At 36.2% G+C, this 72,089-nt stretch overlaps 4 protein-coding genes, 1 long non-coding RNA gene and 3 other non-coding genes across 11 annotated transcripts; 5 read left to right on the top strand and 3 right to left on the bottom strand.

Annotated features, from left to right (window-relative positions):
* Positions 1-2,641: 2,641 nt before the first annotated feature.
* On the top strand, positions 2,642-16,781 carry tmem132a (transmembrane protein 132A). Of its 2 annotated transcripts, none has more exons than XM_021476980.3 (12): positions 2,642-3,320; positions 5,166-5,244; positions 6,484-6,698; positions 7,883-8,092; positions 8,779-9,272; positions 9,348-9,500; positions 11,487-11,682; positions 13,312-13,455; positions 13,535-13,737; positions 14,147-14,372; positions 15,522-15,713; positions 15,786-16,781. In XM_021476980.3, the coding sequence occupies exons 2-12, from the start codon at positions 5,172-5,174 to the stop codon at positions 16,593-16,595; spliced, it is 2,916 nt and encodes a 971-aa protein (XP_021332655.1). In that variant the 5' UTR covers positions 2,642-3,320; positions 5,166-5,171; the 3' UTR covers positions 16,596-16,781. The 2 variants fall into 2 exon arrangements, with proteins under 2 accessions (XP_021332655.1, XP_021332656.1); XM_021476981.3 differs by having other exon boundaries at positions 2,685-3,320; positions 7,944-8,092; positions 15,786-16,770.
* LOC141386202 (uncharacterized) lies at positions 5,944-20,779 on the bottom strand. The gene is made up of 3 exons (XR_012407709.1): positions 20,306-20,779; positions 13,519-13,722; positions 5,944-6,682 (listed from the first exon to the last, which is right to left on the bottom strand). It is a non-coding gene; the product is annotated as an uncharacterized lncRNA (long non-coding RNA).
* Positions 19,331-19,402, top strand: trnae-cuc (transfer RNA glutamic acid (anticodon CUC)). The gene has a single exon. It is a non-coding gene; the product is annotated as a tRNA-Glu (tRNA).
* Positions 19,844-19,915, top strand: trnam-cau (transfer RNA methionine (anticodon CAU)). The gene has a single exon. It is a non-coding gene; the product is annotated as a tRNA-Met (tRNA).
* On the top strand, positions 20,685-20,757 carry trnak-uuu (transfer RNA lysine (anticodon UUU)). The gene has a single exon. It is a non-coding gene; the product is annotated as a tRNA-Lys (tRNA).
* Positions 20,780-22,264: 1,485 nt separating the features above from the next.
* Positions 22,265-33,698, top strand: dnaja1 (DnaJ heat shock protein family (Hsp40) member A1). 2 transcript variants are annotated; one of them, NM_199662.1, is given in 9 exon segments: positions 22,265-22,356; positions 22,753-22,906; positions 24,044-24,218; positions 26,666-26,770; positions 27,912-28,139; positions 28,591-28,705; positions 30,001-30,116; positions 30,828-30,928; positions 32,545-33,698. In NM_199662.1, coding segments are annotated over 8 exon segments (1,197 nt in total). In that variant the 5' UTR covers positions 22,265-22,356; positions 22,753-22,774; the 3' UTR covers positions 32,770-33,698.
* A 1,560-nt stretch (positions 33,699-35,258) lies between these two features.
* smu1b (SMU1 DNA replication regulator and spliceosomal factor b) lies at positions 35,259-61,479 on the bottom strand. Of its 2 annotated transcripts, none has more exons than XR_012407700.1 (13): positions 61,403-61,479; positions 60,331-60,541; positions 58,778-58,930; positions 58,160-58,270; positions 57,975-58,052; positions 57,489-57,617; positions 55,230-55,349; positions 50,355-50,471; positions 47,690-47,817; positions 41,318-41,939; positions 41,056-41,223; positions 39,000-39,152; positions 35,259-36,246 (listed from the first exon to the last, which is right to left on the bottom strand). XR_012407700.1 is itself a non-coding variant. In XM_003197701.7 (13 exons), the coding sequence occupies exons 1-13, from the start codon at positions 61,426-61,428 to the stop codon at positions 36,148-36,150; spliced, it is 1,620 nt and encodes a 539-aa protein (XP_003197749.1). In that variant the 5' UTR covers positions 61,429-61,479; the 3' UTR covers positions 35,259-36,147. The 2 variants fall into 2 exon arrangements, 1 of the variants encoding a protein (XP_003197749.1); XM_003197701.7 differs by having other exon boundaries at positions 41,318-41,444.
* A 1,540-nt stretch (positions 61,480-63,019) lies between these two features.
* Positions 63,020-68,814, bottom strand: rps6 (ribosomal protein S6). The gene is made up of 6 exons (NM_001003728.1): positions 68,785-68,814; positions 68,173-68,304; positions 66,184-66,394; positions 64,533-64,679; positions 63,357-63,514; positions 63,020-63,159 (listed from the first exon to the last, which is right to left on the bottom strand). The coding sequence occupies exons 1-6, from the start codon at positions 68,788-68,790 to the stop codon at positions 63,064-63,066; spliced, it is 750 nt and encodes a 249-aa protein (NP_001003728.1). The 5' UTR covers positions 68,791-68,814; the 3' UTR covers positions 63,020-63,063.
* Between the last annotated feature and the right edge of the window lie 3,275 nt (positions 68,815-72,089).

The raw sequence follows: 72,089 nt of genomic DNA on the forward strand, positions 1-72,089 counted from the left end.
ATCCTCAGGTCAGAGCGAAGGATTAAATCTGTAGTTTAAATGAGGTTCCAGCAGAGAACAATGACAGATGACAACAGATTACACGCACAGATTAACAACAGAGACCACACTGGGGGGAATATCCAGTGAATATCCATCAGCGCTTCTTCTTTTCATCCCCACAAAAACACTTGTGACACTGACATCAAACCTGCTTGTTACCTGCATTCAGCCGACTATCCCATAAACCTTTACTTGAGTCTGTTTTACTGTACAGTTAATCTGCCAAAGTACGTTTTGTAATAAAATAATGATTGGAGAGTATAAATAAATGATTTTTTTTTCTGGTGTTCTCCCCGTGTTCATGTGGGTTTCCTCCAGGTGCTTCGGTTTCTCCCACAGTCCAAAGACATGCGCTATATAGGTGAATGGATAAACTAAATTCTCCGAGTGAGAATAAGTGTATATGGATGTTTCCCAGTACTAGGTTGTGGCTGAAAGGGCATCTGCTATGTAAAGCATATGCTGGCATACAATAGTAGGCAGTTCATTCTGCTGTGGCAACCTCTGATAAAAAAAGGACTAAGCCAAAGGAAAATGACTGACAGAATGAATGAATGAATGAATGAATGGATAATAAATACAATTCTAAAAATATATTTGTCATCACTGTAGCCCTGAGAAAATGTTTTGCATATAAACTCAGGTGTTATCCTTATTTATTTGAGCAATTTTCAGATTATTAATCAACGCTTACAACCAAAATATTATGGAAATAAAACTTTTTAAGTGTTCAAAGACATTGAAAAATCATATATTATACCACACAAAAAGGCATTAAAAGCACATTATTTTTATACGGTTTTTTTTGTCATTTTGGATGACACTTCAATACTTTTTGTAAAATTATCTATGAAGTTATATTAGTGTATTATTTAACATTTTTCTACATATCTAACATACATGTTGGACTGAATTTTGTTAATAAACATGAATATGTACACCTGTTGTCTATTGCAACATGAAAAACTCGATCATATTTAATATAATATCTGAAAGTGAAAGTTTATGCATGCAAAAATTATTGATTTTGTTTAAAAACACTTTGATTTGATGTTTTGCTATATATACACTCACCGGCCACTTTATTAGGTACACCTGTCCAACTGCTTGTTAATGCAAATTTCTAATCAGCCAATCACATGGCTGCAACTCATGGCATGTAGACATGGTCAAGATGATCTGCTGCAGTTCAAACCGAGCATCAGAATGGAGAAGAAAGGTGATTTAAGTGACTTTGAACGTAGCATGATGGTTGCTGCCAGATCTACTGGGATTTTTATGCATAACCACCTCTAGGCTTTACAGAGAATGGTCTGAAAACGAGAAGAGCATCTCTGAATGCACAACACATCGAACCTTGAGGCAGATGGGCTACAGCAGCAAAAGACCACAAAGGGTGCCACTCCTGTCAGCTAAGAACAGGAAACTAAGGCTACATTTCGCACAGTCTCACCAAAATTGGACAACCAAATATTGGAGAAATGTTGCCTGGTCTGATGAGTCTGGATTTCTGCTGCGACATTAGGTCGTTTTGTTTTGGCACACTTTTTTTTTTAAACTGAACAGTATTATTGTTGACCATGTCCATCCCTTTATCAGTTTACCCATCTACTGATGGCTGCTTTCAGCAGGATAACGCACCATTGATATAAAGCGTGAATCATCTCAGACTGGTTTCTTGAACATGACAATGAGTTCACTGTACGCAAATGGCCTCCAGTGACCAGAACTCAAATCAAATAGAGCACCTTTGGGATGTGGTGGAACAGGAGATTCACATCATGGATGTGCAGCCGACAAATCTGCAACAACTATCATGTCAATATGGACCAAAATCTCTAAGAAATATTTCCAGTACCTTGTTGAATCTCTGTCACGAAGGACTAAGGCAGTTCTGAAGGCAAAAGGGGGTCCAACCCTGTACTAGTAATGTGTACCTAATAAAGTGGCCGGTGAGTGTAAATATGCAGGTTTCTTTTTTTTTTCTTCAGCTTGAGTTATAAAGTCAAAAACAGTTTAAAGAAATCTATTTGATAAAATACTATTGATTCTAGTGGGTTTATGATTATCTGATTTTTTTGTTGTAATAAATTTCAAACAAATACAAATTCAGTTATGAATATATACAGCAGCAACTTTAAGTGTGTTTGTCTATGTGTGTGTGTGTGTAGGCTAATTATACATAAAAAAATATTTTTTAATAAATAAAAATGAGGTAAATGCAATATTAAAGTGGTCAAATAGTTCAGATAAAAATGAGAAGTTGCTTATTAGATAAAATATTAAATTATAACAAGTTGACAATTATGATAAGTTCTTTCTTCATTCTGCTGTGGCGACCCATGATTAATAAAGGAACTAAGCTGAAAGGAAAATGAATGAATGAATAAATGAATGACTACCCAAACAAACCATGAAATGAGAAAATCACATACAGCTAAAGGGTCGGGAAAGAGTTCAAGTGATATATTTAGACTTGATGATTTTAGATATTCTCAGTGGTCAAGGAAATCAGAGAAAGATTAGATGGAAAAAGAGACAGTGGTGTGATTAAATACTTTTGATTTTTTTTCAGACGCTTAATGCCCTCATTCTTGCTAATAGGATTTTGCCTTTAATGCTGTGCGCAGCGTTCCTCCCTCATGCACTACTCATTTAGCCGGCGAAATTAAACATTAAAAGCATTGAGATCCCATTACTCTAATGTATGCTTAGAAACTCGCCATTTCTGACAACATTAATTCTGTCATTTTTTTATAGAGTAAACAGAAATGTGGAGAACTCTGAAAACGAAGAGAGTGAGAAAAAAGTAGGAATAGAAAAGAAAGTGGGTTTCATCTTCAGATTTACAAGGAGTTTCTTGTAAGGATGTCAGCTACATCTTTGGTGGGACACAAAATATCAAGACATAAAGAGAAAGGGGGAAAAAGAGGGGAGGGTGAGAGCAGAGAGAAAGAGGAAGAGAGAGGATTATTTACCATTTTAAATGAATAAATCCGTATTGTGTGAATCCAGCACAGCAGCTGAGGAGAGACAGACAGCGGAGAGTGACAGATCAAAACTGACACACTCAAATAGGGAAATGAGGATTTTAATTATTCTTATGTTCTTTCTATACTTTTAAAATATCTAAACTTTAAATAATTTATAAAACTAAGAACAACTTCCAAAGGACAGAAGCAAGAATCCTGACAGAAGATGGATTGATAAAAATGAGCATGCGTGCCAAAGAAGACTGATAATTGAACATCGGATTTCTGAAAATCTGTAAGAAACAGGCAAGTGCAAACTTTGTGGAAGTTATTAAGTGTTCCTTTTTCGTTCTACTTATATTGTCCTATTTTATAGGGGAGAGAGGGGACAGAAAAAACATTTTTCATAACCTAATTATAATAGGTAATGTTTTAATCAGAAATATATTTTTGCAGTGGTTACCAACTCTATAAAAATCAGCTGTAATTTTGTATTAATGTAGAACAGCTTCAATATAACTTACTTTAAAACTAAAGTTGCACATTGTTCCTTTTGAGTCCGTCAGCAGGGACTAAAGTAACACACAGTGGGTCAAAAGTAACACGACAATATGTGCTAGATTTACTCTCTTAATCTTGTTTATTTTAAATATATCTGACTCTGACCTTGTTAATGTAAACTGCAAACATATTTTGTCCTTTATGTTTGCAAAAAATATTAGAACAGCATTTTCACTTTTAATTTCAGCTCCATTAAATGTTTTAAAAGCAAACCAACAAGGCAAAATGTCACAATATTCTACAGTTTTTGAATATTTGTTTTATTAATATTAAAATTATGCATTATTTAAAAAAAAATTGTATGAATCCAAACACTGCAAAGTCTAATATGGAAGGGAAAAATAAGGTTTGTCTATTAGCAGTGGGACATAAACAGTAGTGTTACTTTCATCCCCACAGGAACTCTTGCCATTTAAATCTGATTTACTTTTAAACTGAACAACTCAGACATTTCAAATCTAAGGATGGGTTATTGCATTAAATAATCTGTAGATTGATCATGTGTGGTGCATGAAAAGAGAAACACAACTTGCTATAAGGAAAAAAGGAAAAAATTATTTTTACTTTTTGTACTTTTAAAAACTGAAATTCGGAGCTCACCGCAGGACACAATCCCCAAATCAGATGATATTAGGCAGCACCATCAATGATTGCATGCTGAATGTGCTGTTATAGCCCGAAAAACTAAATGTTGTCAGGGCTTCGAAAAATCAATTTCATCTCACGTTACTTTCCTCCCTGCTCTCCCCTATTTTAAATGAGCGTTGCATTTGCATCACTTACATTAATGGTTTAAATTTATTTTATTGCTATTATACTATAAAATGAGTTTGGTTTCCCTAAACATCCTTCAGTAAACTGTTCTAAAATGACTCATATATTATAATCCACAACCTGAAGTACTGTTGCGAAGGTTGTTAAAGTTTCATTTGTGATTATTTTCAACAATTATTTAGGATTCTTGATGGTCCCAAAATCCTCATTAATTTTAATATTAATATAATTAATTTTGATTCTCAGGCCTAAACTATACAAGTCTTTCAGTCTTCTTCTGTTTAGTTTCTTCAGAATTAAAATTTAAAATAATCAAAAAATTAAGAAATTAAAGTAAAACTAAGCTAAAATGTTCCTTTTTCTGAAGGCTTTAATCTGTTCATAAAATATACAAACTTTTTAGTAATTAATCAGTGTTTTCTACCAAATTACTCTTTTTTAAAAATTCATGTGTGTCTTTTATATCTATTTTATGTTCATTTTTTCTCAGCAGACATTTTTGTATAGAAGAGTGGTCAACTACTGTTTTTATTGTGCTTTTGATTTGGAAAAAAAACTGGATTTGATTTTGACTAGTTCATAATTTCTTTAAGCATAATAGACTCAAATAATTATTTTTGCTGCTTGTTCAAACAACTCATTTAAAATGAACTAAAAAACACAATTCTCAAGATTTTCTTTGGGACAACTTACTTGTTTTATGTTCAATCCACTTAAATTTGTCTAGTTAATTTAATATATTTGTGTTGAGACAACATGAATGAACTGTGTGGAACCCTGCCTTTTTCACAGTGTATTTTGCTTGCTGTGTTTCAGGGTGTTATGGATGTACTGTCTCTTTCGTGGAAGTCTTCTACTGGGAGACTGGTAATCCTTCACTTATTCATAATCCTCTGTAAGTTTGACTTATTTTCACATTCCCCTAAACACTGCATAACATCATTTAACATTTTTGTTTCTGATAAATGAAGACAAGTGGAGAATATTTTCTCTTTCCTACACATGCTCCCAGAGGAGCTATCACGAGCTTTTTTGTTTGAGAATATTGCTGCATATACCATTATTATGTGAAATTCCTGATTCTGATTGACTAAATTGAAGGTGTTAAAGTGTTATTTTTGCCACCATGTCGTGCATTTAAAATCCTTTACCGCATGACTATGTTTGATTATTTCTTACTTTTACTATGAGGCTGCTGAGTGCTTGATTCAGGTTGGCTGATGAGGATTTTAAGCTAAAATAGTCCCTGCTACACTGAAAAAAAATATTCAAAGATTATTCCTTGGATTTACCCAATGTTTTTTGCGTTAAGTGGTTGTAAACAATTTATTTGTGTTGAATTTAAACAAACAAATTAAGTTGAACATTATTCAGTTTAATTAGTTTGTTTAAATTCAACACAAATAAATTGTTTGCAACAGTTCTGCATGCAACACTTTCTTCAGTGTAGGTCATGGCTGCATTGCAGTGATGCGCAAGAAACTAGTCCTACACAAAAACCCAACAAAGTCTTGAAATACAACAACTGTGTGGTAACAGTGTGGTCGCTATAGTGGTAGAAGTAAAATGATTGACTTTAGTCTCGTGGAATATTAGATAATAATACACACCCGAGTTGTGTGCAAGATTTAATAATAATTCAATGGCCTGTCGTGAATTATTCCTTAGATATACTTATAAGGATAGTTTACCCAACAAATGTTCATTGACTCACCCTTCACTGGTTCAAAACCCATTTGAGTTTATTCTGTTGAATGCGACAGAAGATACTTTGAAAAATGCTGAACTTTATTATGGAAGGCAAAACCCATTGATGTACATAGTAATTTTTTAACTACAGCACCAAGCATTCTTCAAGATATTGATATCTGTTTGTGTTCAACAGAAGGAGGACACTCATAAAACCATACGAGGGAGAATAAATGAAGAGGTCATTTTCATTTTGAGTGGACTGCCCCTATAATAGTTTTCCATGGGGTTTGCCCTGAGTGTAACTGTATTTAGTTTAAAATAGATCTATGAAAAGGAAATATAACATTTTAATGGCAATGTCTATGGCACAAGACTTAAATAATAAAGGATCTGTAATAAACCTTAAACTTAAAGCCCAACTCTTCTTTTTCATCATCAAAAGCCCACTGTCAGGCGCCTCCCTCAGCATCTCTTCCAGTGCGGATTACAGTTCCCTCACCATGGCAGTCTGTCCCGCTCTCTCAGGGTGATCTGGGCCTTCTCTTCACCAACTCCAGCCCCTTCACCTCTACACAGTCTCTGCTGGTCTTTCCTCCCTCGGGAACCACCTCCAAACCTCTGCTCCGTGCTACGTTTGGTTCCTACACAGTCACACAGGTACAGCAGACTTTATTAAGTGATAATGAACGGGAGACTGTGCTATATTATTAATATACAGTTGAAGTCAGAATTATTAGCCCCCTTTTGATTTTGATTTTCTTTTTTAAATATTTCCCAAATGATGTTTAACAGAGAAATGAAATTTTCACCGTATGTCTGATAATATTTTTTCTTCTGGAGAAAGTCTTAATTGTTTTATTTCGGCTAGAATAAAAGCAGCTTTTCATTTTTTAAAAAACATTTTTGGGACAAAATTTTTAGCCCCTTTAAGCTAATTTTTTTTTTCTGGTAATCTACAGAACAAACCATCGATATACAATAACTTTTATTAATTACTCTAATTACCCTAACCTGCCTAGTTAACCTAATTAACGTAGTTAAGCCTTTAAATGTCACTTTAAGCTGTATAGAAGTGTCTTGAAAAATATCTAGTAAAATATTATTTACTGTCATCATGGCAAAGATAAAATAAAGCAGTTATTAGAAATAAGTTATTAAAACTATTATGCTTAGAAATGTGCTAAAACAATCTTCCCAGAACAGAACAGAAATTGGGGAAAAAAATAAACAAGGGGCGCTAATAATTCAGGAGCGTTAATAATTCAGGGGGGCTAATAATTCTGACTTCAACTGTATAGTCATGGGTGAGAAGTGTATTTTGCACAATACGAAGAAGAATACTGTAAGAGAAATATTACAGAATGATGTAACCATTGTCTATTACTTGAAAAAATCTGTTTTAGTGATTCAACAACTATAGAATTATAAAAGAAATGACCCAATACTGTAGTTTTTTACAACTATAGGGTTTACTTTACGATGCACCACAGTTTACTGTAGTTAAAAACGAATGTATATACTATGTTACATTCATAAGTAGTGTTGTAAATACTATACCTTATAATCCACTTTACTACACAGTAGTTGAAAAACAGTACAGTAATTCATCTGGATGCAGACTTGCTTCATATTGTCTCAGACACAATGTTTAATATAGCTAAATTACTGAAGTATTTTATGTGAGATGTGAGATGTCATTAAGTGTTGTGGTTAAGAAAACACAATTATTGGCTAATCAGCATCATCAACCGGAGCGATGTGTTTTACAATCAGGGCTAAAAGGAAAAAAAAGATCTTTATGTCAAGAAAAACAAGTCTGTGTTGGTATGTGTGTTCTCCAGGTGATGTCTGAACCCATTCCTCCTCTGACTTCTCCTCTCACGGCTTCGCTTCTGTCTAAAGGTGTTGTGAAAGAGATGGAGGCTGACAGAGGAGAGCGGTTCAGAGTTCGAGTGCTGTTTCACATGAGAGGTGATGTTAACAGAGGAACCTGCGTTACTCTGCATGCTTTCAAACAGACAGAGGAGCAGAAAGCTTCCTGCATCACTCAGGTATAGATGCTCAAAAACCCAATGGGGTATATGCCGAGCTAGTGTGTTTCCCATGCTGATAAACTTCCGGTGACCTGTTAATGTGAGTTTTTTCCATTTTATACAATTCCTTTTACAGCATCGATGTTGTAATGTAATGAAAATACAATCAGTTAAACAGACTTTAGCATTCATTTAGTTGCTCGAGCGTAAAACGAGGCAAAAAGCCGTTTGCTCGCACTCGCCCGTCCTCGGCAGGTTAGCGCAGAAGCTCCATTGAATATACTGGGGTAAAATAAATGCTCATATTATAAAGATATGGCGGGGGGACATGTAATTTAATGCAGTGCTCGTGTACAATCTGAGACCCACTTTATATAAGATATCACTCAGCCAGTAGAGATCGCTCATTTTTAAAGAAAACAGACCTTAAACGCGCCGATTTTGCGTTGGCACACAATTCACAGGAAACTATTAACCCAGGTTACTGGCAAATTAAAAGTCCTATTAGCATGCTTCAGCATATTCCCTATAGATGGGTCAGGACTGCAATATACTAGAATTCAAAGTTATAAACAAAGCTCTTATCTAACTCTTTAATTAAACAACACATACAAAATATTAATTGTGGTTAATCGTATTTAAAATATATATATTTGAATAATAATTATTTATTTGTTTGTGTGCTGTTTTCAATATCTTCTCAGCCACCGTTTGGGTTGTGTGTGGTTACTCTAACATTTCCAAACGACTGGTTTGAGCCCGCTCAGAACACAGAGGCGAACCTGGACCAGACTTTCAAGCAGCGTTACATAAGCAGAAACCGCTCTCGCTCCCGCAGCCGAAAGAGAAGGCATCCGCATATGCCAGCAGGACACAGGGCCCGGCCTGATCAAATTCAGCTTTACTACTCATCCTTTGGCATCCTGTCCATTAAAACCGGACCCCCGCGGTGCGTGGAGGACACAGTAGAGCAGTCAGAGAGAAAGCTTCTCTACATTGGTCCTGTGGGACTTGAGGATCAAGAGATCAACAAAACCAAACAAAGCCCTGCATGTTTAGACACAAAGGCAGAAGAGAAGTTCTGGTTGGATTCCAATGTGTTAATCGTCTACAGCAAAGGGCCTGTGCCTGCCGGACAGCCAATCAGAGTGTCTGTAAACCTAAGGGGAAATTATAGTGAGGAGTCTCTGACCATTAGGTAACATTGTTGCTTGACATAAATTTGCTTATTTATTTTAATGTATCTTTAATATTATCATTATTTTACCTTCAGGCTGAAAGTGAAAAAAGGATTGCTATCTCTGGAGGTCCATCCCGTCACACATTCTGACCTGTGGATGGTTAATGTAGAACAGACGACAGGTTCAAAACACGATGTTGTTTCCATCATTACTCGCAGCACCGGTACACTTCCAGACAGAACTGGGTACGAAATCAATCTGTTTCTAAAGGGGTCTGGATGCAGCCCTGGTGCAGTGCAATCAGAGCTGGATGCAATGCTTTTAAACACGCTCACCTAACTCTAACCCCCTCACAGTGACTTCACTATAGCTACATTGAGTGCATTGACATTGCATCTTCGACATATGCAATCTCAGCTTGTATCATCAAGGCTTCATCCACATATTGTCGGTTTTACGTTAAAATTAGATTTTAGTTGCATTTAATTGCCATGTATTTCCAGTGGTGTGTGTGAGAATCAAGCAATAAAAATTTGCAGAGGTATCATTGTGTTATGACTTGATTAGGATAGTAAAAAGCACTAAATATTAACTGTAAATGTTTTAATAGCTGCAAATAAGCACGTTAGAATGATTTTGGAATTATCATGTTCACTGTAGACTGTGGAAAATCCAAATGCCAAAAGTGGCATTATTAAATGCAATTATAAACATCGGCAATAATATTCAATAAATCATAAATTACACTTTTTCTAGAAGGTAATTCACCTATAATACAACATAGTCCACTGCTAAATGGGCAGTTTATACCCATATAATAACTCGTTTTGCAAGGAGGATTTTTGTTGTCTTCTATTTCATTGGTGGCACTTCAACGAGGAACTTCCATTTAACATGAGTGAAACAAATAATTAAAATCTTGTTTATTAGTTTGACTGAATGATCTGCACATTTCCACTTGTGCTTTCATTTACATTGTCACGACAGACTCTAGCCCCTTTCACACAGTGATACTGGTAAATATCCGGAAAATTTCCGGAATGACTTTACCGGTATATTCAAAAAAGAGCTGTTCACACAGGCGAGAACGTTACGGAATTTTTCCAGAAAAGTGCATTCACACATCCGTTCCAAAATACTGGTAAATTCTGACATCATTCACCACAAATAAGCTTTAAACGGCTGCGCTTGTATTTGTAAACATTTAACTACATCACAAACTCTGAGAATGATCAGTATTGTGAACAACTTCGATGAAAACATATGGAGGAACACTTTCGCATCACACGCAAAACTTGAAGGTAAACAAACAGCGGCTTATCATAAGCATCTTATCGATGATTTTCTGACTAACTTCTAGCAGCTAAATGCATCTGGGAAAATATTCAAAGGCTTTTATTCTCATAAACCGCGCGGACATAAACGCGTCTGACTGTTCTGATTGGCTAAAGCAGACGTCTCACGTCAGCACGTTCTAGACATGCACGCGCTCTTTCCGGCAATCTTCCTTCTGCATTCACACAGCGCAGCATTCCGGCAAATTACCGGTAATGTTACAACTTCTCTTTTCCGGAAAATAGCCAGAACGAATTTACCGGTATTTTCAAAAAGGACCTGTTCACACATACAACCTTTCCAGAAAATTGCCGGTAATTTTCCGGAAAGGTCTGTATGTGTGAAAGGTGTCTGCATTTTAATGTAACATTGATATCACAAAATCTTACTAAATTTCTTAATATTTTTTTATATTTCTGTTTCTCATTATTTTTTTCTTTCTAATTCACATATTTCACTAAGTTCAATTCAACTCATCTTTTTATAGCACTTTTACAATGTAGATTGAGTCAAAGCAGCTTAACATAGAAGTTCTGGTAAACTGAAACTGCGTCAGTCCAGTTTTCAGAGTTGAAGTTCAGTTCAGTGTGGTTTAAATAAAGATTTAAATATATTATCTAAAAAAGTACAAATAATTACTCATAATTTTTTTTTCCTGTGACAATTTAAAATGCAATTATTTCCCCTTTTTATTTGTAATTCCCAATGCTCATTGAAAGTTAATCACATAATTCGGTCATAATACCAAAAAAGGAGGATATAGGCAACATTTTAGCCATTAAATCATCATTATGTTTGTGTATTTCAGCATATAAAAATAATGAGCTACTGATCTCAAAACCTAAAATCTAGTAATAATCTATCAGTTCTTTATCTGTAATTGTCTTGTGTTTCAGCACTTCTGCTCTTAGCCAGATCTCCTGTCTCTCATTTGAGGCTTTACACAGAAACTTTGGCACAGCGATGACTGTCAGTGCCAGCTGGTGGGTGGAGTATTCAACTCGCAAGTTTTACATTTCACCACACGGGGCAGTGACAAGCTTCTTCTCCTTTACCGACAGAGAAGTTGTGGGCATCGCTCCCATCACAGAGGTATACCATTAAACTATTACTGATTTACACATGCATGCTATTAGAGGTTACAAAGACCTCTAGCAGAGTGAGGGATCTCTGGGACCGCTGGGGCACTTCAGATCATTTTGGAAGGGCCCTATGTGTGCTTGTGCCTATTTTTAGGCTATATTTAGCCCTTTTTTCAAGGGTCGTATGGGTACAGGTTTTCTTACATGTTTTTCCCTGTGATGCAGTCAGGGCCGATACAGCAAAGCTGTTGGTTGGCAGCAAGCATTTTTGTCAGGAGAGCTGTACGACAATTGGGGAATGGTGGACTTTGTTTTTTATCGGTTGAGTTTGTTACCATTCAGACACATCACCTATATCTGTGCTGCTGTGTTGGCACATGATTAAAATCCTCCAGATTACCGGCAGGGCTAATAGTTAAAAATAGACAGGGCAAGAGACCTGCTGCACTGCTGTTTCTGCATTCAGACCAAGGGGTTGATGAGGAGAGAAGTCCTTCTCATTTAGAGTGTTTATACAAACATGAATATATTTATGATGATACAACAAATTGTGGTTAGGTGTATATAAAATTACAAATAACAATTGTAGCAGGACTTTAAATTAATTACTGTTTATTTCTTTGCATTTTAACTTTGTAAACTATAAAATCATGGCTCTCCTCACGGTTTGTGTCTCATTTTGTGAGCCAACTGACAACAGTTGTTCGCTCACTTCTTTTTCCCCTGCTCTGTCAGCCAAGCCTACTCCTTCCTCTGCTCACAGCGGTCCACGCCTAGAATAAAGCATTTTTTTTTAAACTCTGAGGTAGACTTGAACTGAAAAGGGGGGTTTCATGACCCTTTAAGATAAATGAAGGTTGTATAACTCTTCATTTTTACCCGCGATCTTACTTTCACTTTCTGTGATAATCTTAAATTTCCTTCTTTGGACAGAGATGTCACTTAGTATCCTCTTAGTACACAGGTGTCAAACTCAGTTCCTGGAGGGCTGCAGCTCTGCACAGTTTAGTTCCAACCCAAATAAACACACCTGATTAAACTAATTAAGTCCTTCAGGCTTGTTTGAAACTTAAGTGGGTTGAAGCAGGGTTGAAACTAAACTGTGCAGTGCTGCGGCCCTCCAAGACCTGAGTTTGACACCTGTGACGTATTAGGACTTCCCTACCAAAATATACCTAAAACATGGATTGCCATAAAAGCTCATCAATTACAGGGAAGTATTTTCTCTTAATTTACTTATGTCTTCAATGGTAAAAAAAAAGCAAAAATGTAACACATACTTTCAAATTACTCTCTGTAAAAGGTAATTTCATTACACATTTAGATACTTTTTTTGTAACCGTAAAGGTTATATTGTAATATATTACGTTTCCTGTCAACACTGTTAACCTTGTTACATTTTTTACTATTATGTCAGCTTTAAAAATGTAAAATCCGCATGAAATGGAAACCCTAATGAAAATGGCTTTGTGGACACTAAAAAAAAGTAGAGCAGAACTTGATTTTGTTAATCTGGAGCTTATTTAATCATTTGATCACTATCATGTTGTAAATGGCACAAATTATGTAAACAGATCATTATCATCATTTATTTTATTTATTTATGTCATAGTGTATGTTTTTGTTTTTGTTTTTGCAGAGCAACACAATTATCAATACAGCCATCCTGACAAGTGAGCCCGTGTCACTTCCTGTCATTGTCCTAGCGGTGGGCATAGATGGCAAAGTTTCTGATTTGACCACAGCGGTCAAGTGCCATTCAGCCAATGAAGACATTGTCAAGGTATAACAGATTCGAAAAATGTCTGATTTAATGCATAACAAATATAAACACATCTGATGGCACCTTTCTCTTCTGGCAGGTGTCTCATGACTGCTCTGTGGTTTTTGTGGACGGGAGTGAATCAGGAAGGGGCAGCATCTGTGTGGAGCTGGAGTTTTCCTTGGGAACGCTCAGTGGCTCTTTGTGTTTGGCCGTGTGGACTCCTGTAGTTCCTCTGCGTGTGTCTCTCTCCGACTCTGTCCTGAGTCCCATCAGTGGCTGGAATTACTACAGTGAGAACGGGTATACAAAATTAAGTGTAATGGTCTCATATTTGAGCTTTTCAGTAAGAAGCAGAGCTGCTGCATTCTGAGCTAGCTGCAATCGAGAAACACAGGACTGAGGAACTCCAACATACAAAGAATTGCAGTAGTCTAGTTGAGATGTTACAGTCGCATAATTATTTCAAGTTTATTTAAGCACAGCTTTAAATAGGCTTCACTTTTGAAAGAAGATGATTATGATAAAACAGTACTTACCTGCTTATCAAATTTGAGGTTATATCAAACCAAACACCTAAAATTTCACAACATTTTCACCCATAATATGTACTTACACTACTTGTTGATCCCAATTGTAAAAGCAACAAATAGTAACTTGATTTCTAGTTAATCATGTGGCAGAAGGTAAACTGAAATTTCTCTCTTCATAGGTGTGAACCGGTTTATCAGAGGTCCACGGTACAGATTTTGGCTCAATTCAGTGCCCAATCAGCAGCTCAAGGGGGTCAACCGACCTACATGCTGGGATCTCCGGACTGGTTTGTGGATGTGACCGAGCTTGTCCGTGACTGGCTAAGAATAGAAAACCCATATATTGCAGCGCTTGATAAACAAAAACATCTTATCGGCCTCAAGCCTGGACTCACATCATTATATGTTGGTATCTGAATTTACTGTCAGAATGTTTAATGACATGTTGTGCATAACCAATCTAAAGGGTTAGTTCACCCAATGTCCTGGTTTCAAACATTTTCCCCAGGCCATCAAAGATGACTGTGTTAATTAACCCAAAGAGAGAATGCAAGTTTTTGGCAAAAACAATGCAGGATTTTTGTGCATCTTATATAAATAAAAGGGGCGGCAAGGTGGCTCAGTGGTTAGCACTGGCCAGTTGGCATTTCTGTGTGGACTTTGCATGTTCTCCCCCATGTCTGTGTAGATTCCTCTATTAAGGCAGCTTCAAAGTAGTAAAAACCTAAAGTATTTGATCAATATACTACGAACCTAATGGATCAATCATCTTCTGGAGAAGTGCTCAGTTTAATCCAGTTCACTTTCACTTATGTGATATATCCTTCATGAACTCTCATGTGATGTATTCACATTGAAATTAAATCATGTGGTTTGATTTGGAAATAACCGCTCCATTGATCTTATGGTTAGTGTGTTGACACAGCATCATCGCAATGACTGCTGATCCTTCCCCTTTCCACTGTCCTATACAAATAAAGGTCAAAACCCCTAAAATGTCTTTCATTCATTCATTTTTTCTTCGGCTTAGTACCTTATTTATCAGAGGTTGCCACAATGGATTGAACCACCAACTATTCCAACATTATGTTTTACACAGCAGATGCCCTTCCAGCCACAACCCAGTACTGAGGAACACCCATACACACGCACTCAAGGACTACAACAATTTTGTTTACCCAATTCACATGTTTTTGGACTGTGGGGGAAACTGGAGTATCCAAAGGAAACCCACATGAACACAGGGAGAACATGCAAACTCCACACAGAAATGCCAAATGACCCAGCTGGGACTCTGGGAACCAGCAACCTTCTTGCTGTGTGGCGACAGTGCTAACCGCTATAATGTATTATTTATTTAAAAAAAAGACCAAAAAAATAAACACTCTTGATTTCTCTTGACTTAAAAGTCATGTATAGTTAGATGAGAGTGAGAAATGTTCCATTTTGGTTAAACTAGTCTTCTGTTTGTTTGTGTATTGATGAGCTTGCTCTTTAAGTACTGGCCTGTCAGATTTCCTGATTTCCTCCCTAATCCTTTTCCTGCTTTTCAAGGTGGTTTCCAGTCAGTGGGATGGAGTGCTTGGAAGGGCTAACGTGATTGTAACCTCTGAACCTGTGACTCCCGCTGACCTCTCTGTTCAGCTGGTGGGAGGGCTTGGCCTGTCTGTTAATCCCAGCCCATCTCACCCTTCTGTTGTCACAGCAACAGTGAATGCTCACAATACACTCTACAACCACGGACAAGTAAGTTTCTGGTATTCAAGCTCCTAAAAATTCGTCCAGATTTGTAACTTATGATGTCCACCCTTTCATTAGGAGGCGTCTATCAGTGTCTGGATCCAGTTCAATGATGACTCTGCCATATTGATGTCTGCATTTAATGAGGTCCCCTATACTCTACGGCTGTCCTCTTTGGCAGAATCTGTGGTTGCAGTAACGCCTGCTCCATCCCAACGCATTTTGGCACAAGGTGATGGCGGAGGACCTCTTGTTAAAGCCGAGCTTCTGGTTTCCAGCTGTGACCCAGCATCTAACCATGTTGAACTGGAGGCAATTCATAAAGCAAGCGAAGCCAAAAGACTGGCTAAGGGGTCTGGCTGGATAAGGGTGAACCTAAACATGGACTTTTGGCCAATAGGGAGTGAGGAAACCAACTTTGAGATGCACGATGTGACTGATATGCTCGTCGATTCCAACAGTGATCTGTATGATGACTTTGAAGATCATGACAGTACAGTAAATGCCACAAGTGATTATGATAGTGGCAATGACATATTTAAACGAAAAAACGTGGAGCAGGCGGTGTTGATCCCCAACCATGAAGAGAACGCTGTCTATTTGTCTCCTGGTGTGGAAAAGGAGAGGAAAGAGGTTAAAACAGCTGATAGACAGGTAGAGATTGGCATTGGAGCTGTCCTGTCTCTGCTTTGTCTCTCATCCCTACTTTTCCTGGTCAACTGCCTACCATGTGCACTAAGAGAACAAAGATATAGAGAAAGACGAGAGGGAAATGTGAAAGACACTGTGGAGGAGGAACCTGGAGAAGAGCAAGAGGAGAATAGACAAGAGGAAAAACAGTGCAGAGCAGTGATAACAGGGAATAATGACAAAATGGAAATTCAATGACCCTTTGACTTTACAAATATCTCATGTTGCACATTATCTTGTGCATATTCTGGAGAATGTTGCTACATCTTTATATGTCCATTGCAGTCACATAGGTGATTTTGTAATTGTGGGTACATTCGGCATTTCAAAACCCAATTTTTTATAGAGCAAATAAAACTCTTTATAAACAGCAATTCCTTACAGTATCTTATTGAAAGAAAATTACATTTTAATCATTTAGTGCTTACCAAACACAAATAATATATATACATATATATAATTATTAAGTATTTATTTTGGGAATAATATTGACATAAAATTGAACCAGATTTTGGTAAAAACCCAAACAATACAAAAATAAAACTATAAAAAAAAAAAAAAATAATAATAATAATAATATATATATATATATATATATATATATATATATATATATATATATATATATATATATATATTATGTGTAATAACAATGGAATGACACAAGGAGAAAGTACTAAACTACTGAAATGTATTTGAGACTTTATGTAGACTCTCATATGGAAAATGAAGTTATGCATTGCTCAGGTGGGATTTTTTTTTCCACAGTCTTCAACAGAGTGCAAAAATCTTAATGTTTGTGTCTTGTCTATCAAATCTCAGCGTTATTTGGTATTTTCTATTGAATTCAAGTCAGGTGATTTGGCTGGGTCATTCTACAGCTTGATTTTCTTTCTCTGAAAGCATTTGAGAGCTTTCTGTTTGGATCATTGTCTTGCACAAATGTCCACCCTGGTTTCATCTTCATCATCCTGCTAATCTAGATGTTGAATTGAAGAAGCTAATATTAACCCTCTACCGCACGCATTATGATAAACCTGTAAAAAAAAAAAGATTATTTGACTGTTTTTCGTTTCGTGAAATGGCTTAACTTGAAATGCTGAAAATTGTATTTTATTAAGGTACTTTATGAAATGTTGCCATATGGCAACAACGTCCAACAGTGGATCTACCTGAGAAATTTCAAATTTAAAACTTTCCTTATAATGAATCATTTTTGTTTAAAATAATTTAATTGGTGTTGCAGCATTATGAGCTTTAACACAGAACTTATAAATGGCACATTATACATACTTTACCACAACTCATATTCCAACAGCTTTCATTATTGCATTCTTTTTAATGAATATTATTGAAAACAAACATAATATTGTATTATCATATACACAACAAACAGTAAATATAAATATCTTCTCCAGTAAATATTATAACAAGTAAATAACAAGTCTAGTTTATCCAGATGCTTCAGAATAATGTAGCTACTAGCTAACAATGTTTATGTATATATTATCCTATATACTATACTACACCTGTCTTATCTGCATCTGAGCTAACTTACATGAACTGTCTTTATCAAATGTCCAGTCTGCATCCTTCTCATGGTCACTAAAACCCATCTCATCCTCACTTTCATCTGCAGGAAGAGCCAGTTCTGTCCTTTTCTTCTTAAATGACCATAGAACATGGTGGTGCTCACTAATACACTGTTGCCTGTATTAAAATCTATTCAAAAGTAGTATTGCCATTAAAACTAGATTTTATAATGTAAATGTCATTAACATTTGACTAATCAACATTATATTACTAGCATTCATGTTGTTATTGTTACAACTTAAAAGTTCACAGCTGACCTTGTTAGCTTGCTAACCCATTGCAATATTGCATGTTCCACCATTGCACAGTGTTGCCCTTTGATAACACACATTTTATCGATTTACAGAAAACTAATTTGATAAAAAAATTGAGTCGTGAATATGTCATCATAACTTATTGGAGGTGATGTTTCAGATATTTTTTGTGGATCAAAATAATTTGATCCTTTGTTTTTATTGACGTTTACATTTGCATTTAGCAACTACTCACAAAAAAACGCCAGTCTGTCAGAAATTGCGCTACAAAAAAAAAAACACAGGATGTCATGTGACTTAACCAAAGCACATAATTCTACTACTCTACACTCTACTCTACACTACTCTAAGGTCTTTTCTTTCCAACAAAAAAATAATATGTTGGTCTTAAAGAAACAGTGGCAGGAAAATAAACATGAGTATTATGTTACCATATGGTTACACCGAGCAGTAGAGGGTTAAGGTGTGAACCGGTTTATCAGAGGTCTACGGTACAAATTTGGACAATTCAGAACCAAATCATCAGCTTAAGGGGGTCAACCGACCTACATGCTCTCCAGACTGGTGTGTGGATGTGACCGAGCTTGTTCATGACTGGCTTAATTGAAAACCCACATATAACAGTGCTTGATTGACAAAGACATCTAATCTAAGTCTGTACTTACATCATTATATGTTGCTATCTGAATTTACTGTCAATGTTTACTGACATGTTGTGCATAACAAACCAATAACCAATCTATAGAGTTAGATGTTGGACTGAAGCAGCTAATACTAATTTACAATGATGAAGGGCAGAGGGTTGCTGAAGAACTAGTCAGAGATTTTAGCTGCTGTCTGGGCATTCACTGCCTTTCTACACCTCTCTTTTCACTTTTTTCCCTGCATCATTTCATTTTCATTCACTCATTTTCTTTTCGGCTTAGTCACTTTAATAATCCGGGGTCGCCAGAGCGTAATGAACCGCAAATTTATCCAGCACGATATTATGCAGCGGATGAACTTCCAGCCGCAACACAGAACTTTTTATGTTTGTACATTGTGCTTATGCTTATGTGCGTCTGCATATTCTTGTACAGTCACCGCTCCCTGGTGGTCTAGTGGTTAGGATTCGGCGCTCTCACCGCCGCGGCCCGGGTTCGATTCCCGGTCAGGGAATGAAGTGTTTTGTATATTCATTTTAAAATGACTCTCACATTGAACAGTCGTAAATATAATCGTGTTAAAGGCAATATATGCTTCAGTATTTTGTACTTTCATGTTAAATGACACTCACATTAAACAGTCGTAAATATAATCGTGTTAAAGGCAATATATGCTTCAGTATTTTGTACTTTCATGTTTAATGACTCTCACATTGAACAGTCCAATATATGCTTCAGACAATTCGTACACAATATATTATATTGCACGTACAATCGAATCCGCTTCCGATACAACTGAAAACATATTCTCTGGAAGATAACCAGCTTAATGCGCATAAACGTTACATCTCGGCTCTAAAATGGACCTAAAATGTTATCTAGATCCAAACCAGTTGAGTTAGGTGGAACGGAAAGAGTAGAATAATTCATACTGATCATACATTATTTCACCGACAGCAGAGTGGCGCAGCGGAAGCGTGCTGGGCCCATAACCCAGAGGTCGATGGATCGAAACCATCCTCTGCTATGTCTTTTCAAGAACATTATCTATAATAGAGAAGTAGAGTTTTAACCATTTATAGAGCGAAAATTACATATAGGGTAATTGACTAATTTAAAGGGTCGTTTACCCAAAATTCCGCCATTATTTACTCATGAAACTTTGTAATGATTGGATTTTTCAATGAATTCAGTGATTATTTTGTCTTGTTTAGCAAACAAATAATACTTGAAATTTCTTATTCAGTGCTGTACTAAAAACACAATCCCTCTTATTTTCTTAAAGTTAATCATGTTATTAACATTAAAAGGGGTGTATAATGTTATGAGCACAATTATAATCCCACTCTTCAAGAAACAACCAGACATTAAGAAATATGATTAAAACATATATAGAAATTCAGGACTTTTTACTCACGTGTAACCAAACTGCCTCCTGGTGGCGTGAAGAGTAAACAACAATCCTCGCTTTGTCTTAAATGTAAATCTGCTGAATATTGTCAGTTTTATGGATATGCTGCCAAAAAAACCTGCAGTATTATTCCAGTCTTGGAATGTATTTGTATATATTTAAATAAATCAGTCTTTTAAAAACAACTTCAAACGACGTGACGTCCGTCCCTTCTGTTCTCGCGTCAGTTAACAACGTGTATAAAGAAAAAAACTTAGGGAATACAGAAATGTAAATCAAAATAATTCTGCTATTTTTAACGAAATCCATTGTTTACTGAAATTAAAAGCGCACCCATGTATGGATGTCAAAGATAGATGTCGCCACAACAACGGCTGCTTTAGAAGCCCGGATAGCTCAGTCGGTAGAGCATCAGACTTTTAATCTGAGGGTCCAGGGTTCAAGTCCCTGTTCGGGCGGAATATCTTTTGTAGGTCTATTAGCTGATAGAATCTCGATATTCTCTACATATGCAGTCGTGATACATTCTTTACATTTGCAAACATGATCCACATATGCACACTTGATATACTCCATACATACACAGATATGATGCACTATACATGTACACTCCATACATATGCACACATGATAAATTCCATACATACGCACACATGATACATTCTATACATACACACACACTCTATACACAATATAAGTTGAGTCATGTACATCTGAGCTACTGGGAGTTAATGTACACATACAACATACGCACACATAACACATTCTATACATATACACACTCTATACACATGATAAACTCCAGACATCCAGTTGATAATACACTCTTTACAATATACTTCATACATTTGCACATGTGATACATTCTAAACATATTCACACTCTATACATTTGCACACAAGATAAACTCCATACATATGCACACATGATACACTCCATACATACAGTTGATGTGACACTCCATACATATACACTTCATACTTATGCACACATAAAACACTCCATACATATGCACACATTATATACTCCATACATATACAGACATGATATACTTCATACACATATGATACACTGTATATACACTCCATACATTTACAGACATGATACTCTATACATATTGTATGCGCATGTACAACTTGCTTCCATATATATACACACAAGATACACTCTATACATATACTCCATACATATACAGACACGATACACTCTATACATATGCACACATGATACTCTCTATAGATATACACTCCATACATGACACACTCTTTACATTTGCACACATCATATACATATACACACTTGATATACTCCATTCATATACACACACTATACATATATGTCAGGGTCATAGATAGAACCTGGGTCTCACAATAGTTCCATACATATGCACAGGGCCATGCACAGGGGGCTGGCCATGTGGCTTGAGCCACTGCCCCTCTGCCCTCATTGGCTGAGGTGCCCCTCTATTTGAAGTGTGTCCATTAAACTTTGCATGAAAAACAATACAAAAAATTTTTGATAAGCTTTTTTTCACAGCTTGTGTACTTACTCTTTTTAACTTGTGAAATTAACACATTTGTAAAAGTGACAACAATTATAGCCCCATTGTAATGTATTGCTACCTAAATTACCAACAATTATGCATGTTAACAAATATCCGTAAATTAACAGTTATGAAAAACAATCTGAGCTAGCAATTAACTGAGTGAAGCCTCCAGCCACTGCTCTTTTAAATCACTGTTTTAAAATTGCTAAAAGTAGCCAAATGGATGCTAAAAATCGCTACATTTGTTGCTAGGTGCTTTTTGAAAAAAGGTTGCTAGGGTAGTATAAAAAGTTGCTAAATCTAGCAACAAAATTGCTAAATTGGCAACACTGGAAACACTGTCGTACGTCCCTGCGTACAGTAGGTGGCAGAAACAGGTCGCACAGCTATCAAAGTTCAACAATTCTCCACAAGAAGAAGATGCAGAGCTTCTGCTCGAAGATTCTGGAAGTCTCTTGTTTGCCTCTTACACCGAGTCAGAAGGCGAGCAGGGATTGCACCACATTTCACGGTATTTGGCGGCTTATTATTAAAATAATGTAATGGCCTGGATTAAGTGTTTTTCTTTTCTTTTATCGCTCGATTTCCTCTAAATCCAGGGTTTTAGTAACAGACACCTTATAGCTCATTATAGCTTGACAATTGATTTCGCCCGGTTAAAACAATCTGTTAACTGAATGTGTAAAATCAGCTGCTTTAAAGCATTCAGTTGAATCTGTCTGAATGTAATTGAGTATTGAATTGAGGAAGATACTGCTTAATGATTTCAAATGCTAATAACATAATGAGACTAAAATATGGGCAAGGTAAAGAGTAATTACAACCTTTATAAATAGTAGTTAAGTAATTATTGAATAGTCACAGGTGTCATTTTCAGTGTATTTTTTTTAATGTCCCCTCTGCCTAGATTAACCTGTTTGTGATCAAATATGGTGAAGGAAACGGGTTTTTATGATATGCTGGGTGTTAAACCCAGTGCCAGCCCTGAAGAACTGAAGAAGGCCTATCGTAAACTGGCATTGAAATATCACCCAGATAAAAATCCAACAGAGGGGGAAAAGGTAAGATTAAAACACTTATTTAATGTATCATCGTCTACAGATTGTTCTTTAATGTCATGAAAAGGATGCCTAATGAAAATGATACTATTAAAAAAACCTGTCATAAAAATCCACTCTTAAAGTAAAAAGTCCCATATAAAAAGCATTTTAAACATTTTCTTTCGGGTCATGCTAAAGATTTTAATTCACTCTTTGTTAAATAAAGGCCTTAAAAAGCTCTGAAACAGCAAAAAATGAAAATCTTTTCAGTATTTATGTGTTGTTTTCCAGTTCTAATATATAGTTGAAGTCAGAATTATTAGCCCCCCCTTTTACCCCACCCCCCAATTTTTGTTTAACAGAGATTTTTTTCAACACGTTTCTAAACACAATTTTAATAACTCATTTCTAATAACTGATTTATTTTATATTTGCCAAGATGACAGTGAATTATATTTGACTAGATATTTTTCAAGACACTTCTATACAGCTTAAAGTGACATTTAAAGACTTAACTTGGTTAACTAGGCAGGCAGGTTAGGGTAATTAGGCAAGTTATTGTATAATGATTGTTTGTTCTGTAGACATTCGGAAAAGAAATGTATAGCTTAAAGGGGCTAATAATTTTGACCATAAATGGTTTTTAAAAAAATCCAAAAACCGCGTTTATTCTAGCCGAATTAAAACAAATAAGACTTTCTCCAGAATAAAAAATATTATCAAACATACTGTGAACGTTTCCTTGCTCTGTTAAACATCATTTAGGAAATATGTTAAAAAGAAAAAAATCGAAGGGGGTTTAATAATTCTCCTTCAACTGTATTGGGCAGACACAAAAAAAGATTCAAAATTATGTTAATAATAGTAAAAAAAAACTTGGCCCGCCCAAGTAAAGTCTGTGTGTTGGAAGCACTGGAAGAACATGACATATTTAAACAAAGTCTTAGGTTTAACTTCTAAATGACTGTAGAAACCCTATAAAAGCCTAATACCAAAATATCCATCCATCCATCTGTGATAGGGTGGATAGCATTCTCAATTTCCTCACGATTTATTGATCTATTCATCTTTTTCAGTTTGCAGCTCTTCTGCTGGTCTCAGAATTGTTGACCTATAGCTTCAGATTTGGTGTCGTCTTCACTATTCTCTTGTTTTCAGTTCAAACAGATCTCCCAGGCATATGAAGTTTTGTCAGATGCCAAGAAGAGAGAAGTGTACGACAGAGGAGGTGAGAAGGCCATCAAGGAAGGTGGAAATGGAGGGTCGTGTTCCCCCATGGACATTTTTGACCTTTTCTTTGGAGGAGGCGGGCGAATGCACAGGGAGAGAAGAGGTGAGCTACATTTCTCTGTTGGATACAGACTGATTTTTATCAAATCATCCCACTGGATTTCTGGGTGTTCTTGGAAATCTTGTCTCCATTATTTATCACAGCAGATTTAGATTTCCAGCTCATTAGAAGAGAGCTCCATGCATGAGCTGTTTTCTGACTGACAGAGTCTTTACACAGGGTTCATTGCTCCCTAACACGAGAAGTCTTTCCTTTGCTGTAGAAAGTTTATTAACAGATTTGTGCAACACAAAATATACGCTTACTAAACAAGTATAACATATAACACTTTTATTAACCCTTGTGTGTTGTTCAAATTGACTACCCTTTTGTTATGTTGGTGGCTGTTTTGCTCCATTGACTTCCACTGTAATGACATTTTTTGATTGCAAAGCCATGACACCACATAATCATGCATTCTTTTTTTTTTTTATAAATATAATGTTTTATTTTCACATCAATAATTTACAGAATCATTTCAGTATACATGTAAACATTCTTTTCTAACCACCCTCCACCCTTTTTCCACCCTCACAAGACAGAACACTTAAATAAACATGCTTTTCCATCCGTATTTTCAGTCAGTGTAACATCCAAATTATTCATGTATTCAATAAATTTACCCCAAGTCTTCTCAAACATTGAAGAGTTTTTAAAGAATTGAAGATTAAACATTATTTTTTCAACAGGAACATAAGAAGAAAGTTCTCTAAGCCATAACATATGACTTGTTGGTTCTACTGATTTCCAATTTTAGCAATACATTTCTTTGCTGCTATCAGAGCAATTTTAATTAAAGGTAAATTTTTCCTTTGATCGAACAGAAGAACCGATTCATCCCCCAGTAACATAAATCTTGGATCAGGTAAAAGGTTAACATTGGCAGTTTTACTAATAGTTTGTATTATATTTCTCCAATAGGTTTTAAGTTTGGAACATGTCCAAAACATATAAAATAATGTACCAACCTCAATCTTACATCTAGAGCAACATTCTACATAATCATGCATTCTTGATTGTTGCTGGTTTTTCCTATTGGGAAGAGGTACAATTTGTAATTTTATTGTTGATCATCAGTTGGCACCATTAACCCTTTAGATGGGAAAACCAGCAACAATCAAGAATGCATGATTATATGCAACAGCAAAGTCATTATAATGGAAGTCAATGGGACAAAAACAGCCACGAACATCATGAAAGGGTTGTAAAATTGCTCAAAGTGTGATGAGTTTTTAAAAAAATAATTCAAAGCATTTTCCTAAAATGTGTGTCAAAATGAGGTTCATCACAAAAAAAATCAGTAAATTTGGTGAAACAGAGAAAGTTGTGCCAAATATATTCTCGAATACACCCCAGAGTGGATGAATACATTGCCAACAGCACACAAGGGTTCATAAATATACTTTTATTTTACAAATTGTACACTACAATGGCATTTGTATGAATCATGCGGTCCCTTTTAACTGGATTTATGCCAGAAAGTCCTATCGAGTCTACTTTTGAGGGCACTTGCGGTCGAATTAAAATGTAAAAAAAACAAATGCAGAGAAATAATCTCTGAACTGTAATAAAAACAGATGTTTTCCTTGGCATTTCTGAAAGGTTTTGCATTGTGATGACAATGTTTAAACACTAGTTGGCTACAGCAATGTCCACACTTGAGTTTGAGCATGCAATATTCTGTCAATGCGACACAATAAAACAAAAGTGTCATATACGCAATAAAACAAGTGTCATATACATCTCTGTACAGAAAGTTCACTGATCTCATCCACTTTACATGATGCAAATTCACAGGTCAGAGTTCACCAAGCTTGGACTTTGGAACACAGCAACATGTAAAACTTGTCACACGAGCCGGCGTATTCACATGCATATGAATGGAAGTCAATCAATTGGGTGAAACGTGTAGCATGACCACACCTTAAGACTATCCTCAAACACCATTCTGTTGTTCATGTTTAATTGTCAAGAACATGTTCGCACTTATTGACAGATTACTTAATATGGATTTGCACGGACACACTGTTTTCACAGATTTGTGTTTTCATAGTTTACACTGAGATTTCTTTTCATTATCTTGAACTTGAACCCTTTTTCGAAAGTTTGTTGAAATGCATTAGTCTCGTAAATATTACTAAAACGCATAATGTTTTTTGTTGTTGTTGAAAATGGTTTCATGTGAACTGCCCCTTAGTTAACCATTACAAATTTGCTTATTAATGATCTAAAATAGTAAAGAATATTGAACAATTCTTAATGTTTAATTCAATAAAATCCTAAAACCATGTTTACATTAATGTTTTATATCGCATTTAAAAGGAGTCTCTTAAAAGCAAAATAAACCGTCCAATATTAAAGTAATATTTGAGATTAAATCACAAAAAAAGTCACAAATTTTCCAATCAAAGTGTAAATCCAAAGTGAAATGTAGTGGTTTCTCTACACAGGCAAGAACGTGGTGCATCAGCTGACCGTATCTTTGGAGGACCTTTACAATGGAACCACCAGGAAACTTGCTCTCCAGAAGAATGTAATATGTGACAAATGTGAAGGTAATAAAAGCTAACATTTGTATAAGCAATCAAACACTATGACCTGTAATACAGTAATATATATATTGTTGAGTAGATGCACTACTTTTTTCCCACAGAAGAAATCTTTTGTGCTCAACAATGTTTTATTCATATAAATACAGTAGAGAAGTAATATAGTGAAATATTGCTAATTTAAATCTAGCTGTAATCTATTTAAGAATTTAGTTTATTCATGTGATAGTAAAGCTGAATATTTGTCAGCTTAGTTTGATGTAGGGCTGTGTGATTTGAGGAAAATATCTAATTGCAAATATTGCGATTGCGTTTTGATTTGTGATTTTAATTTTGTAGTCAAGCTTCAGCTGTATATTCCGTATTATAGCTTCTTACTGCTAAAATGCAGTGAGTGTAAGTTAAAAAAAAAGGAACTGAAAACATATTAACTTACTCCAACGTTTATTTAAATTTGTTTATAAATATTCAGAAATTAAACAGCTTTTTCTCTAGAGCAAACAGAAGTGAGTTATAGCGTTAGTTATCACCTGGTGCCTGTGGTGCTTTTTTAGGTGCCGGTTGTGGTGTTTTTCTCATGCTGTGGCAACAATTCTGTGACAGTTTTTGTTTGGTGTCTGTAACTTTGAAACCAAAATATTTCAATATTACCAACATGCTGTTTTTTAATTTTTTTATGAATTTGCCTATAAATGCTTCTGAAGCGGGGGACGCCATAATCCCACCTGTCTGTGCTTTCCTGTTTGTTTGTTTGTTTTTTATTGTGGGCTTTCTGCATACTTTGGTTGCACATTTCTAATTGGGCAGAACAAAAGTGAGCTCACTTATTTGGCTCTTAAGACGTCACACACAGATGGCAGTCATGCATTTGCTCTGGGTGGGGGAAATTATATAATACATAAATATTTCAAATAGCAGCCTCTTGCGATTAGCTAATCACAACGCTTCCATCTGCGATTCGATTTCGATTAATCGCACAGCCCTAGTTTGGCGCATTGTTGCTAAACAAAGTGTAAATTTTCTAAATAAAAAAAAAGAAAGAACACTGACTTTAAACTTTGAACAGTAGTATAATTATATTCAGTTTATTTACTCTTCTGTTGTTTTTTTAATAGTTAGAATTAATATTGTTTTATATTTCTTACAGGTCGTGGAGGGCGTAAAGGAGTAATCGAAGTGTGTCCTCTGTGCCGTGGGGTGGGTGTCCAGGTCAGATTACACCACTTGGCTCCTGGTATGGTCCAGCAGATCTCCACAGTGTGTGAGGGCTGTCAGGGACAAGGCCAGAGACTTGGTCACCGCGATCGCTGCAAAACATGCACAGGCCGCAAGATACTACGACAGAAGAAGATCCTGGAAGTGCACATTGATAAAGGTAATAATAGGGGGAAATCGGTTCATTCATTCATTTTCCTTCGGCTTAGTCCCTTTGTTTATCAGGGGTTACCACAGTGGAACGAACTGCCAACTTATTTATCATATGTTTTACACAGCGGATGCCCTTCCAGCTGCAACCCAGTACTAGGAAACATCCCTACACACTCATTCACACACTACGGCCAATTTAGTTTGTTCGATTCACCTGTACCGCATGTCTTTGGACTGTGGGGGAAATTCGAGCACCTAGAGGAAACCCATATGACCACTGGGAGAACATGCAAACTCTACACAGAAATGCCAACTGGCCCAGCCGGGACTCGAACCAGTGACCTTCTTGCTGTGAGGCGGCAGTGCTAACCACTGAGCCACCGAAATCGGTTCATTCAAACATATTTGCTTTACGCAGACTTTTATGTTTTTAAATACTTTGTTGCGTGTTATTGCAGGTATGAAAGATGGACAGAAAATAGTGTTTCATGGTGAAGGGGACCAAGAGCCTGGGCTCAAACCTGGAGACATCATCATCGTCTTGGATCAGAGAGCACATCCGCTTTACACCAGGTAAAATCACTCAGGAAATTTAAAATGAAGACTATATCTAATAATGTTTATGTATTATTTTCTAAGATTCATTTTTTTTTAGGTGCACCAGTGGTCAAACGTTTTGAATAAGTTGAAAACAATCATGTTTTTATAAAATATTTGTTACAGAAACTGAAATATATTTAATTTGAAATGTTTCATATTTGTGTTTGTGTATGCTCTCATGTATGTATATATTATTATTAATTATTATTATTTTTAATTGCTCAACTTATTTAGACATTTCAGCAGTTACTCTGGTCTTTAGTGTCACATGATCCTTCAGAAATCGTTTTCTGCTTGTTTTTTAATAAGATATTTCAAGACACACAGCATTTATTTGTAATAATACTCCTTTTCTAACGTCACATTATCGCTTTTGATCAATCTAGCGTGTGTATGATCAGTAAAGGCGAAGCAGTGGCGCTGTAGGTAGTGCTGTTGCCTCACAGCAAGAAGGTCGCAAGGTTGCTGGTTCAAGCCTCTGCTCAGTTGGCGTTTCTGTGTGGAGTTTGCATGTTCTCCCTGTGTTCGCGTGGGTTTCCTCGAGGTGCTCCGGTTTCCCCCACAGTCCAAAGATATGCGGTACAGGTGAATTGGGTAGGCTAAATTGTCCGTAGTGTATGTGTGTGTGTATGTGTGTGGATGTTTCCCAGAGATGGGTTGCGGCTGGAAAGGCATCCGCTGCGTAAAAATGTGCTGGACAAATTGGCAGTTCATTCCACTGTGGCGAACCCAAATTAATAAAGGGACTAAACCGACAAGAGAATGAATGAATGAATGAATGAATAACCAGTAAAAACATTCATTTCTCAAACATTTTTCTTTCAAATCTTTAAATTGTAGATTTCCATAAAATAAAATAAAATAAAATAAAATAAAAATACTCAGCAGGTAATAATAATAATAAATGTTTGAGGAGCAAATCGGCATAGTGGAATGGTTTCTGGCATGGCACTAAAGTCTAGACTTTAAATCACACCATGAAATAACATTTAACAACTATTTAGTACTTTTTGATCAAAACAATAAAGGCTTGCTGAATATAAGAGACTTATTCGTTTATTGTTAAATAAAACCGATTATAAAAAGTTTTCAGAGGTACTGGAGTGTCCTGCAGAGGGCAGCAGAGTCTCACTTACTCATTTACTTCAGTATCTGTGTCATGTTTCTATATGTGGGGCAGCCTGTTCAAACACATGGCCATTCAGACGTGATGATTGAGAAAAACAGAATATCTGAATGATAACGTTGCTCGACATTTGTTTACTCAGACAAGGAGATGACCTGATTGTGAGCATGGAGCTGCAGCTGGTGGAGTCATTGTGTGGTTTTCAAAAGCCCATCAAAACACTGGACAGCAGAACTCTGCTCATAACGTCTCATCCAGGTAAACATTCACATTACAGACGCTTTTCATGACATCAGCACTGTAGGGGTCAATACTTGTGTTGAGATCTGCAGAAGCTTCTGTCTTGAAACCTGTAACTGTGTTGATTCTGATCGGGCTGGATGAGAATGGTAATATTAACAGCATGTCATCTTAGCAGATGGCACACACCATATGGCCATGTTTACAAAAGCAAACTCCTCATAAGGGATTTTTAGTGTCTTGTTGACCTTGTGTAATATCCTTTGCTTGATTATCATTCAAGTCAGTCCAGACATGGTTTTGTTTATTTATTTTTTAATAACTACACATTTTAAAAGATTTATAACAAAAATTATTAACAACAATTCTGTAGTCACATTGTGTACTAAGACCCACAGAAAAGATGTTTTTATATACGACCTAGGATCTATAGCAAGGGTGCCCAGACTCAGTCCTATAGAGCCAGTGTCCTGCATAGTTTAGCTCCAGCTCGCTTCAACACACCTGCCTGGAAGTTTCTGTTAGCCTAGAAAGAGCTTGATTAGCTGGTTTAATTGGGGTCGGAACTAAAATATGCAGGACACCGGCCCTCCAGGACCAAGGTTGGGCACCTCTGATCTTTTCTGGTGTGATAAACAAGGTGCTTTGCTGCTGTACCATGCCTGTAGCAGGCTCGATGTTATTATGCGATAGTATTATTTTATGCCTTTTTATTTTTAATGTTAATAGGGGAACTGATCAAACCTGGAGATAAGAAATGTGTTATGAACGAGGGGATGCCTATGCACCGTCGGCCATTTGAGAAAGGGAAGCTCATCATTCATTTCAATGTGAGTAGCAATTACAATTAATAATTAATTAATATGTTTTTTTCCCTCTATTTGTTTTGTATGTATTGATACCAGGTATCAATAAATAAAAGAATTTTATTATGTGAATTGTAGCAAATGTAAGTCATTTTAAAATCAGTTTATTTCATGCTTGAAAGTTTCATTTTTGATGTTTTTAAACCCTTTACCTGCCTGCTGTACCAAATGGTTGAGCATATTTTTATGTTTTACATAATGACTGTTTAAGGTCATTCAAAGAAAGACTGTTTTAAATAATAGTTCACACACAGCATTGTTGGTTTACAAGAATATCAAACAAACATAATCCTGCTGCACTCAAAAATGTTTACATTTTTTGAAAATGTTTTATTTTGAATATTATTTCACATAAATTGTTCTTACACTTCATATTTCAGATTTTTCATAGTATATGTATTAATTCGGGTACTTTTATCATAAACCGACATATCTACCATTTGGTAAAGGCTGATATTTTAGAAATTATGAAATGTGTTAACTAGTGACGTTAGGAGTTAGGAAATGCAATCTAAAATATTTTTTTTTTGGTGGGCCAATTAAAGGGTTAATAAAAAAATAAAATAACAAAAATACATTACAGTTATATTGAATATTTGAATTAAAACATGTAAAACTATAGTGTACTGTTATACAGTGAAAATGTTTTAACAACAGTACAAAAACTATCTTTTAAAAACTATTTCTAATAACCAATTTCTTTTGTTTTTTCCATGATCATGTTACATTAGCTGAATTAGCATAAAGAGACAAGTTATTAGACAACAGTGGTGTGATCTGTAGCCAATAGGAAAAAAAATCTTAAGGGAGCTAATAAAATTGATCTTAACATTTTTTTAGTGTGTGTATATATACAGTTGAAGTCAGAATTATTAGCCCCGTTTATTTTTTCCCCCCAATTTCTGTTTAACAGAGTTTTTTTTAATTTAATTTTATTTTATTTTTTTTTTTACAAATTTCTAAACATAATAGTTTTAATAACTAATTTCTAATAACTGCTTTATTTTATCTTTGCCATGATGACAGTAAATAATATTTGACTAGATATTTTTCAAGACACTTCTATACAGCTTAAAGCGACATTTAAAAGCTTAACCATATTATTTAGGTTAACTAGGCAGGTTAGGGTAATTAGGCAAGTTATTGTAGAATGATGGTTTGTTTTGTAGACTATCAAAAAATATAGCTTAAAAGGGCTAATAAGTTTGTCCTTAATATGGTGTTTAAAAAGTTAAAAACTGCTTTTATTCTAGCCAAAATAATACTAATAAGACTTTCTCCAGAAGAAAAAATATTATCAGAAATACTGTGAACATGTCCTTGCTCTGTTAAACATCATTTGAGAAATATTTAAAAAAGAAAAAACAATTCAAAGGGGGGCTAATCAATCTGACTTTAACTGTATATATATTCTTTTAATTCAAATAAAAGAAACAAGACTTTAAAAATAGATAATCATATTTAGAAATTCATTGTGTCATTATATTGTATTTTTGAAAACTAACATCTTTCATAACTTAACTAGTTTTTCTCCCATAAAATAATCAGTCAGCAAGACTAATTGCCCAAATTGTTTTAAGGTGGTCTTTCCTGAAGAGAACTTCCTCCCACTAAACAAACTGAAGGAGCTGGAAAGGTTTCTGCCCAACAAACAGGAGAACATGGAGTCTGACAGCATGGACGATGACCTCTACATCTACGCTGACCTCGAGGACTGTGACCTGAGCCACGAACGCCATCATTACCACTACATAGAGGAGGAAGACTTTTACCCTTCAGGAGGGGTGCAGTGTCAGACCTCATAGAGATCCGCTTAACTTGCCCTTCACAAACACCACCTCTTCTGGATTACCAGAAATTAAAGGACCAAGAGGAAAGTCCAATACCTCTCAACTATAGTTGTGCCTAGCATAAGACCTCTTAGTGCCGACCTCTTGTGTCATCATCGAGTGGAAGAATCCCCTAAACCAAATTCTGGAGCAAACTTTTAAATATGATAAATGGAGACTGTCAGTCAGTTCAGTCTATAAAAAAATGTGAGCGTGGAAATGGAAGAGGAATCAGGTGTAAAGCTGGTTGTGCCATAATCCCAGAAATTTCCAGCTTTACAAATCTCGTCATCGATTTTAGTTTTTTGTACTAATTATGGTAACTCCATTCAAGGCTACCGTCGTTTGCTGAAACAACACAATTGTTGAGTGTTTTTGGGACAACTTAATAGTTTCATGTTCAATCCAGATGAATTTGTATAAACGAATAAGTTAATTTGAGTCCTTCAGGTTGTCCCAACACAAGTCGATTGTGTGGAGCTCAGCATTTTTTACAGTGTACTTGATCTCGATGTTGTTGGTCTTTTGTTATGTGCCAGTTAATGTTTTTTAGAGCGTTTCAAACTTAAAATGGTGGTCCTTTGAAAGAAAATAAGATGTCGTGTTGAAAACATTTTCAGACTGTGATGCGTTTCTGAAAAGCCTTACTGTGCAGCAGGTGTTACTAGCATACTGCTGTCTAACACACTGACGTTATGTTTATATCCCAGTTCCTGGCCGAATAACATTTAAGTATATTTTAGTTTTCATCTGAAGTAAGAAATAACTGCCAAGGATTTCCACAAAACTAAATCATGTTGTGTTTGTTGGTTATTTGAGAAGTACATCTAAAAACAAAACAAAAAACAATAAGCTTTGCAGAATGTTCAATTTTAAAATGAGAGCACACTAAAAGTTGAACATTTAAATCACTTGTAAAGGTGCTGTATGTAAGTTTTTGACTCCTCTAAAGCTTTAAAATACCATAATATGTTTGCAGATATTTTAGAAACGCGCTAAGCGAAAAGTCATGTTTATATGTAAAACAATGCTGAAGTCAGTTATTCTGCTTTGTAAATGTATATTACGTGCCAGAATGTCTGTCTTTGTTTTGGTCCCTTTAGTCCGCCCAATGCCAGTTAAGCTAATTATATTTCAGCACACTGGGTTGCCATGGTGGAAAACTGTGTATTTCATTCAGAAAGTATGCGTCTGTGACCAAAATGCTACAGAAACAGCCTCCGAAATGAGACACAGATTCAAAGCTCCATATGAGGTAGTTGTTAATTAAATTGCATTTCTCCAGCTCTGATCTCATTTGCACATGAGGACCCATTCATAATATATATTAGCATGAAAATGAAGTACTGGGGTCAGAAAGATAACCGGCATATGGGTTTTAGAAACCTGCCCAGCTTCTGACCACACAAGTTAACCAACAAAAGGCTTTCTTTGGCCTGAAAGTATCAACCAAAGACAAAGGAACTTACCAGTAGCGTTTGCATTACTGTGGCTCAGCCAGTACTCTGGGAAAACAAAGTTTTAGGTCCCTCATCGCTGGGCTGTTACAGTCTCAAATGAAATTATATAATTTAAACCCAAGGAATAGAACTTTTCACTTATATGGAGGTTATTGTCGATTTGAAACTAGATTATATACATTTATATTTCCACACACTAGACGAAACACAACAAACATTTAAATACAGCCTTTCAGAAGCACAGAATAGGGCACTCACTGCACTCAAACGAAATGGTAAGGTTTATAATCAAATGAATACATATTAAACCTCTTTAACATTATTAAATGTACATGCTGAATACCTGATATTGGTTGGTCATATATGAGTCACAGCTCTAAAATCATTTTCAAAGGGTTTATCTAAGATCTGAGGTGAACTATCTGCTGCTGCTTTCAGTAGGATGACAATAAATGCCATGTAAAATGGCATTCAAACTTGCATTGTTAGCATTTAACACTGAATAAAAACACGAAATGTACCTGGTGATCACTATCATAGTTGTGCAGCTGCAAGAAATAGAGGTCATTTATAATATTTAAATTTCAAGTGTTGGTTAGGACAAATACTCCTTTCAATATGGGAAATATTCCTTATATCGCGAGTCGTTTCTTTTTATTTGGAACATTGTTTAATCAGCCTTCAGGCTCGATTGTCAGGCTCACTCCTGTTGATGTCCTCAATCTGGCAACCTGCGTGTGTTTTGAGCCAGGGCTGCAATACCTAGTTTAACCACTGGGTGTCTAACTTACATACTGCACCTTCAACATTATTCACACTATTAATTTTATTGTATGTTGAGTGAAGAATTGTGTACAATTGTGAAGTTTTGATTACGATCGGTAACACAGCCCTTTGTAGTTCTATTTATAAATTAAATGTGACATTGTTATTTAGTCACTTGTTTTGTTTGGGTTCTTGAAGCGACTAAATGTTGGACAAAAAAAAAAAACAATCCACATGTTGTAAATCGAGACGTCTCTACATCTTTATTAGAAATCTACTGCAAATATCAAGCAATCCACATCTAACGAGTTAATGATGCATCTTAACGACAGATCTTTTGAGTAGATTGTCACGGATTATTCATGCTTGAATTTGAATATTTACCAGGACTGTAAGATACTCCGAGACTTGCACTGTAAAGCAGTGTTATACCATTATCCTCAAAAAAAGATATATATATATATGTATAGATAGAAAATAATCTGTAATTATCAGAATATAAACCACACCGATTACTCTCATACAGTATTGCAGAATCTGCATATCATGTTCACCTGCATGCAGTACGAGTAGATGTGCTTGGTCGAGTGTTAAAACACACTAAACCGTTGTAAAAATCAACACAATATTGTACCGTATGAACTCTAAACATATCAGAATTCTAAATGTACACAAGTACAAATATGCGATAATGTCCTCAATGAGTCCAGGACCAGTGCAGTGTCACATTATGAGCAAATACACACTGATTATTTCCTCTTTGGCCAAAAAGATCAAAGAAACGCACAAGGTTACCTCAAGAATGGCCCGCAAAAAGGAAGCCAGTACGTTTACCACATTAATTCCGACCGGGCTAAATTTGGCATGCGGATATCATCACAGACAATACTACAAAGCCCTTAATAATAATAGTAAGAGACCAGTACGTTCATGCAGGTTTTTTCTTCCATGTTAGCATTAAGAAGTTAGTTTCAGTTAATGAAGGGAAGAGATGGTTGTTGTTGAATCCTCTGAATGGAAGACAGTATTGTATCGCAGGCATGAAGAGCAAGAGACGTGTGTTTGCAGGGGTACCACAAAGATGAGACACGTGTGCATATAATATAGTCCATGTGTTGATGGAGGAGGCTCAGGGCTTCCAGAGTTTGAGCAGGCCGTCCTCGCTGTATGTGGCGATCAGATTCTGGTGAGGGTGGTGAGCGATGCCAATCACATCTTTTTCATGTACCTGTGGACGACATACACAAAAGCGATTGTTTAATTCAAAGCAGACGCCATTTTAATGTGTAGTTTGATGCACACTTTATATGTAAAGTAGATACTTTCAGATAATTTTAAAATAAAAGGTAATCTATTTACATATACAGTAGTCAACCTTCGAAGTGGATCATCACGCTTCATGAACAACCCCTATTCTTGTATTAGGACAATTTAAAAAAAAAATTTCTGGATCCACATCAAATGTTGACCACTGTATATACACAGACTACTACACACTTATATACACTACTATACACACACACAGATTAACTTTATACTGAACCAAATGTTCCTAATAAGAGATGCATCATTAATCAGAAGTTTTGATTAAATTTAGTCGTCTTTTCTGGTTTCAAGAGTTCACACTTAGCTGATGGTTGACAATAAAGCTTGTTGGACATGCTGTCCTGCGAGAGAGCCCTGAGCTTAAAAGGTGCTCGAGCCCTGGGCTCCCTCCTGTTAGCAGGCCGAGAAGGGAGATTGAGCTCAGATCTCGATGAACTCCCCCGACTTGTTAATGGCTAATGACAGATTATAGGAATAGCTATACTGCTTACTAAGGCCCCGTTTACACTAGTGCGTTTTAGTTTTAAAACGGCATTTTAGATAAAAAACGATCCGCGTCCACACTAGCGTTTCACCTAGCGCCTCTGAACATATCTGTCCACACTACGCCACTAAAAACGTATATCACGTGACCATTCGCGCACTCTGGGCATGCGCGTTCTAATATAAACAGAAAGCATGTGTCTCGCTCGGCATTTGGTTATTGTTAGTCAACAAATGCCGGTTGAACATTAAACGCGATGGCAAAGAAAGCAAGAGAGGTATTTTTGCGGACAGACGATGAGGTCGAGTTGCTACTAAATGTAACAAATGAATAACTGCACAATGGCGCCTAAAACAGACAATAGTGCAAACAACGCTCCCATTTCTGTGCCCATTTTGATGTTTACGGTACTGTCTTCCGGTAGCGTTAAAGCCATGTGTTGTGATAGGGACTTGACAAATAAGGGAAGGATACGCAATGACACAAAAGCCCCAATCAGGTAGCGAATCTCAGCAGTCCCGCCTCCGTTTTTGAGATGTCTCAGTTTTTCCTCATCCACACTGAAACGGAGCAGCAGAGTTTTCAAATTAAATGGCATGTTTATGGATTGGGAGGAGCCCAGGGGAAACCCACACGAGCATGGGGAGAACGAGCAAACTTCGCACAGAAATGACATCTAGTCAAATAAGGACTTGAACCAGTGACATTGTTGCTGTGAAGCAACAGTGCTAATCACTGGGCCGCCGTGCCGTCCAATCTAGAAACATAAGAGCGAGTAGGGGTGGGAGGAGGGATTCTTCAAGATGAAGATACTGAGATAGGAAACTTTGGTTATTTATAGTGAGTTAGGAATCGTATGATTCGGTCACACTGCACTTTTCTCCCCATAGACTTCCATTCATACGCTTGAACATGTCAGACCGGAAATGTAAGGTCGTGAGGCAAGTTTCATAGTTCGCTGCATTGGAAAGTTCAAGCTTGGTGAACTCTGACCTGCGAACTCTCATCATATAATAACGTGAGACCAATCGAGGATCAAAACATGACCTCTCTGGACAGAAATTTAAAACTTGGATCAATCGCTCGCTTTGTTTAATGTTTAGTCATCTTGTTTAATCCCGCTCCTTATTGCAGCGCTGTACGGCAGAATTTCGCAAACTCAAAGTCCAGTGTTAACTGCAGCTTTAGCTGATGCAGGACCAGCTATGGTCAATCATAAGCCTGTGCTCTTTCGCAATTAATTTATAATAAAAACTTCACTTAAATCTAGAGCCTCATCCAAGAAATCCAGGGAAAAGAACATTTATATTATAATATAATTATGCAAACAAATGAAAACAAAAATGTTTTTTGACGTATCATTTTTTTTTCATCAAAGAAAGCATGATTAATTTAAAAGTTCGAACAAAGCCTTGACACACAAAAACAAAACACAAAAGAAAAAATACACAAAAAAACTAAACTCACTGTCAAGAATTATCGAAAAAATACTGCAATGTTTTGTTAAGCGGTGACAAAAAGCCTAATAGCAAAAAAGTATAAACTTTTTAAAAGGTTTAGCTTGAGAAAGCAGAGCAACAAAATAATCAACACCAAAACAAAACAAGTTTTGATGTGAAATACATCACAAAGCAAAAGCAGTGACACCCAAAAACTAAACAAATTGTCACAAATCATCAAAAGTCTTATTGTTTTCAATGAAATCACAAAACAAAAGCAAAAATAAAAAGTGAAACTTGAGAAACAACAAAATACAAAATGTGTTTGAAGACTGTGATTGATTTATGAGATCAAAACACGTTTTGTTTTTGTGCTTTGTACATGTTGCTGTTTTGGGGTTTCTCTGCTTTCTTGTTCCACTTTATATTTTATATTTAGTTTTTTGTTTTGTGACTCTTTTAAATGAAGCAAACTAAAACATTCATTATCATCAAAGAGACCCACATATAGACAAAGTAGTAATTAAACAGAAATGAAATTGTTCAATTCAAATGTGTTCATAATAAGGATGAGCATTAACCACATATTTTGATTCTCTTTTTTTTTCTGGAGTACCAAGAAATCGAGTTCCTCCAGCTGTGGGTCTAGCGCTCTTGACTGAACCGAAGCGTGTCTGCTGGATAAGCAGCATGTGCTGTGCTGTGCGGGGCGGGGGGGTGTGGTGACAGTACCGTGAGCGTTCTCTCCAGCTTGCCAGTGATGGTGCTGAAGCAGTACAGCACATAGTCCTCTCCCACGCAATAAATCCACTCGCCACGTGGAGACAACGTGCAGCAAACAAAGTCAGCCCCTTCCCTCACGCCAGAGCAGAAACTCCTCATCACCTGCAGAGGAATGAGGAGGAGATAAAGCGCAGTCCAAAACACGCAGGACTGAGTCATCAAACGCGTCGACACAAGAGTGGGCGAGACGGGTACACCTCTTACGCCAGCAGACACCCAGAATATTAAGTGCGCAGTTATTTTTAGCAAACCTCACACAACCTGCGTTGGAAGTCAATGCTTTTTTTTTTAACTTCTGCTTAACAGGCAGCATTTAGTCAAGGATTTTAATTCACAGATGGTATAAATATGTGCAGCATGCTGTCTGTTTGGAAAATATAAACACACAGGTAATTTGTGTACATTTTAAGGAGGTATGAATTTAAATCTTGATCCTTGGCATGGAATAAATTTATTAAAAGTACGTTTCAAAATAGCTCAAAGGGTTAGTTCACCCCAAAATGTGAATTCTGTTATTAATTACTAATGTCGTTCGGATCTCCTGAGACCTTTGTTCATCTTCAGAAAAAACATTATGATATTTTAGATGAAATCAGAGAGCTTTCTGACCCTTCATAGACAGCAAGGGTCCCGGGATGTTCAGAAAAATAACCAAAACATTGGCAAAATTCAATAAGTTTTCCAAAATATTCATTCATTCATTCATTTTCCTTCGGCTAAAGGCTTGGTTTATATTTCTGCATCAAGTGATCGTCGTGATCAGTGCTTAATTTATGATTCGCGAGGTCCCGGAACAGATCGGGCTAACTGATCCGGCATACTACCCGAGGATGTAGAGTTGTTGTGCATGAAAGTGAAGGAGGGGTGGTGGGGTGTGTGGTGGAGGGGGTGGGGGGTTTCTAGGGGGCCGTTGGATAGCGAAGGGGTTTTGCGAACGTAAGTTAAGAGCCGGAGCGGAGGTTGGTTTTCGCGAACAAAAGTTAAGAGGGTTAGGAAGTCACGGAGCACAGAAAAAGTAAAAAGCGGATGGGTGAGGAGGTGGGATCGGTAAAATGAAGTGCTGGATCAGATTTCAGAGGTGCCAGATCCGGAGTGTTCCGGCACAAATTAAGCCCTGGCCGTGACCCACAGTGCATGCCTTGCGCGTAGTCGTGTGTGTATATACTTCTGCATGCTGTTGGTGTTGCACTGCAATAACACTTCTGAAACGCTAGCTTGTAGGTTTTATGTTCCTCTGTGCCGAGTTTTGTGGGTGTTTTGTTTTTTTCTGGACGATACCTTAATGTACAGGTAGCTAAAACGTGCTCATTCAGAGGCGAGAACTGGCGAACGTGCAACAACATTAATCATAGGGTAAACACAAAACAACAGTTTCTTTCTAGAGCTCCTTCACAGGACTCGACACTTGTAAACACTTGCTCCATCGGGCCCGCAGCTCTTAGTACCGCCCACACTCGTCACAGCTACCAAGCCAGCCAATCACAAAGCTTGCGCTACATGTCATTGTGATGTTTAGTTACATTTTTTGAAAAGTGCATGTCAGCGTCGGCCATGGCGAGGGCTATACGACCACGTGAAAGCTGCGCTGGAGAATATGCGTGCGGTTAATGCAGAAGTATAAATCAGCCTTTAGACTCTGATTTATCAAAGGTCGCCAACGCGGAATGAACCGACAACTATTCCAGCATATGTTTTACGCAGTTGATGCCCTTACAGCCACAACCTATCACTGGTAAATTTCCAAAATATTAAAATATGCAAACTATTAGCCAATCATATGAGTATGTGTTTACTTTAAAGTTTATAATCCACCATGTCTATAATAACTGTGATCCAATTTGGGAGATCAAAACAGATCTGTAAATAGCCATTGCTTCCAAAATATATATTTTTATATATACATCTTAGTAACATTATAAATGGACCTCAGATAACTGTACAAAAATAATGAAAAGGCCCGAAAAAGACTCCTTTAAGCCAGTTTTGGTCAATTAGTGTTTCTCACCTGGCCATGAATGTTCGTAACAACCACTGTGTTGGTCCTATTGCTCACTACAAAGTGCTCAGGGGTCTTTGGAACCAGCACAACATTGTTAACTGTGATGTCTGTACCCTCAGGGATGTCAGGGGTTTTTATTGTGTGGGTGCAATCCATTGTCTTCACGGTCCAGACCTGACGAAAAACAAAAATGAGTAAGAAAATCCTCAAAAGTACATGTGAAAGGCAAAGACTAGTAAAGGCAGGACACTACAGTGTGAATACATACTTTTACCGTGCCGTCCGCCGATGCGCTAATGACATGCTGGCCGTCGTGCGAGTAGATGACATCGTTTACATGAGCTGTGTGGCCTCTAAACTCCTTCAAGCACTTCCCTGACTTCAAACCATGAATCCTGATCATTGAAATAAAGGAGTTAGAAATGTATTTGTAAGCACAACACACAACTTATTTGCTTAATAAATGTTAAGCCCAAGAAAAGGAGCGACAATCAAAAATCATACGAAACAAAGAAGCAATTCATAAAAAGGAAGCATGTTATGATGCCATGAATTGATTATTTTAAGCAAAGAGCCTAAAATCCAAAAGGAAAAACCTTAAAATAACATTAAAGACCTTTTTTTAAATTTTGTGTACAAACTGCAGCCTTACTTTCTCATCTCACAATCCACAAATTAGATTGATTATTATTCCTCTGTTGTTGAGAGACAAAAGAACACACTCGCAAGTTATGATGTGATCAATTAATGATTAATTCCTTGACAACATAAACCCTGAGCAAAGCTGATGCTTAAAACCATGTCAAAAAACATACCTGAACAAAATACAACCAGAGCACGAGCAAAACACAAATCAGTCGATTGTTATCGTCACGGGAAATGACTGACACCTGACAACAAAGCAAAAAAGAAAAACTTTGAACAAAACAACAACCAAACCAAAATTAAAATATAAAAAAACAAACAAACTAACAAAAAAAAAAACAAAATAACATGACACCTACATCAAAGAGATGATTGATTTCTTTGGTGAATAAATGTTGAGCCAAGACACCTAAAACAAAGTGAAATAAAAGACAAAAAAACCCTCATACCAAGCTAAAATAAAATCCAAAAACAAAGCAAAATTCATTTGTTTATTTAATTTCTTTTTGGTTGAGTCCCTTTATTAATCAGGGGTCACCACACCAGAATGAACCGCCAACTATTCCTGCATATGTTTTGCGCAGCAGATGCCCTTCCAGCCGCAACCCAGTACTGGGAAACACCCACACACTCTCGCATTCACACTCATACACTACAGGCCAATTTTGTTTATTTAATTCACCTATAGCGCATGTCTTTGGACTCGGGGGGAAACCGGAGCATCCAAAGGAAATCCACGCGAACACAGGGAGAACATGCAAACTCCACACAGGAATGTCAACTGAACCAGCCAGGGTTCGAACCAGCAACTGTCTTGCTGTGAAGCGACGGTGCTTCCCACTGAGCCATTGTGCCACCACAAAGCGTAATGAAAGCGAAAAAAACATTGAAGTGAAAATACAAGCAAACCTCAAAACAAAGCAAAATAAAAGTGAAAAACAAAACATACCTAGCTAAACTACAACAAAGCAAATCAATAAACAAAGCCAAATAACAATGAAGAAAAAAATACAACAGAGCAAACACACAAGTTATAAATGAAGCAATTTGTCGCCGTATGACCACTTTATTCAGTTGTATCAGTATCATATTTAGATTTAATAATGGATTTCTTCAAAGAGTGAAGCCAAAGCAAAACTGCAACCCCAAAAACAAAAATGAAGCATAACAATCAGGGGTGCCACTAGGGGAGGGGTCAAGTTAGGAGCCGTTTAGGGGCCCCCAGAGACACTATTAGGGGATGCCAACCTCCCAACCAGATGCCAACCGCCCAGCTCTTTACTTTAATCCATGAACAAATTACCCTGCCACCCACTTTAGTCCACGACAACCCCCAACCCCCACTCTTCCATGACACTTTCCCAGCACCCACAACACCCTCAAACTCTTGACACTCTCGAAATACTGTCATAGGGCCCGTACCATCCAGCGGCACCTCTAATTTCCATCAAACAGACTTTTAAAATATTTGACATCAGTCATAATAACTTTGCCTGCAACTAACATGACTCGATGGTAATCTGTAGCGTTCACTGCTACATAATAAAGCGAGTTTCCGCCATTGTTTTCATCTGTTCTTGGAGATCCATTTATAATGTTTTCTAAAAATGCATCAACAAAACATTGAAAAAAAATAACAATTCTCTCTCTCAAGCACATGGAATTCCACCCACATGCACCATGAGAGTCGAGCGCTGACGCCCAGCCGCAGAACTACTGCAGTCAGGACTGAGAGAGAGAGAGAGAGAAATATACAAGATTCACTGTACAGCCAAATAACCCTGAATATTCCTCAGTTCCAGTCACTACATGGTGATAATTAAATCAGGAATTCGTCTAGGTGAAGGACCCACTGCTTATCTAGTAGCCCATTGTATATATTATGTTTTATATAAATATATATGTATGTATGTTATTGTTTTATATGTATACTGTATATATTCCTTTCTATTTTATTCTGAATTATTATTGTTATTAATTAATATTCAATATTGATTACTACTCCTATTATCTATATTGACTTTGCTATGTACACTTTGAATATGTACTCATGTCATGCCAATCAAATGAAGTGAATCGAATTGAGAGAGAGACTTCGCTTTCAGCATGTGATGATTCTTACAGCATCACGTCTCCACAGTCTAATTTATGCCAAAAAATTCCTCAAATCTACCTATTACTATCTTACGAACATTTACAAACACACAATAGCTATCAAAAATAATCAATAAAACATAAAACAGACCAACTTTTACACGTCATCTCTAATGTTAGGCTGGCATTCACGTGTCTCCCTCACACACACACAAGAGCATAAATCCAATCTATTGCAAAGTGGGCGTGGTTAGCATTCTTCAATAAGGAGCCAATAGCGTAACAGCTTTACATCTTCACGCCCCCTATTCTAAAGAGCTGGAATGACAAAACGTCTGCCTGTGTGTTGGCAGATGTGCGGGCTACAGAAACACATTATCTGTGCGTGCTCCTTCTCCGCAGCACGTGGCCAATCACGCTTCTCACCACCCACATGCACCATGAGCGCCTAGAAATGACAGCCAGCCTTAGAAAGTGCTGCAGTCTGGTACCCGAGATGCTGAATCGGAGCATGTGCCGGAATATTCCTAATGATGTTTAGCACCCAGACCACGACTTGAGATTTTCCCTCCTCCTCCTCCTCCGCCCCTGCCTTTTTTTCTGTCTACAAAGCATCCGTGGCAAAACATTTTGAGGAAGGTAACCTACAGTTTCCTGCTGGCACTTGTTATCGCATAGCAACTGATCATCTTCTTCTGCTGCATGTAATAACGCTTTTGGTGTGAAAGTCATTACATGCTTGGCTTCCCCTTCTGTTTCTTTTCCTTTTTGCTAAGCAGGAAAACCACAGCTATTAGCTGACTATCAAAACAAAGCAAGAATGCTGATGTCATGATGCTTTATTACTGATCATTAGAGTCAAAGGATGCTTAACATTGAAGATCAAGGAGAATTACGAAATCATACATTAATATGTGAAAGCAATCTGTTCAATCTGTAAGCTGGTTTTGGGATTCATTAAATGTTCATAGGAATACAATTGTGAAATGCTGTTTTTTTCCTGTTACTTGCATGAAAACTTACAATTATTTTGCATTCTCAAAAGTGCTTCTTGTATATATATTTACACAACAATTCTGTCTGGTTCTCGAATCTGATTGGCTGATAGCCGTGCGATATATTGCAATAACAGCACTCTTCACTCTTGTGTATTACTCCGCCCACATGTGACAGCAGATCAATAAACCCACTACAGACAAATATTGCAGCTGTTGGACAACATAATGTACTTTTGAGGCTTTTTCAGCCATGAATGTAGTTGTTTAGATTGCATCTATGCAGTTTATTTATAAGGACAGTGCCTATTTTAAAATAGATTCACCGCATCTGCATTCATCAGCCTGTCATACTGAGTAGAGCAAAGATGGTTGACAATGTCCATCCAGAAGATGGCGACAGAGACTGCATAATAGAGACTCACTCTTTTATGTGGGTTAGTGCTGTATTTATACCATAGTAATTGTAGTGTATTGAGTGTTAGATGGAACTCACATATCAGGAATGTTTGCATTTTGCGTTGGCCACTCTTTGTATAACAAAGAGTTACTTTTTGGTTGGCCATTTGTTTGTGTCTAATGGGTCTTCTGCTTTCGTTACTGCAGACTAGTTCCCAAAAAAGAAAGAAAGAAGAAATGCCTGCATGTGTTTAGTGTTTTTCCTTATCGCAAACACAACAGTACTGTGGTAGTGTTTGAGTTGCTTTGGCTTTTTCGGGGTTAATTATTGTGATCTCCTGATTGCAACATGCAACAATCATGCTGTTCAGCCTTATAATCCTAAAATGTCAGCAAAATCACCTGTTTTGTCATCATTTTAGACATTACGGTAGAGAATCATTCAAATACTAGCTCTTAAGTGATGTTTGTAAATTAGCAGCTGTTTCTGCCGTTCTGACGTCAGCTTCAGATATAAATTAATTGCAGAAGAAAGTAGTTCCTAATAGAGAAAGGGTGTTTAGACTCTCCGTGTTAGATTTTCCTTTTTATATACACGATTATGCCGTCGAGCTGTTGTTTAAATGCAATATCACATTCCCACAAGTATATAAATATATATATATATATATATATATATATATATATATATATATATATATATATATATATATATATATATATATATTATAGTTTTGAGATTTAAAGTTAAAAAAGTTAAAGTAAAAAAAAAAAGATTAAATGTTGAGAACAAACTCATTAAATATTGAGAATAAAGTAGTTTAGTTTTGTGAAAAAAACATGTAATTTTTTTTGAGAATTCTTTTTAAATTAAATGTTAAGAATAACCTCATTCAATAATAAAATAAAGTTATTTTATTTCAAGAAAAAACATTAAATTTGGGAAAAAAAGTTTAAATAAAACATTGAGAATAAACTCATTCAATGGTGAGAAGAAAGTCATTTTGTTTTGTGAAAACCGTTCAGTTTTAAGAAAAAAAAGTAATTTAACTTCGAGAATACAGTTGTTGTTGATGTTGTTTAGAGAAATAAATTCTTGTTTCTCATGAATTTTATCTCACATTATTATGTTCTGTTACATTCCTATTGCTTTGTCCAAATCTTGAAATAGTTTTTATTTTTTATTAAAGCTTGACTTTAAGTTTCTTCCTTAGATTCTTTTATAATATTTTTTTAGATGTTTTTCACCCTTCATTGGGCCAGAATAGTGGAGGTTACAAACAGAAGAGCATTGGGAGCAGAGAGAGGTGAATTGAACTCAGGTCTCCACGAGCACCACAGTGCTTTATGTCAGCACACTTAACCACTAGGCTATTGCCGCTGACATTCCATAGAAGACAAAAAAAGAGAGATTTAGAAAACTTAATATAAATAAAATAAGATTTTAAATTAATAAACTGCCTAAGTTATTGTACTAATTAATGATAGAATTACATTGCTAAATTATTTTTTAGGTTGTTAAACACCAAAGCATCTTATTTTCTTAACTAAAAAGAAGAAAATATTTAATTACTTAAGAATTTATCAAGAATTTATCACATAACAATCAAACAAAATTGTCAAATTCACCCTCTAGTGGCAGTCGCACAGAATTTCAATTTTGATCGTAGCGTCAACATGGCAGCTATGCTGATATAGATCGTGTCTAGGGTATTAAACTAAATTTTAAGTTTAATCTGATCATATATATATATATATATATATATATATATATATATATATATATATATATATATATATATATATATATATATATATAATTTATACTTTTTTGTACAGTGTATTATATACACAAAGAATTCATAGGCAAAACCACTAAGTGCTGTCTATTTTTTTTTCTAAAATAAGCATTTTCCTCAGATTCAGATTTGTAGATTTAGTAATTTTACTTTTTATGGCAATGAGCTATTTGTTTTTATTATTTTTAAAGTGATATAACTGAACATAAATATCGAATGCTGAGAAAAATGATTTCAGACGGCACTCTCATTATATAAAATAATTTTTTTACAAATCCATTTCAAGCTACATTCATATGCTCTGACAAGATAACATATGTATTGCAAACCCTCTTTCATTTGTACTTATTTGGGCTGAGGACATACCAACACAACGTCGTAGAAAGCAATGCAGATATTCCAGAAAACAAAAGATTGGCAGAAGACATGAATACACTGTGTGGGCAGTCAATCAATCACGTCAGATACCAACTGGATGCACAACTAATCAGATTTAAATTGACAGTCTGAACAAGGCTTAAATGTCTGTATAATTACAGTCGCTCTAGAAAGCACATTCAGGATGCCAAAAACCCATTCATTACACCATCAAACGCCACTTGTGAAATAATAATGCAATAATAATGATGGAATGTGTAAAAGCGGTGCATGATGATTTGCATAATAATAAGGCTTTATGATGTTTGGACATGTAATAATATGTTAAACCTGATGGTCTGGTCAAAGGATGAACTCAGTAGTTGAGTGCTGTCCCGGTTGAAGCAGACACTGGTCACCGCTTTGCTGTGGGCTCGTTCCAATCTATTCAGACACGTCCCGTTCAGAATTCTCCAGACCTAAAATAAGAAAATAATCTCTGAGACTGAGTTCTGAAAAGTGCCACTCACAGTTTTAGGTTCAATATGATTTTTCAATAATGTTTTGAAGAGAACTGCTCATTGAATTAACCCTTTATCAGGCGAAGAACCATATATACCTGCCAACCCTCCCATTTTCCCGGGATTCTCCCGTATTTTACATTGCTATCCCGCTATCATCCTGTAAAGGTAATATTTTGTGTAAAAAATATTTCTTACATATTTTAATCTCTCTATAAAGGATGGCAATAAACATTATAGAGCCGATCCTTCCTATACGCAACCCATACAACCAAACACCAGGAAGTGTCTCTTGCTCTTAAATGTGAATCTGTTCTGTGCTTTCCTTTTGTTTGAAAACACTTTACAATAAATATAAAAACAGCGGGATTTCATTTCTTTCTATTAAAGGTGCCGTTGGCCCTCCAAATGCAATCCTCAAAAGTTTATGTAACAGTGGGTGACTGTCAGACATGCTCCATACTGATAAATAGATGCTGCTTTACAAACGGATTTTGTACACACAATTTGAAGCAGAGCGAAAGTGACACTCTGGCGTTTTAGGTGTGGGTTTGAACAGAAATAATAATAATAATAATAATAATAATAATAATCTAAACATGTTATATGTTTCCTGTATTTTTCCTGTAATTGAATGTTTCTATGAAAAGTGGCAAAAAACATTGAAGAACCAATTCTCCCCATACGCAACCCATACTGCCGAACCACCAGGGGACGCCACTTGCTCTTAAATGTTAATCTGTTCTGTGCTTTCCTTTTATTTAGGCATGAAACAGTTTAAAATAAATATAAAAACAGCAGGATTCCCTTCCTTTCCATTACAGGTGCTGTTGGCCCTCCTATGCAATACTCAAAAGTTTAATATACTGGTGCGCAACTGTCAGACGCACTTTTATACTGATAAATAGAAGCTGCTTCACAAACGCTACAAGTTATTTAAAGCCGAGGGAAAGTGGACACTCTGGGTTTTGGGTGCGAGTTTGAACTGACATTTGCTGGATAAGTTGACGGCTGGATAAAGCCGACAAGAAAATGAATGAATGAATGAATGAATGAATAATACTAATAATAATAACTGACTGTAATTACTGACTGTTTTAACTGTTTATTTACAATGAAACAGCTTCAGATGAACATATTTAGTAATTTGTTGAATTTTTTTTATTCCTTATTTTCAAATCCCAGTGTTGACAGGTATAAAAGCATATGGTAACTTCATTGGCATACAATAGTCAACATTTGACTACATTTCAAAATTGGCATGAATGTCTGGCATGAATGAGTGTTGTTTAATAAATTTAGGACAACTTTGATAAAAGTTTTTGATCCACTTCAAATGTTTACTACAATTTTTAGTTCAAAGGTCTTGTCATGAACCACAGCAGCACTTCATAGATTTCCCAATTCAATGAGTGACAATAAAACCAGTAATACTTTAAAATATTATTATTCTATTCAAAAAAGTGCTACTATTAACTAACAAGGGCACAAAAACACTTCCATTTCCTATCATATACATTTGAATTCACCTAATATTTCCTCAAGTCTCTAATGGTTCATTTGCAGATTCATTCATTCTCTGACCTGTCAGATGATCCAGTTTGCTGTAATTGGTTGTTACGAACAGTTGGGAAGTGAAACTTGTTTTGGCCATTCAGAATCTATTCTTTTTTTAAGGAGACAATGGTTTTATTTGTCATGCACTTTGTAGACCTATTACAATCATAAACAGCTACACCACACACAGCATGAAAGGTAATATCTGAACATCCTTACTCCACTGTTTGGTGTCACTTAAGAATCATTCAATGCTGATTTGAGGTGTATGGAATGTGTAATGTACTGAAGTGGGAAAAATCAAAAGTGTTTATTTGAAATGGAAATAATTTGTGACATGGTAAATGTTTTTATCATTAATCTTGATCTATTTAATGTCTGTAATTAGAGTATACTTTTTTCTGTTTGATCATGAGAACAATAGCTGGGTTTCCATCACCCTGTGTTAATGCGCATTTTAAAGTATTGCATGATAAAGGAGTGACGAAAACGTCCATTTTTGTTATGAAAACATTTGACGTTAACGTTTATATGCTCACTTGAGGTTGTTTCGAACTTGGTTAAATCTGAATAATGTAAGATGGAAATGTATTTGCTGAATAAACTCTGACATAGCGAACATTACACCTACATGACCAATGAATTAACTCCATTAGGCATGCCCTTGATTGCTCGGTTACGAATACTACAGTCAGCCACTCTAACTAGATGCAATCGCACCTAATTAATGTGAATGTGGGATCATTTCTTTTTTGACAAACTTATGAATATATTAACTTAAGGTTAGGATGGAAACCCGTCTATTGTCTCTTAGATCTGCTAGAAACCAAACATACATGTTTTTCCATAAATCTTTTCAGAAGTATCTTCACACATTACAATATATAGCCAATAAAGTTCTCTTCAACAATCAATTGTTCTTAATATCAGGACCTCACCTGTATCTTTCCATCCTGAGCTCCAGAGGCGATCACGTGGGAGTCGTGACTTACTGCCAGACACAGCACAGCTTCATCCATCATCATGAAATTATCCTGAGCCTGGTACTTCAGATCCTGCCCACAAAGTAAACAATCACAAAAACCATCACACACAAAAACAACACACATGGCAGGTTCAAAAAGTAGTGAGGATGACACAATGTTTCTCAAAAAACACATTTTAAAAGGCGCTGTTGACTTAACATTTTCAACAGATGTCAATAACAACCCAAGTAATCCATATATACGAAAAACATATTTAGAAAATGATCATGTAAATTTATGTGTATAAAATTAAATGACACAGGGAAAAAATATTGAAGACATAAAGAAGGGAAGGTGTAAAAAGGCATGGAAAGCCCAGACAGCGGCTGAAATCTCTCAGTAGTTAGAAAGCAATGTAAATGAATGTTAGCTGCTTCAGCCCCAAAATCTACACTACCCAATGATAAAGATGAAACCAGGGTGGACATTTCAGCAAGACGATAACCCTAAACACAGCCAGGAAACTCTCAGTTGGTTTCAGAAAAGAAAATAAAGCCCAGTCAACCACCTTTCCTTAATCCAATAGAAAATAAAAGCTAAAGATCAGAGTTCATAGATGAAACCCACAGAACCATAAAGATTTGCAGACCAAGAGAGCCTTTTAAACAAATAATTAAATATATTTTAGTAGTTCAGTGCTTTCTCATTGTCATTGCATTGAATGGCTGAATTGTGCCAAAAGTTTTGGTTTCTTTAGATGTTTGGATTGTCACAGAAATCTGGTACAATTTCATATCAGCAGCACCTTTAGAAATACTTGTAGCAGGAAAAGTCATGGTGTGTTCAACAATTATTTTACCCACTGTAAATGCATGAACATCATGTTAAAGTTAATCAAAATGTTCAATTAAATGAATTTAAATGGAAAATAAATTATTAGAGTGGCGTCATGGTGGCGCAGTGGGTAGCATGATTGCCTCACAGCAAGAAGGTTGCTGGTTCAAGCCCCAGCTGAGTCAGCTGGCATTTCTGTGTAGAGTTTACATGTTCTCCCCGTGTTCGCATGGGTTTCCTCCAGGCCCTCTGGTTTCCCCCACAGTCCAAATTGGGTGAGCTAAATTCTCCGTAGTGTATGTGGATGAGAGTGAATGGGTGTTTCCCAGTGATAGGTTGCAGCTTGAAGGGCATCCACTGCGTAAAACATTCATTCATTCATTTTCTTTTCTGTTTATTCTGTGGCGACTCCTGATTAATAAAGGGTCTAAGCCGAAAAGAAAATGAATGAATGAATGAATAAATGATTAGAAATTAAAATAATTTAGGGTTATAAAGTTTCTTAATAGTCTTAAAAGTTTCTGTATTAAACAAAGAAAATCTACAACCACAACTTTGTGATTTTTCTCAGTCTCTTACTGTATATTCAAATTCCACAGTAGCAGTGGAAAGTCCACTTATGAGAATGGGGCAGGATTTATTTTTGTCCCCAACAGCCTCAGCCCAACCTGATAGACGTCACAGAGTGTGGGGTGACCCATATTCTATACCTCTGAGGTTTCATTAGGAACCAAGGCTCTCCCGACAGAAAAATTAAGCCACACTAAATGTGAAAGTATATTTTTGCCCCCTCAAAAACAGGCCTAGGACATCACGCATGCGTCGCCTTTATTCATGGATGAAGGAGATAATGTTCTTGAGCTCTGTAATTGGAAGAATCAGCCTGAGAATACACAGATATGAATGTAGACTGGCTAAAAGTGCATTTTTTGTTAATAAATAATGTCAAAGCATTGCAATAATTAAACATATTTAGCAGGGAAACTCCTGGAAAGAGTTAATTTTATTGCAAGAATGACATTTAGCAAAGTTAACACATCTCTAATTATTCTTATGTCTATGATAACCAGTTTAATTTTTCTCTCCAACGCTTGCAAGCGGTTACAGTATCCTCGTGAATCACTGTCTGGCAAGCATTTCTCCCTGGATGAAAGCCCATCATTGCAGGCTGAATATACTGAAAACTGCTGTGCTGCTGTTCACCCAGCCAAGAACTACCAGTGCCAGAGCCCTGTCATTTCAATACACAACTCGATGAATTCATTCACACCGAATGCCAAAAACCTTGACGTCACCGCTGACAAAGACCTGTCATTTTCAGCCCACATACCAACCGCTGTCAAGACAAGTTCCACCAGAAGGAAATCTGTGAAGTCGAACAGTTCTCAACAGAGCCGCTTGAGATTCTGCTATAGACCTGGAACATTAGCACATTTATGGTTTGTTCACAAATGGCAAGATTGGCTTGATTAAAACTAAATCAATTGCTCTGGTTATCTGAATAAGTGTGAACGCTGCCATCCCAATCTTAGTGTACACACCAAACTAGTGGACCGAGACTGCTGGAAAATGGCTCTCAGTCTCCTTCCACACACAAATGACAAGAAACTTTGGTTTCAAATATACAAAGACATCTAAACAAACCAAAATGCAACATTAAAAAGGACAGAATGCTCAAGAATTCAACATTTTTCTATTCAAAATCATAACGCTTCTTAAATGTTCAACATTCAACATTCTTGAATGTTTTAGAAACACATCTCCTTGGAAGATTATTTTCTGCTGCTGTTCAGACACTTTCACACATTTTATAAGATTTTCACAAGTTCATTAAAGCCTACAGTTCATCTGTTTTCCAGTTGACTTACACATTTTTAGATATGGTCACATCTCACCTCTTCTAAGCTATACTCAATGGCTCTATTCATTGTAAGATTAAAAAAGTTGGTAGAAAAGCATCTCTCTTGCCTCCCTTGGGCTTTATGAGTCTTAAAAGACTTTATTAAGCACACCATGGCATGTCAGGGTAGCTAAGTCTGCCTGTACACTAGTGCTTTTCATTTTAAAACCCCTGTTTTAATGTCCACTGGTGTTTTTAAGGTCTCCATCGACACTATCCAGCCTAAAATGATGCTAAGTGACCATTCAAACTCACTGGGAGAGTGCATATTTTGCTGGCATCTGTATTTCCAGTCAACTGGTTGTGCAGTGGCCACATGAGAAGGGCTTGACGATTGTGCATAGCCACACCTCCGATTTCCAAATTTAGTAGGGATGTCCTGATCAGGTTTTTTGCCCTCAAGTCAGAGTTCAAGTCCAAGTCATTTGATTTTGAGTATCTATTGATACTGAAACCATATCCGATACTTCTACAATGCATAAGTGAAGTTTATTTATAAACAAATTTCGAGAGGATCACGTGCTTATGATTGTTCACAGCTGTTCCAACTTTAGCTAATAGCTGATTATCCTATCAGACGATCCTTAACTCACTATAAATAACCAGACTTTTCTTATCTCAATATCTTAATCTCGAAGAAACCCCCCTCACCCAACCCTACTTTCCCTCCTTTCAAACGGGCGTCACGGTGGTCAGCGATTAGCGCTGTTGCCTCACAGCAAGCATGCCCCTGGTTTAATTCCTTTCCAAACCAGACCAGATTTCTGTGCGGAGTTTGCTCGTTCTCCCCGTGGTCGCATGGGTTTTCCCCGGGTCCTCCGGTTTCCTCCCACAGTTCAAAAACAAGCACACTAACAATTAATCCAAAATATTTTAGCTTAATTCTAAGTACACCTTCAGCATCCATATCTGACACTTAGCTACAATAAGCAAGAGGGGGAGTCATCGAGATCTACCTGAGCTCAAACTCCCCTCTCGCTTTGCAACGGTAGGGAGCCCAGGGCTCGAGGATCTTATAAGCTCAGGGCTCTCTCCCGGGACAGCACGCCAAACTAGCTTTATTATCAATCATCAGCTAAGTGTGAACTGTTGAAAGAAGAGCAAAAAAAATTCAGGATTATCCTTATTTTATATTTAATTCACCTTATTTTAACATTCAACAAATCAGTTTGTTTGTTTTGTTAAATGTAGCCATTTCCTTTCCACCTTTGTCAATCCCAAGTTTACATGTCTCACAGTTTGCTATGGCAATGTTGTCGTCATCAACTTTATAATACCTCCAGACCACCGCAGACATACTCGCGATTTCTGCTTCAAGCTGCTTCTGTGTTCTAAATTGCCAGCATTTAACCAGTAGCGTCCCTGCAACTTAGTGATGTCATGTCGCACACGTTGCTGTTTCTGTGTGAAGTCAAGAAAGAGGTCTAACTTCTATGACACCGCATAACTATAGATATGTAAAAAATAATGAGGATTCGAGTTCTGATCGGGAGAAATTGTCCAAATCCGATCGAAACTGAAACTGAGTGATCAGGACTGATTTCCGATCATGTGACTGGATCTGGACATCCCTAAAATTTTGTGTTTTAGTTTGTCTGAAGTGAAACAGAACAACAGTATTTTCAAACTAAAATGGGGTCTTTAGCAGTTTCAAAATGCTCAGTTTGCATGGGTCAAAGTTGTGGAGTAATGTAGACACCAAGGTGTAACTCTAGCAAAATATATGAGTATAAAAACAAACCATAATAGAGAAAGTTAGGTAACATAAGGCAGTGCAACACTATTTGTTCACACAAATAAAGCCCATCTATCCATTTCTGCATCATAAATTAGTATACATTAATAAAAATAATGGAAAAATAAACTAAAGTTATCAACTCAATCTACACAGATATTAACATTGTAAATCATGTGAAAACAAAGTGATACTAATGAAATCAAGCACTGATTTAAAATAAAGCATCAAAACAGTGAGGGTTTTGTCTTTTTCAGAGCTTTACTTCATGCCACTAATGAAGAAATGTGAAGAGAAAGTGACAGAACAAGATTAATGTCTTGGAAAATCTATGTATTTAATGGCCAGTATAATCTATGCGCTTGCAGTACATACTCACCTTGCAAATTTTACCAGTGGTGAAGTTCCAGACTTCAATGAAACCGTCAACAGATCCAGTGATCAAATACTGTCCATCAGGAGAGAATCGAGCACACTCTACATGGGACTTTGGTCCGAACTGTATCATACATGTAATGGCACCAAAAGAAAATGGGAAAATGTATTAAAATAAGAAAGAATAGCATTATTTTTAATGTTAGCTATTGAATTTAATATTGTTGCAAAATTGTTAATTTGTTTAAAGTAAAAAAAAAAAACATTTATCTTTGACCAACTTATATTTAATATTTTAATAACTTTCAGAAATCCAAGCACTCGTCTGGACCCCAAATTAAGTCCTGACTTTAACAATGTTAGCTGTGCTTTGAGACACTGCCAACCCCTAACAAATTGAGTACAGTGTGTTGATATTAGTCCAAAAGCAGTGTCAAAGTGAGATTGGCAGAACACAAAGACTGAAAGCCTCAGGTCACAAAAGCAAATAAATGTTCATATGCTGAGCCCTGTAGCATGAAGGGTATGCAGATAGACCTTTTAATGCGGATGGACAGAGCAACCATTACTTATTTCTATCTGAAAACATTTGTGCCATCTCCTTCAAGCAATAACTTTAGCTTTCATATTTTTCTGACAAAAAACAAAACATAAAAACACATTTATACAAACCATAATTAATATTTATTATTACAACTGATATTTGCCACATTTATTAATATCAGTATTTCTAAATATTAAAGTAATATCTCAACATAAGCATAGAGATTTTGTAAACCTCAGGACTTGCCTGAATGTTTGAATTAAAGAGCATTGAAATCTATAAACGAAAATTTAAGTTAGCACTTTAGTTGCTAGCAGAAAAACAATAATTAGGTTATTTGAACGATAATTTTGACTTCTGTACGATCGATAATGAAAAAATCATATGATATACGATAATTTAAGTATTTCATGGCATTAAAAAAGAATTTCATTGTAATCTTAGGGCGTCTATTGATCTAGCTGCATCTTTTGCCTACTGTCTGTAAGGAGAACATGAAGTTAGGCACGTTTCCTATCTTATCTTACATTACATTTTCTCAGCCAATCAACGTGGAGAATGGATGAATGTTTGGCCATGTTTAAGTTAGTAGTTTACAGGTTGAGGTCGATCGTTTAAGCAAGAAAGTAAAAACATTTGCTGAAAAGGAAGGTGAGAAGGACAGGAAAGTTGCACTTGTTCTCGTTTTTTCCCCATTCAAATGTATTATGTAAACATGTTTTTCCAAAGTTAATCTCATCAAAACAAGGCCACGAAATCAGCTTATTACTGTTATTCTAAATGGGCTCGTGTTAAAAGTTTGGGAGGGTGTGCAAATTTGCTTGAAAGTTGTGTTCCATGTTTTGGTCCATATCGGCATTAAATTTGTACAGCGAAATGAGTCCCTCAACATCTGGCAATGGCATCGACTTGGAGGTAAAGTTTAAACCTTCCTACTAAAGTAAGCCTAGTTTTTTTAATGTATTGTGGCAATTTGCAAGTTGTATCGAAACACTATTTGTCTACATAATAGCTGTATATTCTCAGTTTGACTCGTGTACGATAAATATCCTCCAAATACAATAATTTTGACGTTCTTTTACAATAGTTTGACATTTCCAATCTGGCAACACTGGTTGCTAGCTTCTAACATTAATTAGCATATCTCTTATGTTTTAGCATGTTGTTATCATGGTTCATACTACTCAATTAGCATGATTTTACATTTGCTAGCTTCTACCATGTTTTAACACGATGCTAGCAGGCATTAGCCTCTTACTAGCAATTCAGCATGACAAACATTTTAGCTGTTACTAACATGTATTGGCACTATCATGCATTAAAACATTGCTATCATATTTTAACATGTTTAGGATCCTGTTAACATGTTTTAACACTATACTAGCAAGTAGCTACCATGTTTCTAGTATACTTTAGAACTAACTTGTTGCGACCATGAATTAACAGCTACCACATTTCATGTTTCTATACTTTAAAGCATGGCTTACATGTTTTAACATTTTGCTAGCATGAATTAGCATGTTGCTAGCACATTTCAATAATGTTTTGCACAAGGGTCATATTTTAACATACTGTTAACATGTGTATTATCATGTAAAACATTTTGCTAACATGAATTAGCATGTTGCTAGCATGTTTTAAATACGTCTGACACATTTTGAACATGAATAAGCATGTCATCTGCATTTGAGAGTTTTTTTAATTACACACTGAACTCACCTTTATGAGGCGACTGAGCTGTGTGGGGAAACGCTCTTCCTCCATGTCCTTCAATGCACCTTTCCCCCGAAACAGTTCCAGAGACATCCCGGGAGGCAGAAGACCCTGGTGCTGCTGCCACTTCAGTGACTTACAAAAGACAATGTGTGCAAAAAAAGACAAAGAATTAGTAGAGAACAAGGAAAAAACCTGCTAATACTGCTCAGTTAATAGATATGGTGTAGAACAGGGATCACCAAACTTGTTCCTGGAAGGCCGGTGTCCTGCAGATTTTAGCTCCAACCCTAATCAAACACACCTGAACAAGCTAATCAAGGTCTAGGTATACTTGAAACACCCAGGCAGGTGTGTTGAGGCAAGTTGGAGCTAAACCCTGGAGGGCACCAGACCTCCAGGAATGAGATAGGTGACCCCTGGTGTAGAATATACACAATTCTTGAAAGCTTAAACATGCTAAACTACTAAAATACTTTATATTTTCCTTACCAGCATTGCTAATGAGCCAAACTGTCTGAGCGCTTTGGTCTCCTGTAACCTATAAAGAGCCCCTTCACATATACGGCCCTGTAAAAACAAAGGATGTGTGATACAGGCAATACAAAAAGGCACCACATATATAAATAGCCTGCAACAGGTTAGAAAAAAAAGAAAAGAAATGAAAGGTGTCAAACCTGGCCAAGAAGACCCATGAGACGAGAAGGGGGCACCAAACAGACCTCTCCAGCAAAAGCTTGAGCGATAGCAAGTCTGCGCTTCTCTTTACTGCTGCCCACTGGATATGCCTGCAAGCCAATGCCAAAAAAAGTAGTTATTCATTGTTTCACAAAAATATCATCCGCCTTGGCTTGGACGGAGAAGTGTGATTATGCAATCCATTATTCAGTTACTTTAGCTGTAAACAACTGTCTGTTGAGATGCATCAGCTGTGATCAATATATCATAATCATAAAAACACAGATTTGTGTTTTTTTTTTCTGACAACTTTTACTATTTCCTGTACTTAGTAATTCTGTTATTTAGCAATAAAAACAAATGCAAGATTTCTATATTTACAAATACTCTAATGACCTTAAAAGACGTTTGTAATTTGGGAGATTAATATACAGTAAGTTCACATTCACACAAAGTACACATCAACGTTTCTGCCTATAGATGTTAACAGTGTTATTCTGACATCTTCGTGATTTGAAAGTGCAAAGACATATAAGTATTGTAACTTGTGGTGCAAAACTATCCAACTGTTGATTAATTTGGAAAAATAATTCACAAAATGAGCCTTTAAATCTTACCTTCTGCGAGTCGAAGTATGGATGTGTGAGCAGGGTCTCCATGCGTGAGTAGCGCTCAGGCTGAGTGTGTTTCAGCATGATCATGGGATCAGTTTGCTTTAGTAAACACTGAGCTGCTCCCAACTCACCCAACTCAATCAACTCCAGCACAATCTAAACAAACAACAACAGAACATTTCTAGTCTCTGCTCAGTTCATTGAAATAGAGGCTTAAGCAGCGAATAGATACCAAAACTGTTTTTTGAAAATGTACATCAAGAAAGACAATACTGCATGAACAAATGGCATTACGACTTGATATTATTCAGGGTTTAATTTTAAAAGTAATTTACAAAATACAGTTGAATATACAGTTGAAGTCAGATTTATTAGCCCCCATTTGATTTGTTTTTCTTTTTAAATATTACATAAATGCTGTTGAACAGAGCAGGGAAATTTTCACAGTATGTCTGATAATATTTTTTCTTCTGGAGAAAATTTTATTTGTTTTAGTTCAGCAAACATTAAAGCAGTTCTTAATTTTTTTAAAACCATTTTAGGGACAAAATTATCAGCCCCTTTAAGCTATTTTTTCCCCGATAGTCTGCAGAACAAACCATCGTTATACAATAACTTGCCTAATTACCATAACCTGCCTAGTTAACCTAATTCACCTATTGCACATTTAAATATCATTTTAAGCTGTATAAAGTGTCTTGAAAAATATCTAGTCAAATATTATTGTCATCATGACAAAGATAAAATAAATCAGTTATTAGAGATGAGTTATTAAACTATTATGTTTAGAAATGTGTTGAAAAAATCTCTCCATTAAACAGAAACTGGGGAAAAGATTAAACAGGGGGGCTAATAATTCTGACTTCAACTGTATATAAAAATTGTTCACTTTAATGTTTCAATTAGCTTTTGTGAAATTATATTTCACTACTGTCATTCAACAAAACGTTCATGTCAAAATGAAACACTCTGAGCTGCACTAATTAAAATGCATCACATTTTATTATCAAAATCTTCCTTATGACAAACGGAAAAAGTTTGGTTTAAGGATTGTCAAGAATTTTAGTATCCAAACTATTGTTGCGAGAAATGGTAATACAGTAGATGATGAAAAAATAAGTAATATTCATTTTTAAAAGTTGTATGTTTTTTGATAGGAACAGCTTACCCAAAAATGTATATTTATTTTCTCACTATTCACACAACCTCAAGTGGTTCAAAACCTTTATGAGTTTCCTTTTCTGTAGAACATATAAGAAGACATTATAAAGTCTGTTTTGAAACTGGTAAGCATTGACTTCCAGAGTATAAAACAAAATACTACATAAGCCAATGCATACAGGTTTCCAACATTCTTCAAAATAACTCCCTTTCCATTCAACAGAAGAAAGAAGTACTTTGAGAAGCTAAATGACAGAAATATCAGTTTTGTGAGAACGTTTATTTCTGCGTATGCTTTACCATTTATATATTTCATTACATAACATTATTCTAACAACTGTAGCGTTTGTTACATTTGGGCAGATTGGTCCTAAAATGCACCTTGACTACTTTACCTGTTCGTAGAGGTCGATGAGCAGCTTGTCGGGAAGTTTGAGATATTGTATGGCAAGCAGCACGATGTCCCACTGCCCGTTGTTGATGTCCGAGATGAAGCTGTCGATGCTGTCCACCGTGTGCAGAGAGACGGTGGTCTCCTCCTGGAGCATCGCCAGAGTGCGGTGCAGATTATTCTCCTTCAGGTACTGCATGATCAGCCGGATCACGCTGCAAACAGTCAACGACGCCGTCAATCATACAATATGTCACACTTTTACCCAGTAGCATTGGATTAACTAAATAATAAGTTCCTTATCTATATTTTAAGTGTGATTAGTTCTGCGTTTAGTCTACTTGAAAAACAAAACACGCTGACGTATGGCTAAAAACGTTTATTGTTTATATTGTGGTGTCACAAAATATGTAGTTTTTCATTATTATATGTGCGCAATATTACAACAGAGGATGATGACAAAAATAGATAAATATAGGCTATATAAGAGCATCGCGAGAAAGTTGCAAGTCGAATGTTTACATTTTGCATTTTGTTTAGCAATCCTTTTCTATAGATTTTTATATTGGACCTGTAGCTATTAGTTTTTGAAGTGTTCATATTTTATTAATATTTATTTGTTATTTTATAGATTTTAAATAATAAATATGCCCTAAGTTCTACATAAAGTGCGTAAACAATATAGTCTACTTTTAAATGTATAAAAAAGAAATAGTCATTTGCATGTAATCTTTATATCTTTTCTATTATTTATATCGGATATGAGATGACTTATATCGTCATTTGTCGCTCAGCCAAGATGTTAAATTCTTCTCAAAACTTTTGTCTAGCCTAGCACAGGTAGTAACTGATGATTTTCATCAATGAAAACGAATGCACAATATTTTACTTCAGACATCATTTACATTGTTTAACAGTTCTATTCAATTTTCCCTTGGATAAGTGTTCCCGTCAATGATTAAAAACGCATCTATACCATTTTAAAGCTGCTTTGATTAGAGGAGATCATTAATAATAAACCCCCATTCATGAAATTACAATAATAATGTAATAAACAAAACCAGTGTTTGACTTACTCTGCGGATTCCACTTCGAGGTCCATGTCTGCGGCTGTGTTTGGTGCGACTCTGCTCTCCTCCGTCTGGATGCGACTGCCAATATTCTCTCCTGCTCGTCTTGTGTTGGTCCTCAGCCACGTGATCGCCGTGTGTCCGCGACCGCCCAAAACACGTGCTGTTGTATTTATTGCTCCCACGTCTGAGATCGCAGAAACCTCTCGCAAATTGTTGCGGTTTTTTTGGGAGGGCGGATTAATGACGCGTGTGGGGGAATTAATGGGAAAAAACCCGCAACGTTGCCATCAGGTGTCGAGATCTCGTGCAGGCAGATGATGCTGCATCGAGACATGAAGCTGATTTTTTTTTAAGCAGCACACACATTGTAGTGTTTATCCTCACTTATAAGGACCAAAATGGGGATGTACAGATGCTCACTGCATTAAACAAACTAAAAATTACTGGTCTAGTTTCAGTAGACGGCAATTTGAAAGGGTTTTTGCATGCAATCATTGCAAAACACAAATCTATTTTTAAATACAGGTGTCGCTCTCCTGCGAGTCTGTTATGGCAAGCCTCTTCAACATTTACGCAAAGAAAACATGCCGTTTATCAACTTCGTCCTTCAGTGGAACATTAAAAAGAATATTTCACCCCCGTAAAATATAAAGCGTCATCATTTGCTCACCTTTAACCTGCTGAAAACCTCGAGTATCATTTTTCTGTCCAATAGGAAAGATATTTTGAATTATGTTGGGAACTGAAAACGGCACCTATTTTTCCTTCTCCTATTAAAAGTCAATGGGAAAGCAACATTGATCATGTTCAACAGAATAAAGAAACTTGAGGTTTTAAAACCTCATGGGGTAGAACGAGGCAATTACAAATTCTAGGTGACTGACTTTAAACAGCACCCATGACCCAACGTTTTACAAAACATAACTTTCCCAAAAGGTGTCTGAAGATTAAACTCAAAAGATTTAAACTGTAAAATAATAAAAAGTACATTTGAACAGAAGCCAAAACAAGGCATTATCCTGTACATGCAGTTACATTTAAATGAACTGCTGCCGTCTAGTCTAGCTGAAACATTTGGTTTCGTCATGTCACAGAAAGTCCCATTCATGTTATGCTTGAGATGAAGGTTCAGGCTGTTCAATTATTGCAGCCTTCTGCTCATAATAAAATGTAGAGGACAACAGTGTATTGGATTAAATGTTTTGCCATGCCTCTAATGCCCACAATAGCTGATGGTGTTCCCCCTTCTGATCAAAAGTGAGAATAAACTTGCTCTGTTGGACGATGAAAGAATGAAGAAATGTACTTGAGAGTACTTGGAAAGGTGAGCTATGGGTTATTGCCTAAAAAAACAGACATTTTGAACCTAAATATTACCGAGTGTACTTGAATGTGTGTATATATATATATATATATATATATATATATATATATATATATATATATATATATATATATATATATATATTTTTTTTTTTTTAAATATGTAAAAACTTGTCTGAGTTCACCTTGTTTATCAGATTATATATACATATTATGACTGCAAACTAATTGTATAATACTCGTGTAGTAAAAACAAAATGTACAGCCTAACAGGGTAAATGGAAACCAGACCACAGATAGAATGTTTCAAAAAATCATGTTTTATTTGTGAGGTACATGTCTCACTTCTGGCTTGACTCTGACTTGGATGTGGAGGCTCTCAGAGAGGAAAGACGGCGTCTCTTAGCAATCTGTTCTTGACGTTTCTCCTTGGCCTCCTACAAGAAAAGCACACACATTCAGATTTTCACATTTTCAGGTTCACAGCTTGTGCTATGTACATTTATGTACTTGCCTAAACTTTTAACCCAAATATTTTTAGACATACAAATGGTTTTAAAACATAAAAAGGCTAGCTTAAACTTTAGAAAGCCACCATCAATTAGACTTTTCACAAAATAAACTGGTTGCATACCTTCATCCTCTTGGCCAGCAGTTTGGTGTATTCTGCTGCTGCCTCCTTGTTCTTCAGTGTGCGCTGCCTCTTGAGAGCGATGCGTCTGCGCTTGTGCTGCAGCACACGGGGTGTAACCAGACGCTGAATCTTAGGGGCTTTAGTCCTGGGCTTCTTGCCTGCAAGAAAAAGCATGATCAACCATAATTCTGTGGACATGCTTCAAATCCTTATGATTATGATCTCTATGACCTAGCTGCAAAGCAGTAAATGAAACTGATATACCTAAAAATGAAGGCAAGGTCTTCTCAACTGACTTTTACCAATTATAATTAAAGGCACATGAAGTGCATTTTGAAATTCGGGGCCCAGACACTTACAAACCATGGCTCATTTAGGATTTTTTTAACAAACACTAAAACGGCAACTTTTAATGCACATAAATGAGCAAAAGAACAACAAAAGAGAAGGTCCTCACTCCAAAATTTGTGTTAAAAGCATTTAAATAGACACGATTTAGCATTTATCACTGTATTTACATTTATGCATGAACTATCCAAATGCAACATTTTTAATATAAAAAAGTCAAAGTCTGAGCATCTGAGAAACGACTTACAGAATTAAAGCTCAGCACTACTGCTTAGTACTGAGCGCACATAAGTTCACAAGTAAAAGTACTTATTTGCTGGGTGATTAATCAAAATTAAATTGCAAATGATTTAAGCAAAGCAGCCGTTGTCATGCATCACACGTCACGGATCACAGGTAAAATTAAAGCAATTCAATCTGAAATTTCAAAAAATGTTTTGCAAGACCGTAAATGAAGAAAAACGGATGCACTGGAGATTTACTCTAAACTATTACTGACAAAAAGCACACAAAAATAACTGATTAATCATTCAGCACTATTAATATTGTATACAATTAAACCCTTTCAAAGCATTTGAACAGAATATTTTCAGATTCAGTATACACTGTACAGAAAGTTTGACAGAGCATTGCAGTACAACCTGCCCCTAATAATATGAACAGGTTGTTATCCGGTTAGCAGCTCCACAGTTACTTTAGGCACCGCAATGTCCCCCCTTTAAGCTACTGACCAGTCAAAAAGGGTCTGCTAGTGTGCCACAAAAATAAAACTGTCAAACTGTGTGCTCACTTCACATTATTAAAACTACTAAATGCAGACAGCCGTACCTTCTTTAGTGAGAGGTCTCCGGACCACATACTGCCTGACATCGTCCTCTTTGGACAGGTTGAAGAGCTTGCGGATCCTGCTAGCCCTCTTGGGTCCCAGACGGCGAGGGACAGTGCTATCAGTCAGCCCAGGAATATCCTTCTCACCTGAAGGAAAGAGGAAAATCTATCAATTATGACCAAAATACCAGTCCACTGCTCCTATTCACATGTTAAATGCCATGCAATAATTATGGCAGAGCATTGCAGTACAACCAGTCCCTAATGACATGAACAGGCTGTTATCCGGTTAGCAGCTCCACTGTTACGGTTGGCACCATTTTGTCCCCCCTTTAAGCTACTGAACAAACAAAAAGGGTCTGCTAGAGTGCCACAGAAGAAATGTAACCATGCACATTTTTAATTTTAAAAAAGCATGACTCTTAAAAAAAAAAACAAAAAAAAACGTTACATCGCTATAGCAACTTCGAGATAATTTGCCCAAAATGAAAACTGTCATTTAATCAACCTCCAATTGTCAAATCTTTAAGAATATTTCTTTAGTTCAATACAATTTTTAAAAATAAAATTAAAACATTTTGAAAAAGCTGTAGACATCGAGTATTTGTTTTTCTATAAACACCAATAGTTACAGGTTTCGAACATTTTTCAAAATATCTTTTGTGTTCCACAGAAAAAGGAAACAGATTTGGAACCACCTGAGAGGGAGTAAATGTTCATATTTGGGTGAACTATAGCTTTAAAGTGAGATGACAAATGGGGCAACTTTGAGCAAAGCTTCTGGAAAATAATGCAGTGATGCCGTTTTCCTACAGAGAATGGCCAACACATTTATACCTCAATTTGATTGTCCCATTTAGTTTCCATGTCTCACCTGCTTGGCCACTGACGGCATTATCGCACAATGTCACCCAGAAACATTGCTCTCAAATTTACCTCACCTTTAGTCAAGATGCTAGGCTAAATGTTTATTCTATTCAGGAAATGTTCATGAGAATAACCTCCTAAAGTCAAATGCTATTTAAGGTTTCTGCCTGGATTTTGCCTACCCAAATTCAAATGTTTCCCAAATCCACATCCAGAGGTGTAAATACAAAGGTTTGGTGTCATTTTAAAGAAAACCCTTTGAATTTTTATGAAACTCTGTTGAAATGATTAAAACAATTGTGTATGTTATCCGTGTTATAATAAACCCCTACAAAAAAAAGGGCTTTTTGTAAATTCAAATTTGAAAGTGTACCTTTTAGGTTCTGTGTGGTCTAGGTTGCGATAATTAATTTTGTAAGTTCCTACATGTCAGTAATCATAGGGGAAAAAAAAAAAACGTCTCTATCATAATCTATGGAAAAGTTATTCTATTCCAACTGATGAGAGAACAGAACTTCTTATTGGGGCAGCACAGACCTTTAAAATTTAATGGATGCCGAAGTAAATGACGTCACGGACCCAATACAGAGTTTAGGAGGCTGAGCAGATATTTTCTCTTTAGTGATCATCAAAGGGTCTACTGGAAGGTCATTATTTCACATTTATATCCTTCACTTGTTTTTTTACGGCAGAATTATGAGCACAAGTGCACTGATGGAACTGCACCAACAACATGTGCCATTCTGATATCACCCAATATTAAATATCAGCCAAGCATACTCACCCTTCCTGACAATGACCAAGTTGAGAACACTCAGGTTGGCGTCGACGATGCAGCCGCGGACAGACTTGCGTTTGCGCTCACCAGTACGGCGAGGACGGTAACAAGAGTGACCCTTGCTGAGGAGGAGACGCACACGTCCATGGGTCAGCACACCCTGCTTCATGGGGAAGCCCTGTTTGTCATTGCCTCCGCTGATGCGCACAACGTAGCCCTTCAAGAACAGACGACAAAGTTAACGTCAGCTTGAAGATTCTTTTTTTAAAGGTATGCGATCAGTTACAGTTCTACACACAAAAGAAACTGATCTAGAGTTGTCACAATACTGGAGTTTAATACAAGTCGATACTGTAATTTTAAAAATGTCCATTTCTTGCTAACATTTGAGCACTGTTGAGCACGTTCTTAAACAGCACTGATTTGCCAATGTACTCACATGCTCAACAGAAATGACTGTGATTGGCCATGAAGGTCATAAGTTTACCGAACTCACCAGTGTTTCAAACTCCCGTCGATCAGCTGGTTTGCCTATAAGCTGACAAACAAGCGATTTGTTGATGAATCGCAGCTATAAAACGCTCCAATGTGCCTGTATCTGTGGTTACACTCAGTAAACAACTGAGTTTGGTGAACTGATGACCTTCACGGCCAATAAGTAATTTCTGTTGAGCATGTGAACAATGACAAATCAGCAGCGTTGCTCAAATGTTAGCGGGAAATGGACATTGGATGTTTTTTTTTAACCCTCACACTACAATTAATTTTTTTTAATAAAAGGACATTAAACAATTCTAACAGAGAATTTACAGGCTGGGAGAGTCAACATTAGTTGCAAAAATTGAGTCTTTTTTTTTTTGGGCTGCCCAGTTGACATTCAGGCAATCAAAGTTCAGACAAAAACTAATTTCTTTTCTAAACTCTTGAGGTTTGCATAAAGTATTTAACTATATAAAGTTAGTCGAATCTGGCTGATGTAATTAAATACAAGACAAAATGTTACTGTAAGTTCATACATATCTATTAATTTATACACTTTAAAGCAGGTAAACTTGCAAACAAAGTATGCTAATTTGCAGAGAGAACTTATATTTATTCACTGAACAACCTAATGTAGAAAGTTTGACAGAGCATTGCAGTACAACCAGCCCCTAATAACATGAACAGGTTGTTATCCGGTTAGCAGCTCCACTGTTACTTTAGGCACCGCAATGTCCCCCCTTTAAGCTACTGACAAGTCAAAAAGGGTCTGCTAGTGTGCCACAAAAAAGATTTTTTAAGTGAGACTATTTATATTTGACATTAGGACTAATAATTTTATATCATGTTTTCTCGATTAGTTCATTGCGTTAAAGGTTCTTCCAAAAATTAAGTTACCCATAATTTATTCTCCCTCAAGCTGTCCTCACACTAAGTGGGTGTAAATAATATTGAGGTTAAGTTGGATTCATAGTCACATTCAGACTTTCTCCTTAATAATAACATTTCAGACAAGTACTGTTTGCAAATATGAAGTTAATCATATCAGCAACCAATGACTATAAAAATACTAAATGTTCAGTCAATTACATAGTGTTAATGTTGTTCTGAACCATTCAATTTCAGACCGAATATTCAAAATAATGTAATTAACAATATAGGGACCGTGTCACTGAATGAACGTGCAAATACAAAATCAACTTTACCTCAATGTAAACAGGGTTCATTTTTTAACTACACCTTCAGGAATGAAGGATTTTGGAGCCATTCAGTGAATAGTTTAGCTTTCTGCTGTAACCATTTTTAAAGACAGCAATTGTATGTTGTTTAAAATCACGTTCAGTTTTGGAGTCTAAACAAACTCCACCTTTTAGTGAACAGTGTAGTCTTCCAGTGGAGAAACTGGCTAACGGTTATAGCAAACCCAAGTCATTAGAAACCAAAGGTTTCTACTGTCACCACGTGAATCTTAAAATACTGAAACACAAAGTACATGATGAGCATCTTCTTGCTTACCTTCCACTCGTCACCCAGAGAGTCTGCAGCCACCTCTGTGGCCATGCGCTTCTCGTAGAAGATTCTCAGCTTGCGTTCATCGTCAACTTCTATCAGCTTTTGGCAGCCGGTGGCGGGGAACGAGATATTGAGCTAAATACACAGGTCAAAAGAGAGAAGAAATTAGCCTGCTGCTGTGGTTGTAAACTGTGAAACACATTCTGCCTCTGTCAGAATAGTGAGGTCTACCTCTGACACGTCTCTGCTAGCTAATAACAGCTAAAGCTACAGCGCAGTTGACGGTAGTCTGACACTCTCGTACACAAGTACTAGCGTTTTAATTGCGGTTTACAACATTTGCTGTTATGTTTACTAATCACCCGGACCTTGTGACATCTTTAAAGTGGTCTAATATAATATTGCATGTCTGAACCGGGCGCTGCCATGTTGCCGCACATCCACAGCCGCTCGCCTAGCCTAACAAGATCAACGTCCATCCTTCATTCTGTTTGGGCCAAACTCAACAAGCGAGCGCGCGTCGGGCGATTCTGAGACTGTAACATGCAATCCGTGTGATATTTTGAAGACAGGGTGAATAGTAAAACTTTAAAAGCGCTAATTTTGTCACCGTACCTTCATGATGGAGGACTTTCTCGCTTGGAGTCCACCACGGAAAAGAGAGCGGATATCCGACTCGTAGTCTCACATAGACCTCCGGGTTATCGCGAGAACACACTGTGCCGTTTAAAACTGCAAGCGGTTTTTACATCACGACACATTTAAGCATTTTAGTATGAAAATAAACACATAAGATAGAGTACCTAAAAGTAATCTATTATTGTTTAAATTATATTTATTTTAATTAAATTATTTAATCATTTACTCTTGAAATATAACAATTTATTGCTTGAAATAATACATCAAGTACATGTGCAAACTAAATAAAAATCGATATTTACTTTAAAAACACTTTTCATATTAATAACTTTTCAGTAATTTTTCACATAATTTTATTGTACAGTATAAAGTACATGCCATGTCTAAAACTTATGAAGATTAATAAATTATTAAAACAAACAAAACAAAAGGCATTCCAAGACACACCCACTCACTATACAGACCCTAATAATATCATTTATCCATATTCCATTTTGAGCCACAATATTATTGATACTGCCTCTTCTATTGATATACCTTAAGGTAAATATTACATTGCCATTGCTCTCTATTGAAGGACACAGGGCTGCCAACGACGATAGGAGTAGATAAGGGGCAATGAATCAGTTACATCAGTGGCACCAATCAATCCACAATAATTTAATGGCTGCATTTTATTCATTCATTTATTCGTTTATTTATTTATTCATTAAAATATTTTACATTTACGTAAGTAACTTTAAATTAATAATATTAACAGCAAAGTCTTTGGGGTGACCACAGGTGTGGCCAGAGTTTACACACCACCACCCCCTGGGGGCGCCCTTGTACAGTTGAAATTAATAAACTAAACTGGCCGTAGAGTAAACGTGTGTATGGATGTTTCTTAGTAATAGGTTATTGTTGGTAGGGCATTGTGTAAAACATATGATGGATAATTTGGCGGTTCATTCTGCTGTGGCAACGTCTTTTAATGTGGAAGATTAACATTAGTGAAATTTCACTGTATTTAAATGATGATGATGGTCCAGGATCAACATTAGTGAATTTTCACTTTAAATGATGAAGATGGTCCAGGATCAACATGAGTGAATTTACACTTTAATTGATGATGATGGTCCAGGATCAACATTAGTGAATTTACACTTTAAATTGATGATGATGGTCCAGGATCAACATTAGTGAATTTACACTGTATTAAATTGATGATGATGGTCCAGGATCAACATTAGTGAATTTACACTGTATTAAATTGATGATGATGGTCCAGGATCAACATTAGTGAATTTACACTATATTAAATTGATGATGATGGTCCAGGATCAACATTAGTGAATTTACACTATATTAAATTGATGATGATGGTCCAGGATCAACATTAGTGAATTTACACTATATTAAATTGATGATGATGGTCCAGGATCAACATTAGTGAATTTTCATTGTTAAATTGATGAAGATGGTCCAGGATCAACATTAGTGAATTTTCACTTATGATGATGATGGTTCAGGATCAACATCAGTGAATTTACACTTTAATTAATGATGATGGTCCAGGATCAACATTAGTGAATTTTCACTTTAAATTGATGATGATGGTCCAGGATCAACATTAGTGAATTTTCACTTTAAATTGATGATGATGGTCCAGGATCAACATCAGTGAATTTACACTTTAAATTGATGAAGATGGTCCAGGATCAACATTAGTGAATTTTCACTTTAAATTGATGATGATGGTCCAGGATCAACATTAGTGAATTTACACTGTATTAAATTGATGAAGATGGTCCAGGATCAACATTAGTGAATTTTCACTTATGATGATGATGGTTCAGGATCAACATCAGTGAATTTACACTTTAATTAATGATGATGGTCCAGGATCAACATTAGTGAATTTACACTTTAATTGATGATGATGGTCCAGGATCAACATCAGTAAATTTACACTGTATTAAATTGATGATAATGGTCCAGGATCAACATTAGTGAATTTTCACTTTAAATGATGAAGATGGTCCAGGATCAACATTAGTGAATTTTCACTTATGATAAAGATGGTCCAGGATCAACATTAGTGAATTTTCATTGTTAAATTGATGATGATGGTTCAGGATCAACATCAGTGAATTTTCATTGTTAAATTGATGATGATGGTCCAGGATCAACATTAGTGAATTTTCATTGTTAAATTGATGATGATGGTTCAGGATCAACATTAGTGAATTTTCACTTTAAATTGATGATGATGGTCCAGGATCAACATTAGTGAATTTACACTGTATTAAATTGATGATGATGGTCCAGGATCAACATTAGTGAATTTACACTGTATTAAATTGATGATGATGGTCCAGGATCAACATTAGTGAATTTTCACTTTAAATTGATGATGATGGTCCAGGATCAACATTAGTGAATTTACACTGTATTAAATTGATGAAGATGGTCCAGGATCAACATTAGTGAATTTTCACTTTAATTGATGATGATGGTCCAGGATCAACATCAGTGAATTTACACTTTAAATTGATGAAGATGGTCCAGGATCAACATTAGTGAATTTACACTGTATTAAATTGATGAAGATGGTCCAGGATCAACATTAGTGAATTTTCACTTTAAATTGATGATGATGGTCCAGGATCAACATCAGTGAATTTACACTTTAAATTGATGATGATGGTCCAGGATCAACATTAGTGAATTTTCACTTTAAATTGATGATGATGGTCCAGGATCAACATTAGTGAATTTACACTGTATTAAATTGATGAAGATGGTCCAGGATCAACATTAGTGAATTTTCACTTTAGATTGATGATGATGGTCCAGGATCAACATTAGTGAATTTACACTGTATTAAATTGATGATGATGGTCCAGGATCAACATTAGTGAATTTACACTGTATTAAATTGATGATGATGGTCCAGGATCAACATTAGTGAATTTACACTTTAAATGATGAAGATGGTCCAGGATCAACATTAGTGAATTTACACTTTAATTGATGATGATGGTCCAGGATCAACATTAGTGAATTTACACTGTATTAAATTGATGATGATGGTCCAGGATCAACATTAGTGAATTTACACTTTAAATGATGAAGATGGTCCAGGATCAACATTAGTGAATTTACACTTTAAATGATGAAGATGGTCCAGGATCAACATTAGTGAATTTACACTGTATTAAATTGATAATGATGGTCCAGGATCAACATTAGTGAATTTTCACTTTAAATGATGAAGATGGTCCAGGATCAACATTAGT

This window comes from Danio rerio, chromosome 1 (assembly GCF_049306965.1).
Source record: "Danio rerio strain Tuebingen ecotype United States chromosome 1, GRCz12tu, whole genome shotgun sequence".
NCBI lineage: Eukaryota > Metazoa > Chordata > Actinopteri > Cypriniformes > Danionidae > Danio > Danio rerio.

What these genes read in the sequence shown, in the direction of transcription:
- dnaja1 (XM_073913981.1), top strand. Translation starts at nt 22,775, where the DNA reads ATGGTGAAGGAAACGGGTTTTTATGATATGCTGGGTGTTAAACCCAGT. An exon ending in ATCCAACAGAGGGGGAAAAG is followed by an intron (nt 22,907 to 24,043) that starts GTAAGATTAAAA and finishes TCTTGTTTTCAG; the next exon opens with TTCAAACAGATCTCCCAGGC. An exon ending in AATGCACAGGGAGAGAAGAG is followed by an intron (nt 24,219 to 26,665) that starts GTGAGCTACATT and finishes TTCTCTACACAG; the next exon opens with GCAAGAACGTGGTGCATCAG.
- tmem132a (XM_021476980.3), top strand. Translation starts at nt 5,172, where the DNA reads ATGGATGTACTGTCTCTTTCGTGGAAGTCTTCTACTGGGAGACTGGTA. An exon ending in GTTCCTACACAGTCACACAG is followed by an intron (nt 6,699 to 7,882) that starts GTACAGCAGACT and finishes TGTGTTCTCCAG; the next exon opens with GTGATGTCTGAACCCATTCC. An exon ending in GAGGAGTCTCTGACCATTAG is followed by an intron (nt 9,273 to 9,347) that starts GTAACATTGTTG and finishes TTTTACCTTCAG; the next exon opens with GCTGAAAGTGAAAAAAGGAT.
- smu1b (XM_003197701.7), bottom strand. Translation starts at nt 61,428, where the DNA reads ATGGACCTCGAAGTGGAATCCGCAGA. An exon ending in CTCGAAGTGGAATCCGCAGA is followed by an intron (nt 60,542 to 61,402) that starts GTAAGTCAAACA and finishes GACTGTTTGCAG; the next exon opens with CGTGATCCGGCTGATCATGC. An exon ending in TCCTTTGACCAGACCATCAG is followed by an intron (nt 41,445 to 47,689) that starts GTTTAACATATT and finishes TTCAATGATCAG; the next exon opens with GATTCATGGTTTGAAGTCAG.
- rps6 (NM_001003728.1), bottom strand. An exon ending in CTTGGTCATTGTCAGGAAGG is followed by an intron (nt 64,680 to 66,183) that starts GTGAGTATGCTT and finishes TCTTTCCTTCAG; the next exon opens with GTGAGAAGGATATTCCTGGG. An exon ending in GAGACCTCTCACTAAAGAAG is followed by an intron (nt 63,515 to 64,532) that starts GTACGGCTGTCT and finishes TTTTTCTTGCAG; the next exon opens with GCAAGAAGCCCAGGACTAAA.